Source organism: Vigna radiata, chromosome 9 (genome assembly GCF_000741045.1).
Source record: "Vigna radiata var. radiata cultivar VC1973A chromosome 9, Vradiata_ver6, whole genome shotgun sequence".
NCBI lineage: Eukaryota > Viridiplantae > Streptophyta > Magnoliopsida > Fabales > Fabaceae > Vigna > Vigna radiata.
In genome coordinates, this window is record NC_028359.1 from 2,828,918 (window position 1) to 2,900,289 (window position 71,372).

The 71,372-nt window shown below is 31.2% G+C and overlaps 8 protein-coding genes across 11 annotated transcripts; 6 read left to right on the plus strand and 2 right to left on the minus strand.

Annotated features, from left to right (window-relative positions):
• The first annotated feature begins 4,112 nt into the window (after positions 1-4,112).
• LOC106774149 lies at positions 4,113-12,946 on the plus strand. Its single transcript, XM_014661028.2, has 13 exons — positions 4,113-4,716; positions 7,376-7,528; positions 7,607-7,819; positions 7,895-7,984; positions 8,153-8,269; positions 8,495-8,764; positions 9,405-9,564; positions 10,315-10,392; positions 10,752-10,852; positions 10,978-11,148; positions 11,668-11,742; positions 12,239-12,352; positions 12,481-12,946. Exons 1-13 carry the CDS (start codon positions 4,336-4,338, stop codon positions 12,811-12,813), a joined length of 2,256 nt encoding a protein of 751 aa, XP_014516514.1. The 5' UTR covers positions 4,113-4,335; the 3' UTR covers positions 12,814-12,946.
• Positions 12,947-14,071: 1,125 nt separating this feature from the next.
• LOC106773822 (probable nucleoside diphosphate kinase 5) lies at positions 14,072-17,084 on the plus strand. The gene is made up of 5 exons (XM_014660578.2): positions 14,072-14,372; positions 15,246-15,470; positions 16,021-16,128; positions 16,277-16,386; positions 16,859-17,084. Exons 1-5 carry the CDS (start codon positions 14,308-14,310, stop codon positions 16,885-16,887), a joined length of 537 nt encoding a protein of 178 aa, XP_014516064.1. The 5' UTR covers positions 14,072-14,307; the 3' UTR covers positions 16,888-17,084.
• Positions 17,085-27,680: 10,596 nt separating this feature from the next.
• LOC106773099 lies at positions 27,681-30,108 on the plus strand. The gene is made up of 5 exons (XM_014659787.2): positions 27,681-28,041; positions 28,145-28,220; positions 28,673-29,190; positions 29,393-29,558; positions 29,652-30,108. The coding sequence occupies exons 1-5, from the start codon at positions 28,036-28,038 to the stop codon at positions 29,669-29,671; spliced, it is 786 nt and encodes a 261-aa protein (XP_014515273.1). The 5' UTR covers positions 27,681-28,035; the 3' UTR covers positions 29,672-30,108.
• Positions 30,109-34,442: 4,334 nt separating this feature from the next.
• LOC106774241 (sm-like protein LSM1B) lies at positions 34,443-37,145 on the plus strand. Of its 2 annotated transcripts, XM_014661168.2 has the most exons (5): positions 34,449-34,855; positions 35,599-35,667; positions 35,749-35,864; positions 35,952-36,014; positions 36,876-37,145. In XM_014661168.2, exons 1-5 carry the CDS (start codon positions 34,795-34,797, stop codon positions 36,951-36,953), a joined length of 387 nt encoding a protein of 128 aa, XP_014516654.1. In that variant the 5' UTR covers positions 34,449-34,794; the 3' UTR covers positions 36,954-37,145. The 2 variants fall into 2 exon arrangements, with proteins under 2 accessions (XP_022641759.1, XP_014516654.1); XM_022786038.1 differs by lacking the exon at positions 35,599-35,667 and having other exon boundaries at positions 34,443-34,855.
• Positions 37,146-39,434: 2,289 nt separating this feature from the next.
• On the plus strand, positions 39,435-42,167 carry LOC106774242 (sm-like protein LSM1B). 2 transcript variants are annotated; one of them, XM_022786039.1, is made up of 5 exons: positions 39,435-39,856; positions 40,634-40,762; positions 40,843-40,958; positions 41,041-41,103; positions 41,871-42,167. In XM_022786039.1, exons 1-5 carry the CDS (start codon positions 39,796-39,798, stop codon positions 41,946-41,948), a joined length of 447 nt encoding a protein of 148 aa, XP_022641760.1. In that variant the 5' UTR covers positions 39,435-39,795; the 3' UTR covers positions 41,949-42,167. The 2 variants fall into 2 exon arrangements, with proteins under 2 accessions (XP_022641760.1, XP_014516657.1); XM_014661171.2 differs by having other exon boundaries at positions 39,439-39,856; positions 40,694-40,762.
• Positions 42,168-44,964: 2,797 nt separating this feature from the next.
• LOC106774347 (transmembrane protein 87A) lies at positions 44,965-48,777 on the plus strand. Of its 2 annotated transcripts, XM_022786101.1 has the most exons (6): positions 44,965-45,333; positions 45,901-46,819; positions 47,606-47,701; positions 47,963-48,099; positions 48,239-48,427; positions 48,520-48,777. In XM_022786101.1, exons 1-5 carry the CDS (start codon positions 45,137-45,139, stop codon positions 48,411-48,413), a joined length of 1,524 nt encoding a protein of 507 aa, XP_022641822.1. In that variant the 5' UTR covers positions 44,965-45,136; the 3' UTR covers positions 48,414-48,427; positions 48,520-48,777. The 2 variants fall into 2 exon arrangements, with proteins under 2 accessions (XP_022641822.1, XP_014516796.1); XM_014661310.2 differs by having other exon boundaries at positions 44,966-45,333; positions 48,239-48,777.
• Positions 48,778-49,835: 1,058 nt separating this feature from the next.
• Positions 49,836-52,931, minus strand: LOC106774278 (exocyst complex component EXO70A1-like). Its single transcript, XM_014661216.2, has one exon. It carries the CDS (start codon positions 52,865-52,867, stop codon positions 50,918-50,920), a length of 1,950 nt encoding a protein of 649 aa, XP_014516702.2. The 5' UTR covers positions 52,868-52,931; the 3' UTR covers positions 49,836-50,917.
• Positions 52,932-57,496: 4,565 nt separating this feature from the next.
• LOC106773100 (pollen receptor-like kinase 3) lies at positions 57,497-59,696 on the minus strand. Its single transcript, XM_014659788.1, has 2 exons — positions 58,355-59,696; positions 57,497-58,233 (listed from the first exon to the last, which is right to left on the minus strand). Exons 1-2 carry the CDS (start codon positions 59,694-59,696, stop codon positions 57,497-57,499), a joined length of 2,079 nt encoding a protein of 692 aa, XP_014515274.1.
• Between the last annotated feature and the right edge of the window lie 11,676 nt (positions 59,697-71,372).

The following is a 71,372-nucleotide window of genomic DNA, read 5'->3' on the forward strand; positions in this document are numbered from 1 at the left end:
ATTACAGATTCTCATCTTTTATTTTTTAATTTTATTTTTATTATGTACGTATTTATCTTTAATATTATGTCAATTTAAAACATGATGCACGTGGTAGCCATTTCACTTTCGTGTTTGTTATTGCGATGCCTTTATTATGAACCTTTAACCTGCATAACACTGATTAAGAGATTAGAATATATAAATTAAAAAATTCAGATGACAATAGTTTTTAAGTATATTTTTATTCTATTTGAATTAATTGCAATGATTAATTTCTTAAGCAGTCTAAAAGTACACTGTTTTACTGATAGGTAATTTATATTTTAAGTGTTATATATATTACTGAATATTTTTGAAGATTGTGTAATAAAGATTATCATACTTGATTGTTTATATAAACTCATCAGAATTTTGTAAACTCGGTTCTCAGTTGTAATATCGAAGGGTTTATTTTATAATATTAAAAAATTATCTAATCAGTGATGAAGTTTTGGATCTTCAGGCTGTATTAGAAACCAATGGTAGTTTATCTGTTGTTTCGTTGAAAAATCTATATATTGAACACCTAATAAATGTGTTTTTAATGATTTTTTTTTCAATATAATAAAAATAATGTATAAGACTATTTTTTTTTTAATATATACATATAATACTTATTACAGAAGAAATGAGTTAAGTCCAAAATATAAATAAGGAATAATAGCAAACAAATTAAAGATAAAAGATATAAAAATAAGATATTTATCTAAGATATGTAATAATCTAATATATCTAACACTCTCCTCAAGTTTGTGTATACAAATCGTATATGTGTTATGGAGAAATGTGTTATGGACATCCATTTGGCGATCTTCTTACTTTTTAATTGTGCCACTACCAAGAAGGTACATACAGTCACCATTTTTGCCACAGGGACAAATGTTTAATCATAGTATATGTCCTTTCTTTGATGATGTTCGAAGATGACAAGTCTCACTTTCAAACGTTCTATGCTCTCATATGAGTGATGTCTTATTTTGTATACCTATTTACTTTCGAGAGCTTTCTTTCTAGGAGTTTTTGCAGAACTCATGTCTCATTCTCTTCCAAAGCTCATTGTGGCATGTCAACCATAATCCTTTACAACTTCCTTAAATTTTTTAGGTATTTTCCGTGCCGTCAAAGCTACAAAAAATTTTCAATGTCCAGAAAAAATCATTACAAAGTGAGTAATAGTGTAAGAAGTACCCGAGACATGTTGTTGAGCAAATGATTCTTTCGAGAACTTTACTTTTCAAATGATATGAGTGACAAAATCCTTATATTTTGTTGATGGAATTTTGTTTCTCACCCCGTTCTTGTCTTTTTCTCCATATTTTCTTCTTGCACCACCATAACATCATCTCATCAAGTCTAAGTGGAGACACTATCTTACCATCCACACCATTTATACTTTCTCCCTTATTGTCATCATCATAAGTCTCCCATCCAATATCTGAACATATTCAATATTAGAATTAATGAAAGGACTAAGGAGTATTGTCTGGTGAGTCAACAAAAAAAAAAACTCATGTCCATCAAATTTTTTACATTTTGAGAGACAATATTTATTTGATTCAAAATCATACAATTTGCATCCCTTTTGTCCATAAGGGTATCCCAAAAATATACACTATTGACTTCTACTAGCAAATTTATTTCCATAGCAACATTGATGATGCGCATAATATAAACAACAAAAAGCTTTCATGTTAGTGAACATATGTGGTTCACCAAATAATTTTTCATAAAATTTAAAATAATTAAACACTTTAGACATTGCGTGATTAATTAAATAACATGTTTCTAACACACATTCACCCTAAAATTGTATTGGTAAATTATCTTGAAATTTGAGTGTTTGTGCCAGATTCATGATATATTGATGTTTTCTTCCCACTCTCGTTTTGTTATGGAGTACCCACACAAGATGTCTCAAACACAATTGCATTCTTGAAAGAAAAATCACATAGATAGTTAAATTCAATGTCGTTGTCATTTCATATTTTCTTTATTTTCATATCAAATTGCTTATCAACAAAGGAAACAAAATTCATAAACATAGACATAACTTCAATCTTATTACGTAACAAATAAACCCAAATTGCACGAGAATATCATCAATAATTGACAGGTAATAATACTCCCCACAAAACCAAGGAGTGTGATAAAGTCCTTATAAATCACAATGAACTAATTCAAAAGAAGTACTTGCAATATGCTCACTTAATGAAAATCAATTCTTGTGTTGTTTTGCAAGGAGGCATATATCACAAATTTTAGTATTTATTACTTTTACTAAATTGATTGACATGAAAAATGAACTTTAACACATTTTCTAACAGGTAACCCAAACAATTATGCCATAGATCATTGATGAATCAATATCAATTATTAATGTCTATATCTTTGGAATATCCTGAAAAAAATAAAGTTCATTGGATCGTTCACTCGCTCCAATCAACACACTCATCTTTCGATTATGTATTGTACAAAATGCATTTTTTAATTGAACAATACAATTTGAGGCATCAATTAATTAAGAAATATAAATTAAATTGCAAGTTAATTGTGGTACAAAAAGAACATTATCAAACTACAAATCACCATCCAAAATCACATTATCCTCATTTATAGCAATGATATTTTTTCCATTCGACATTTCCACCGATATAGTTGGAATGTTCTTCACATTTTTTTAATAAGATAAATTTCTTATTACATAGTGTGAGACTCTTGTGTCAATACTACAAAAATATCATTTTTACTATGAAAATGATTATTAATTTTGAAAATATTTTCAAAATATTAAGAAATTGTTGTTACTAGTCAAATACTCCTATTGGTTCACCATGAGATTGTCTACCATCGTTTTTCACCATAATCTCTTATGATTCTAAAAACAATTTAAATTTTTTCTAGAATTTTCTTGAACTCTACTATGTTAAGAAGTAGAAGAAGTAAAACAAGAAAACTCATAATTCTTTTATTCATGTTACTCTCTCTCATATATATATATTATGAATGATACTTTCTTTGTCGCTTAATTAATATTTTTCTACTTAAACGTTCCATCTTTATCCTGGATAAATTATCCTACAAACTCGCATTCAAATATTTGCGTGCGGAGTTATGAATAGTTTGTGAAGGATTTATCTTTCAATTTTAACCAAATACGAGGCTGTAAAATTTGAAAGCCTTTCTTATTGAATATTTGTAAAGTAATACATATTAAATTTAAGTAATATAAATATAAAGTGCAATAACATTAGACAAACACTTAGATTATGATTTATTTAATTTTTTTATATTACTTAATTATTTAATAAGTTATATATATATTTTTATTTTTTAAATTTTGATGCGAAATTAAAATTTATTTATATTTCAAATTTTAATATAATTTCACCATCAAATTTAATATATATATAGTTTTTTTAATTAAACTAAATTAAACTTTCCTATATGTGAAACAAAGTTTGAAAGTAAAATTTAAATTGTTTACAAAATTTAACTCTTTAATTTAAATATTAATATAAATTGTCGTTTATCAATATTAATATTCGATTTTTTGGTATAAAATCATAAATGAAAAAGATAGGTTTAAGTTATTCTGTTTATTTATTTATTTTTAAAATTTAAAAATTAAACAAAGACGAATTTATGTGTAAATATAGGATTTGTACGAAAGTGTAAACAATTTAATTTATCTATTTATTTACACCATAATGAAAGGAATCGTGTGACGCAATTTAACTCCCACGAGTCCAGTGCCTTATCTTAATAGAAAAAAAACAAAGAAATACATTCATCTTATCGCAAAAGAAATAAAGTGCTTGTGACGAAGGTCACACATTGTTGTTACTATTAACCTCTATATTATTAAGATAAGAAAATATGAAATTATTAAAATTTAAAATATTATTAAATTATGAGAATGTTTTACAAAAATAATTATAAAATAAATGGTTACGGAAAATCCATTATGAATGTCGTAGATGACTAATTTTATTCTTTCCTTATACATGACTAAGTTACTGCTATTAAATTAATTATTATAGATAAATAAATAAATAAAAATATAGTATTGAGATAAATAAATAAAAAATCCATAAAAATAAATTTCGTCGGGTCCAGTGCCTTCCTCACTTGCTTTCTTCTTCTTCATTCTTTTTCTCTTTTTTCTGCTTCTTCCTCTGTTTCTCAAAACCTCACCTCTTTTTAATTGCATTTCACAAACCCTTACTTTCTTCCCTGCAAAACCTCCAATCGCTCCTTCTCTGGCTTACTCTAATTTCTTTCATAAATCACCGGAAAGTCTCCCCGGCGGTGGCGATGGCTGACTATTTCTCAAGCTCCGTCGAATTCGGACTCAACCTATCAAAGCGAGTTTACTACGGCAAAGGATCAGCTCCTTCGCTGGTTCGGTCGATGTCACGTTCGACCGAGGGATTCCTCCCGACAGCTCCGATGTGCTATGCGGTCATATCCGATCCGGAAAAGGTCGAGAATCCGGACATTCGAAGTTACCAGCCCTACGTGCACGGCCAGTGCGAGCCTCCGGCGCTGATACCGCTCGAGCTTCACGGCGTCGTCATGGAAGTAGAGTGCTCCTTGGACACGGCGTTTGTAACGGTTACCGGAAAGTGGCGCGTGCATTGCGTGACCGGAAGTAGTACGTGTGATTGCCAGGTTGCTATACCCATGGGTGAACAGGTACATATATATTATATACTCAACCATTAAATTCAATTCCCATCAATGCATATTTTTCCATTTTCTTTATTCTTTCAATTTTAAAATAATTTTCTTAATACAAAATAATCTGAATTTAAGCTCTGGATTGAATACCTCCAGTACAAAATCAGAAATCACAAAACCAATAAATTTTTCTTTTTTTTTTCTTTCGTTTGACATGACAGAAATAAAGTAAAAAAAAAAAAAAGTTGTAGCCGCGTCGCATGTTACAATACCGCGGTAAAAGTTATGTGTGTATATAAAGAGTAACGCTATAATGGGATGATGTGAAAAAAGAGAGTAAAAGATTAAAAAAAAAAGTGAGATTTTATAAATTAAAGGGAAGAAAAATAAAAAAAATAAAAATGGAAAGTTGCGAATTAAGTATAATTTATTTATATTGGATTATGTCCTAATGATTAAGTAAAAAAATCTCATATAATCTGTAGATCAAGTTCATTTTTCTATTTGACAAGCTGCATAACTGAATATAGTAGAGGAACCGTGACGAGCAGTTGAAGTGGTTGGTATGACTTTTGTTCCTAATTTGTTGTTTGTGAAGAGCATAACAAATGCATATTAAAGAGGTAATGGAGAGAAATTACAGTTACTAGTATAATTTTTTTTTTTTTTTAAACCACGAATCCATACGACATTTCTTTCAACCTTACACAATTCTCACAAATCCTTTCGTTTTCATCTTCACCAACCATAAAATCCTTAATGCAGACAGCGTAAAAGATGATTTTATATTGGCAAAGAAAATTAACGATTAAAGAGTGTGCATCCATTTTCTTTTTTATTTTAATTGTTTAATACAAAAATAAAAAATAATTTTGAAGTCAAGATAGCTTTTTATTTGCCTAATTTAAAGTGAAAAGTAATAAAAAAACTTTTGGATAGGATAATAAAAAATAACTTCTGCCTTCCAGATTTTATTATCTGAAAAGGAGAAAGTATAAATTATTTTTATATGGAGATGCAGAAAGAAATACATAGAGAAGAAGGAAGAAACTCCCTGGAAAACGATGATACGAAATAGTTGGTTTAAAATCTAGTGTCAAAGTTTGTGTTCAAATTGTTCTTTATAAAGTATCATTTTTTTTTATATATATAAAAAAAGGTGTTACCTACTTGTGAGTGAAATAAACGAGTAGGTTACAACTGAAAAAGTAAAAAACATTCGAGTGTTCATGGGCCTAACAAAAAAGGTAAGAACGAAGGGAATAATATGAGAAAGGCAAATACTTCCTGCACCACATCAAATTTCTCGTCCCACCCAGTTAAAAAGTTTCCAGAAAATGTTTTCCATGAAGAGAGGGGCGATTGATTTTCGGAAAAAAATAAATTCCGGAAGTGATGGGATGTAGGAAGAAAATGATAATTGTCTATGAGAAAGTGTGGTTTTGTCTTGTCTGTTTGGTTTGTATCAGTCTTTTTCTTATTTAATATGTTTTAATATTTTATAGTTAATCAGATATATTTTACTATATTTCCTGTTTTAAAATATGAAATTTTTGGAAAAAGAGTAAGTTCGTTTGCTATTTTCTGCACTAAAAATTGAAAATTAATTTAAGGCAAAATTTTCTTAGTATCATTTATAGAAATATCATATTGTTTTGATTTTTTAAAAGGCTGTTAAGGATTTCTTCTATTAATTTACGGTGTAAAGATGTCAAACTCTAAAAATACATCAAATAAAAGTAAGGATAATGATATTTAGATAACATTTTTTTGACAACATTTGAACATTGATTATGTGTCAATCTGTGATTGGTCAAAAATTACTCCACAATAATGTTTATAATTATTATTATTATTGATTGTGGAGTAATATTTGACCAAGATTGACACGTAATCAATGTTTAAATGTTGTCAAAAAAAATATTGTCTAAATATCATTATCCTATAAGTAAACATAATGAAATACCAAAAAAATTTGGTGTCTTTGTAGTAAAAAAAATAAAAGCAAAACAAGTTAAACTCAAATACTTGGATGATTAATGGTGTATTTGGTGAGTTAGAAAATTTAAGCCAATTTTATTTTTTTATTGAATATTGTTTGAATATATTTGACTCTTTTTATTCTTTCATATCTAGTTAAGAAATAAAACTCATCTTAAACTTCAGCGGAATGAAATACTAAAATATTGTTTTCCCTTAAGTAGTTCAAATTCAACTTAACCTTCTGGAGATAGTTATAAAGAGCAAACAAACACTCCAATTGATTGGATTAACCATGTGCGTCATATTGACTACAAAATGTTTTCTGCTAAAAATCAGTTTAGGAAAATGTCATTACCAATGAAAACATATTGACTACAAAATGCAACGTTTTAAAAAACAATGCTTGGCGATTCGGATAAACAATAGGATGCAATGCATGAGAGCAATTTGGTGGAGAAAAGTCAGTTGAGGATGGAGAAATTCCTTTTAGAATTTAAAAGGTTCTGCGTTTTGCGTACATTCGTTCCGACTATGGATAGATCAGTGATTTAACAAATATATTTAGTCCAGGGTGGACAACATGAAATGTTTTGATGTTTCCTAGATTTATGAAATTGAATACAAACATTTTGTGCAACTTAATATGCAGTTTGTATCATGAATTCTCAAGTTAATACGATGTGGCTAACAGGGTTCACTTCTAGGTCTGGAGGTCGATGGTTCTGGGAGAACTTATCATACTGAATTGATCTCCCTGAAAGATGAAAAGGATAAGGATAAAGTGGCCAAAGCTAAAGATGGATACTTCTTGAAAAGCCATATATACACCGTTAAGATTCCACAGGTTATTATATTAACTTCAATATTGATAGTTATTATTGTGCACAGCCTATTTATTTAGAAAATTATTCATGTCTTGCAGTTTAGGGGAGGCTCCGTGTTCTCAACTAAGATTAGATGGTCCCAGAAAATATTATTTCATGATGGCCAGTTATCTCTCTGTGTCCCTTTCAGCTTTCCGTCATACGTGAACCCAGCTGGAAAAAGAATTTCTAAAAAGGAGAAGATATTTTTGAAAGTGAATTCTGGTTCTGCAACGGAAGTATTATGCAAAAGCACCAGTCATCCCCTTAAGGTAAAATTTATCGCGCTATTACAAATTTCAGTTTGGCCACCTTTATTAGACTTGAACAACATTATCCTTGCCCAGGAACTACTGCGCCAAGCTGGCAAATTAAATTTATCATATGAAGCAGAAGTGCCAGCATGGTCAAGTACAGACTTCAGTTTCTCGTACTCCGTAAGACCTAGAATCATAGAATTTTATTAAAGTTATTTAAATCAATTCCATAAAAGCCGCAAAGAGTGGCTTTTGAACCATGGATATTCATAATCAGACATGAATATTATCTGTGCCTTAATAAAAAAAATTATTAACTTAATGGTCTGGTATGGTGTTTTTACACAGGTTTCTTCAAATGACATATCTGGAGCTGTTCTCCTGCAATCTCCTTTCCTGCGTGATTTTGACGAAAGAGAGATATTTTGTTTGTATCTTTTCCCGGGAAACGGGCAGAGCAGAAAGGTTAGTTGCAATATTAATTTGTTGTTAAAGTAGAAAGGTAATTTATTTTTCTAGCAGTAATTAGAAGCATATTGCATTTGGAAAAATATCAGGTACAAAACTAGTACGAAAGGAATATTGAAATATCATTGCTAGCATTCACAGGTGCATGCCTATTTCAAATTTCATATCACGTTGCCTTTACTTTCAAGCGCGTTTATAATGGAGCGTTCTGTCACTTGATAGGTTTTTAAAAGGGATGTGGTGTTTATAGTAGATATAAGCGCAAGCATGAAGGGAACTCCTCTCGATAACACAAAGAATGCCCTACTGGCATCACTATCCCAACTAAATGCACAAGATACATTTAACATTATAGCTTTCAATGGAGCGTTCTACTTATTTTCTTCATCAATGGAATCAGCTACCGAGGAAGCAATTTTAAATGCTACGAAGTGGGTTGACACTAATTTTATTGCTAATGGTGACACTAATATCATGCTTCCCTTAACCCAGGTAATTCTTCTTGTCATTTTCAATGAGATGTGCAGAACATTGTTCTATTTTTTCAAGGCTTGTTAATCAAGGCTTTTCAATTATCTTTGTTTTGTCAATTCAACCAGCACTCATGAAAGTATCATCATGTCTAGGAAGAGATGTAAAAGTAAAACATAAGGCCACCATATTATTACCTGTTTAGCTCTTCTATTTACACCTCAAATTTGTTGGAATGACTACCACAAGTACTAGAAGTCTCACATCGAACAAGATATATCGAGATATATATAAGTAGGAAGAAGTCATATGTAATATTTTTGGATTTTGAAATGTGTATAAATTTAGTTGTATAATTTGTACCTGACAAAAATCAACTCATTCTTATTTACTTTGCATTCTCCCATTTTTCTCGGAAATTTACCTGGTTTTTTTATGGCTAAAAGTTTACAACTTTATTTTAGTACTTGCACTTTGAGTCTGAGTTTTCTGGGATTAACAAATCAGTGCTTGTAATGTTAAACGTAAAGATATAAGGTTGATCTGTTGCTGTTATGGTATATTTGCCTTTTACTAACCATAATTCTAGGCGGTGTTTAATTACTTGTATCCCATGCAAAACGTTTCGATGTTGAATCCTAAATATGGAATCTGGTCTTAGGCAATGAAGCTACTTGAGAAATCAACTGATTCGGTCCCAGTTATTTTTCTCGTTACTGATGGAGCCGTTGAGGATGAGAGAGATATATGCAATTTTGTGAAAAGCTATGTCTCAAGTGGGCAATCAGTTCCAACACCGCGCATATGTACCTTTGGCATAGGCAAGATTTCTAGCTTCAGCTTCTATATATGCTCTTCAGAAAACAGTTTCTGGTGTATCATTAATTGGCAATGTTCATCAGACACTTCATTCTGTGATAAGTTTGTTACTTTAGCTGATGTTTTAAGTGGCCAAAAATGTTTCTTTTTTCTGCGTGAAGATGAAACTGTTTTGAAACTTAATTTTGTATCTGTTTGGATAGAAATTAAAAGAGACTTTTGAACTTGTCTGCTAGAAATATAGAATTTTTATTTCAGCCAAGAAACTCTCACAAATACTTTTTGTTTTGCATCTTAGGCACGTTTTAAACTGAAGAATCGAATGCTTTGACATGCTGCTTAATTTGTCAAGATGAGTGTGTTATAAAATTAATCAAGAAGTACCCTATAAAAAGGGTAATGCAAATTTGGGTTGATCGATATTGACAAGGTCTTGGTTTTGACCAACAGGTGGACTTTTATCCGTAGTTCATAGCCATTTTGACTGTTCTTGAAAGCGCTGACCTTGGAATGGGATTACCTCTCATCCACCAAAACTTTTTTTTCTTGGAGAGCTTTTCAATTACCAATTATTGGGCTTGTGACTATTATGATGTCTGTGTGCGAGAATATAGAATCTTCTATTATCAACATTTCCTATTGGCATGATATTCAAGCATAGATTTTATTTTTTTTTGTTATTAATCTCTTTATTTGTTGCTAGACTTTTCCTTTTTAGTAATATTTCTCTGTTTCGTTATTTGAAAGTTCAGGTTTATATTGCAATCACTACTTCCTGCAATTGCTTGCACAAATTGGGAGAGGGCACTATGACTGTGCTCATGATTTGGGTCAGTTTCTTTCCTTGCCCTGTCAACCTCATCGCTACTTAAAGTTTCCGCAAATTTGTGATATAAATTTGAAAAAAGAAATATTCTTATCATGGTTGAAGTCACCAAAGATGCTAATGAGTGTGTATAGACAGATGAACCACAAAAAACATTGGAGACGATTTGGGGCTAATTCACGTGCAAAACTTGCTCAAAAGAATAGGATCGTCCAAAGTTCAGAACGAGCATTTTGACTATATTTCTAGCTATCACGGGACATCTTAGCTAACGTTAAAACTAGATAGTTCGAGAGATTGAGCAAGGCTTAATCCATACATATACGAAGTTTATTCACTTCCCTTTTTTTTCATCTTTTCCAGATTCAATTGAATTTAGATTGCAAAGGCTTTTCAGTACAATTTCATCGGTTATAGTTGCTGATGTAACAATCGAAAGTTTAGAAGGTCTTGATTCACATGAGGTACATATCCAATTAAGTATTAACTTTAATTATCACTGGAAACGTGCTCTAATGATTTATAGTTTACTTAATTTACGTGTTACATCCATCTGATGTTGAAACTGTATTCTGATTATATATTGCAGTCATTCCCGTCTCGTATACAAGATATATCATCTGGAAGTCCGTTGATCCTATCAGGCAGATACAGTGGAACTTTCCCTGAATTAGTTAAAGTCTCTGGTACTTTGGCAGATATGACTAACTTCGTTGTAGACCTTAAAGTGAAAAGAGAGAAGGATATACAACTCAGTAACGTAATATCTCACTCCCAAGGCATAACTTACTCTTATTCTTCATATCTGATTGTGATTTTTCCCATCTTAGCAAATGGGAAGTGAATATTATCATGCAATGCAACTCATGCATAGCTTCTCCTACATTGTATCACCATATGTAATGCTGTCTTGCTATTACGTTGCCTTCACTCTTTAATGCCTTTGTTTCACTCGACACTTTATTTGGGTTGGGTAGGCAGTTAGTGCATTCAAAGCGGATTGGTTTTTAGTCACCCTTTCACTGATCTATGTCGCATCAAAATATGAATTTCAATTCTTAATGCCTTGAATCATCTATCAGTGGAAACTTATACTGGTCCTATATTATCGGTTTCTTCCTTGGACACATGTGATATGCATTTCATATCATTGAGAAACAAAGTTTTCCAGGTTACGCAGAACCATTTGGAATGTAGATTCTTTGAATAGGGTGATTGCTAAATGCATGCTCGACTTTGCGCTGAACGCCGTTTGATAAATCTTTTGTATTCCCTCCAGGTCCTTGCAAAGAGACATATAGACATGGTGACTGCACAGGCCTGGTTATTGAAAAGTGAAGAGCTGGAGGAGAAGGTTTGTCTATTATGTATGCTTGTGGGTATAGAATTTCTTTTTGAAGAAGAAACGGAAAAAGTGAAAATGGAAAATACAAGGAGACCAGTTTATATCAAGATATCAATTTCAAACAATGTCACACTGGTTTCATGCACTGACGTTTTATACTAAGAGTTGCAGGATAGGAGGGCTGAGAGTGCAGGACTGAAAAATGTTTTGGAAAAAACTTGTCTGCCATCTAACTGTGATATATTGTTAATGTTAAAACAAAAACTAGATTTTTCATTATTCCTTTTGGACCATAAATGAAAATAGTCTATATTTTAGTTCCTAGATTCGAAAAATGATTACAAATTGATCCATATTGATTGCTGAAGTTATAACAGTATTAGATTTTGCTATGTTGACAAACTTTTGTCCTTAATGATAACTTGGAACCAAATTCGAAAATATTGATATTTTTTTGTTTTGCTGTACCCCTCATCAATTAAAAATGGCAACTGTTGTCTGACAGGTTACAAAAATGAGCATTCAAAATAAAGTTCCCTCAGAGTATACCTGCATGAGCATGTCTCTTGTACAAAGCGAAGAAGGGAAGAAAGAACCAGAAGAATTTCTGTTACAAAAGGTAGATCTTTGCATTGGAATAAAGTAATATAAGGATAAATTTTACCTTCATCTTGTTCGCAAAATATCAGAATAGTTCCATTTACCCTTTGCGCCATCTATCTGAATGTCTAAGTCCCTGATAAACAGGCATACAGCAAACTTAGCTTCCAGAGGGCAGAGTTGAACAACCAGAAGTTATTCCTTGGCGGACTGAGTCTTGGATTTGGTGACTTGAAGGCAACTGCTGAGAATATGCCACCAGCTATAAAGGAAGCAAAACCACCTGAAGGACTACTGGGGAAGGCTGCTTCCAACTGTTGTGGTCGATTGGCCGATACCTGTTGTGGCATGTGTCTGCTGCAGACTTGCACTTTTGTGAATGACCAGTGCACCATTGTTTGCACTCAACTTTGTGCTGCCCTTGCCTGTTTTGAGTTAATCAAATGCTGTGTTGAGCTCTGCGAGTGTGATTGTTTGTAGTGAAATCATATATATATATGCTAAGTCAAGCATAGAGAAACTGTTTAATATTACAAATTGTTAACATTGTATATATGTATTATATGAGCTCTTCTGCTACGAATAAAATGTTTACAGCTTATGTTTTTTTATATTCTCTCAATTCCTCATCTTTGGTGTACGAGAAACTAACAACAATCGAATCAAAGGATGAGAAATTGTGTAAACTTCTTAGTTCTTTCCTAATCTACGAATGGAAAGAATCAGGTGTTTGATTACATTTATATTTTCAGTTAAGTTATTATATGCATTAAGTAATTATTATGAACCGTATGATGTTAGTTTTGATTATATAATTTGTTAAGTCAACTTCATCACCTTTAAATTTAATATTTAATTTGACATAAATACTTAATAATCAGAGTAAATTATTTCAAATTTAAAGAATTATACTGAATACTTATAAAGAAATAAAATTACACTACAATTTTTTACTAAAAATCATATAGTTTAATATTTTTTTCTTCAAAATTCACTGTAAAATTAATCGTATTTATAAAATACTAAAATGATTTGAGAATCAAAATTAACTTAAATGTAATTTTCAAAATATACTTAAGTATAAATAGTTTGATCACCTTATTATAATTTTTAATATTTAAAATGAATAACGATGGTAATGAAATTATAATTTTTAATATTAATGATTTTATATTTAATAATATTTAATAAAATTTAAACTGGTATATTATCAAAATATATATATATATATATATATATATATATATATATATATATATATATATATATATATATGCATATGGATTGTTGTTAGAATTAAATATTTACAATCGATTATAATTGTATATCTAACTCAATTATTTTCTGGATTTAATACATCAATGCAAGTAGCTTTCATATCGAGCATTAAAATGAAGCTATCCTATCCTAATTATTATTCTTTTTAATGATCTTAAATTGCTAAAAAGTTATTTATATTCAAAATAAGGATTTCTTCTGTTTTTTTAATGTGAGATTCCTAAAGTTTTTTGTTTCAATTCAATTTTTTTTTTTAATTCTAAAATAAATTAGATTAATTATGCTCTTAATTTTCATTTCATTTTTAATTAACTTACATCTGTATTTAGTTCAACTTTAAAACAAAAAAAGACAGACTAAATCCGTGGTAACTGTTTTATTAAAATTAAAGATATTATCTATTACGGTTAAAACAATTTTACAGGCAATAAAGATTTTTTCTTTCTCCCAAATGGTTTGTAATCAAACTGAATTAGTTTTCCATGTAAGTAAACCATGTTTCTTTGAGTGGTACCCAACACAAAATCTCTGTTGCCTCTGCAGCATAAATCTTAATCATTGATCACATTCTTCTCTGTTATGGATGATGGGATTCAAAACCATTAGAAGTATGGAAAACTCCATAACTATTCTCCCCTCTCCCAAAAGATTGTAACTTTCCTCATTGTTGCTGCTTCTTTCATCTTCATCCTGAAAATGAGAACCCCTTTTGTCGGATTCAGCAGTATACTTGTGCTTCTTGTTTTCGTCTCTGCTTCCTGGTGAGCTGCGACTTCAGTACTAGGCCCTAGGGTTTCAAATAATTTTAATTGGGTAACCATGGGGAAATGAGAAATACAGCATTGGATTTCCTTCGTCTACTTGTAATCAACATCACATTTTTATGTTGAATATCCTTTTCTTCTCATATCTATAATTTAAACTTTTTGGTCACTGAATTTAGGAAAGAAATAACTGTGCATGTTTTTTGTTTCCTTGCTTCGGGTAAATTAATAATTCTGAAATTCTTTTTCCCCCTTCTGCTTAGTTTATATTATATAATAGCTTTCAGAAATTTATATAGTAATGTTTATCACATTGTAGTTCATCTTGATGACGGAGAGTTATGCATGTTTTTGTATATATCAAATTGTTGATGTTTTATATGTGCATTGCGCGAAGAAAGGCTCATAAGGGCTGTCTAGGTGAAAGGCTAGCTGGTTTGGATTTTTGACTCACTGGTGTATAGTTATACAGTGTGTTTGGGTGAGTTTGTGCTTAATCTCTTAACAATGGAGGTATATATATGATGGTGATAGCCAGAGAAGGCTTTGGGAGATGAGGCATGTATAGGCTAAGTGCTTAATCTTTTAACATTGTACTGGTTTTGGGCTATTATACAGTGTGTTTTGGGGGATAAAGTGATTATAAGTACAAATAACTTCTATGTACGTGTTTATGTGTCCAGGTTGGGACACCCCAAGTGCCTCCTAGAATATACCATTTCTTGCCTATAAAAAAAAATGCATTGCACGAGCTAACTGTTTCTAAATTTAGAGGCTGTTTCTTTGTGTATGTAATTTCTGGTTGATGTACCTAAAAGTGGACAGGTGATGAAAAATAAACTCACTTTGTGATCTTTTTCAAAATTGCAGTTCTTCTACCCATGGAAGTATGGAAATGGAGAGAACTTTGGCGATTATAAAACCAGACGGATTAATTGGTAACTACACTGATGATATCAAGAGAACAATTGTAGAATATGGTTTCAGCATTTTTAAGGAAAAGATTGTTCAACTTGATCAAGCCACTGTAGAAAAGTTTTATGCTGAGCACTCTTCAAAATGTTTCTTTTCCAGATTAATAAAATACATGACAAGGTATGAGGTATCTCATTCCCATGAAAGTCTTGATGTATGACGATGGTATATTATGTTTCCTGAGCTGTTATGCCCACCTCACTATACCGATGTTTGTTGTGTTACCTAAATTGGAAGACCCACTTTTACTTAGTTTTATATGCTTGTTAATGTTAAAATTACTTTAATGTTAGGGTTCAATGATATTTATTTCAACAACTTTCCTTTATCTCTGTAAACTTTATTCATTAAACCATTTCTTGCACTAGGTGAAGATGGAAGCCAAATTCAGTTAAGTTTATTCATTATATATATAGATCATTTTTAACTTAAGCGCATAAGAAGAAATGAAGCATATACACTCGATGGTTTAACTTATATTGATCGTGTGCTTGTGTTTGAGGAAATTCTTGATACTACTGTGGCTGTCAATGGTTCATCCATCACTGACTATTTGTGTTCACCCCACACTGTAATAAAATTTTTGTCATTAACTTCCCTTTCTGCATGCTTTCTAGTCTTTTTTTTAACCTATAAACCTTTTCTTCTGCTTCTCTGAAACAATTATCAGTGGACCAGTGTTGGTTATGGTCTTGGAGAAGGATAATGCTATTGCTGATTGGCGTGCTTTAATGGGCCCTACTGATGCAAGCAAGGCTAAGATTACTCACCCTCACAGGTCATATAATGTTACTAATCTTATTACATCACAAATCTGAATTCTATAACTGGTTCAATTTTTGTCAAGTTGAGGAGTTTTATTGAGCTTGATGAACATGATATCTGTTAATTTGCTTTATAGTGAAAATAGTTACTATTTTGTGCAGTATCAGAGCAAAATGCGGATTGGATATAGAAAGGAATTGTGTTCATGGTTCAGACTCTCCTAACTCTGCTCAAAGAGAGATTCCATTTTTCTTTCAGGAGCTGTCCGCAGGTCAATAATTTTAATTCTATTTTTAAGCAAAAATAAATAAAGCATTTCTTTAGACACTAGATTTTCTCTATAATCAGATAAAATTTTGCAATATACAGCAGTGGACTACTTAATGCCACATAGGGAATATAGAATTCTTGCGAAGAAAGGAATTTCTTATCAATTAAACTGTTGGATGCATGAAGAAAAGCTTCCTTTTAGATTCCTAGTTCTTAAAGAACTTATGCTGAAATCATTAGTAATAGTAGTAGAACAATGTTAAGATAGTTGTCTTCTTTTCAACTTGACATAGTCATGTTATGGATCAACTTGCTAGTATAAACATCTTTCTTAAATCTTAAGTAACTTAGCAAGATGGTTTTGTTCCAAATTCCAATTATCATATTCATATCCTTTTTTTTTTGTTGCCTAAAATTTTTGATAATTGCCGCTAAAGCTCTTTACTTACTTTGCCTCTCCAAATCTTTTACAGATGTGGTTGGAGAGCATGATGAACTGTAGCTGGTACAAGCTTGAAGAATTAACACAACTTCATTGTATTTTTCTGTGTATAATGAAAGACTACACCATGGAAATCTAAGTTAATTGGAGGACAAAAAATTATGAAATGACTCGAAAATTATCCATTCAAGTTTTTATGCAATCACTTTGTATGGTAGTCAGATCCAGGTCTTCAATTGATCCTGCATATTTGCCTACTGTTCTTGTATGAAAAAAATCCTTAGACAAATTACAAGAATCAATTTCGGTGTAACTAATGTTTTAATATAAAATATGTAATTGAAATCAATTTACATATGCATATTTATCATGCTTAATAATTCAAAATAAATCTACCGTAAACAATTCCATCTTAAAAAAAAAAAAAACATGTTTAAATTAAAAGCTAGGTTTGGCTTATTTTTTTATGAATAATTTTGAAACCTTTCTTAAATACAGACCAAGGTATATTATTAAGTTCGTTAAAAAAGACAAGCTAATTTTGCTGTTAAATTCTCTTACAGGGCAAGTAATATAGTCCCATGCTCAGAAATTATCATTACATACCTTCTTGGATTTATCGCACTGATATTAATAAACTGTCTTGAATCTGTCTGCATAAAAAATATTCATAATTTTGAAAAGAAAAAAAAAATAAAGAGTCCGAAGAAACTTAAAATAATTTTTTATTTAAAATAAATCGAAATTTAATTTTATCTGAATGATGAAATTTGTGTACTTATTCCAAATTCAGTAAACACTCAAAAACTGTATTCTCGTTATCTTAATTCTTTCAAACATGTTTCATCTTACTGTTTGTTTGGAACCTCGTTTCAACCCTTGTTAACATAGATTTTGTGTGAACCTTATCTTATAAATTAATTTTGTAAAACTGAGTTAGATTTAAAATTCAATTTTCAACATGTTATCAAAGTTATAGTCCATTATATCCAAATTTGTTGTAGATTGAATTTATTATTCTATTATAACATCTATTAATATTTAGTTCTACACTTGATTCTATATAAATGGATGTAAAACTCGTCCCAAAATAACTACTAAGACCATGTGAATTTAAATTTTATTTCATTCTCACAATACAACCTGTAAAATAATATTATATATATATATATATATATATATATATATATATATATATATATATATATATGGGTTTGTTAACATGCGTACGCCTGTTTTTGAGTTGGTACATTTTAGCAATGCGTACCGGATTATCACTCCAACCTTTTCTCTATCATCTCTATTATAGCCCCAATTGAAAAAATCAGAAATGCTGGTTCTTAAACAATTTCTTACAAAAATGATTTTATAATGAGTTTTCATTTTACATTTTTTGTCTTATCTAATTTTATCTAATTTTCACAAGCATAATGACATCAAAGGAATTGGTAATTGGCTTGGACAAAAATCAGAAACACTCGTTGTTAAAAAATTTACAAAAAAAATGATTTTATAATGAGTTTTCATTTTATAATTTTTGTCTTATCTAATTTAATCTAATTTTCACAAGCATAATGACATAAGAAGGATTTGGTAATTGGCCTGGAGGTTTTTTAAGAGATGATGATTAACATCTACAAATGATGAAATTAGAAAGGTTAGTGAAGATGACGAAATTGAAAAGATCTTGAATGAAACTTTGCATGAAGACGAATATGCCAATGACTCAACTCTTTACAAAGGTAAATTGTTTAACGACGAGTATTTCTAATTTCTTCATTTCAGTTGGATTCTAAGTTTTAAAGTCAAGGATATTTAAATAATTTTCATTCTCAAAACTAAAAAAAAAAAACCTCCAAACCCTTACCCACCTCTCTCTAAATCTTTTCTCTTTCATCTCTCTCACTCCAACATTTTCTCTATCATCCTATGGTAGATCCAACTGAAAAAAAATAGAAATACTCGTCGTTAAACAATTTACCTTTGTAAAGAGTTGAGTCATTGGCATATTCGCCTTCAGGAAAAGGATCATTCAAGATCTCTTCAATTTCCTCATCTTCACTAACCTTTCTAATTTCATCATTTACAGAATGTTGAATCGTCATCTCTTAAAAAACCTACAGGCCAATTACCATTCTTTCTGATGTCATTATGCTTGTAAAAATTAGATAAAATTAGATAAGACAAAAATTATAAAATGAAAACTCATTATAAAATCATTTTTGTATGAAATTGTTTAATAACGAGTGTTTTTTTATTTTTTTCTAGTCGAATTACCAATTCCTTCATATGTCATTTATGCTTGAGAAAATTAGATAAGACAAAAATTATAAAATGAAAACTCATTATAAAATCATTTTATTTTGTAAGAAATTGCTTAACAACGAGTGTTTCTGATTTTTTTAAATTAGGGCTACTATAGTAGAGATGACAGAGAAAAATGTTAGAGTGAGAGAAATGAAAGAGAAAGGATTAAGAGGAATGAGAGAGGTGAGTAAGGGTTTGGTTTTTTTTTAGTTTTGAGAATGAAAATTATTGGATTAAGAGGAATGAGAGAGGTGAGTAAGGGTTTGGTTTTTTTTTTTTTTTTTTTTTTAGTTTTGAGAATGAAAATTGTTTAAATATCCTTGACTTTAAAACTTAGAATTTATAATATATGAGGATATTTTTGTCTATATAATCCGATACACATTGTTAAAATGTACCAACTAACAAAGAGGACATTAACAAACTCATATATATATATATATATATATATATATATATATATATTAACTTTATATTTAATTAACATTAAATCTCCAAAATTAAGTCTTGAAGTAATAATTTATAAGATATAAGATCTAAAATTATCAAATTTGTGAGTTTAGGTAAATTCAACTTGTAAGCTCATAAAAGTTTACTTCAAATGAAAAAAATTATATAAATAATATTTTAATTCAAATAAGTCTACAAAGTTATATAACTTTAAATAAATAAAATTTATAGATATATTGTTCATAAAAATAAATATTGTAAAATACAAATTCTTAAATTATTTTCATTAATTTTGATACATTTCATTAAATATATAATAAAAAAAGAATTGTAGCAGTGACAAGGAATTAGGTTTTATTGTTTAGAAAAACAATTTCTTTTACCTATTACAAACCAAACAGTACTCAGCTCACTGACTTTGTTAAAAAAAAAAATAACTTCACTCAACAGTGAGTGACGCAGTTGGAAGGAGACGAGACCAGTATGGGTGGTAGTGGCAGTAGACGCGACAACAATTGTAACGGTAGGCGCGACGGTGAATGCGAAACAAACATGACAACAACCACGAACGGAGCGTGAACGAAATGCGATCGAGCACACACGACAACGACCTGAAGGATACGAGACGATGGCGATGGCGATGGCCATTGAGAGAGACATAGGGACACGAGAGATAGTGACAATCAGGTCATGAAACCCTAAACTCCAATTTCTTAATTTTTTCTCCTTTCAAGCTCGCAGAATCGTTCCAAACTCGCGATTCTACACGATTCTACCGATTTCACAGTCGATTCTACCGAGTTTACGTAAAGAACGAGTTTACTTACGAATTAACTCGAAAACCATGTTTAAAAATATAAATACATATGAGTTTAAGAGTTAACTCGAGAATTTGATAAGCATAATAAGACCTGTATATTAATATTATATAATTTGAATGTCAATATAAGAAGTATTCCACGTATAGGTTTTAAGTTGAATAAAGTTGAGAATGTGGATTGGGAAAGGTGGTAATTGGATGGGAAGTATGGTTGTTTTCGAGAAGAAGGGATTGGAATTTGATTACTTTGATGTTCAGAATTCGCGGATTCGTGCTTGGACATTGCAACACAAGGAATAAACATTTGCTTACTGTTCCACAATTATGTACCTATGTATCTATCAAACTTTATTAGTTTAGTCAAACTATAATCATCACTACATGGCTGGTGGATACATGTCCACGACTCCAACACTAGGACTCATTGCCCTTATTTTATAGGGAGAGTTTCCAGAATTGGCAAGCCGTCTTGTAGGTTACTCTACTTGGAATCCATTCCCAATTCCCATACATCTAATACATTCAATACCTCACGTGCCCTTCCTTCTAGGGGACCCTACACTTTTCCTTCTTCTTCTTCTCTATTCATTCCACTCCAACTATAACGTTCCATCTTGGTTCAAGTGAACTTATGACTTTTCCATCCTTAAAGGTGATTCTTTTAAGTCTTATCTTGTCCCTTCCATGCATCTCGAGGCCTCCTTCATTTTCTACATTCTACCTTAGTTTTTTTTTTTTTTTTTATTTTATTTTATTTTTTTTTTATCAATGTACAATCTCATGACGTACTTCGTGACATACTTCTATACTTTTTAATAATCAAATCAAACCATTGTTTGCAGAATCATACATAATTCATCAACTTTATGTTCTTTTTTTCCCATCTATGTTCGATCAAATTCTAGACAAAACAATGTTCAATAATTGTCTATTAGAGAAAATATTTTCAAGAGACAAGTATAATGATATTCCTTGGACCAATCTAAACCAAAGTTTAGTAAATAATTCTCACAAGAGGTTGAGCTTAGTGCATGTGATTTGTTCGTGGTTAATCTAATTTTGGTTATTATGTTTCCAAAGGAGCTGTCGTTTCTCTCTTCAGTTAGTTTGAATCACAACCTTCGAGTTTACTTTATCTTTCTTTTTGTGTTCTTTTGTTTATTTTTTTCTTTTTCTTTTAATTTTTCTTTATCTAAAATTTTATGTTATATTTTACAAATGTTTGTGGCATTCAATTAAGGAAGAAATGTAATTGACATATGATGTTGTGTAACATTAGGTAATAAGTATGCTCAATGTTAGTATTATGAAATTTAATTTAGTTTCAAATCATTTAATATTGTGAGATGTTAGTTTTCTAATCATATAAAAACAAAAGTATAATGGACATTCAAAAATATATTATTTTTCTTTTGGGGAGTGAGTTGAAGAAACTCAATTTATTAAGGACTTAAAATTTATTTAAATTTCTTTTATACAATAATATTAATATCAATGAAATAAAATATTTAAATTGTTTAAATATTTTTTTATCTCTTTTAAGTCATTTATTTAATGTTCTTACAAAAAGTAAAATGTTTTTGTTAACCTGCGAGATTTTTAATCTTAGTAAATCGAATAATGAATCATAATAAAGTACGAACTTCAATTTCAACGTGGAATGGTTAAGAATTGAATGAAGTTCTATTTGTAAATAATGTTTGAGTGTTATAAAAGTGAGTATAAATTGAAGTGCGTCAACTTATTATGAAGTTTTTCTCATGGATTTTGGTAGTCTTATGATCATATTAAATTTTATGGTGCTGTTGCAATTGAATATCATATTTGGAGATATAATAAAATAGTAAAATTGTTAGGCCTTAATTTTAAGTTGTTACCTATTGTTCTATTATAAGATATCTAAGTAAATTGAAAAAATTGAGTTGCCAAGGAGGATTATCCTAAAACATCATATCCATTGAGGGATAATGCAAAGGTGCCACTTTTTGTCATTCTTTGTTTGCAGGATTCGATGCTTTGAAATATCTCTCTACTTTTTAGTAAATTATGTTATTTTGACAAGCATCTGAAACATATTGATTATATTCAATTTGGGAGTGTTATTATCTCAAACACAATTTAAGTTAATTTTTAATTATATACCATACATATTATTTGGTGTTTTGGAAATTGAAAAATATAATTAATATTATGAAGTGGGTTTTTAAGTCTAATTCATCTCCATAAAATGGGATAGCGTGATAGTAGAAATTAAAGTGGTACGATAACGGCTCGACAACGGTAGAATAGAAATGTCCAAGAAAGAAATATCACTAGGTTAGACTCCAAACGTCACTCTGATACCATATTATGAAGTGGGTTTTTAAGCCTAATTCATCCTCACAAAACCAACTTGTAAGGTTTACACCTTATTTATATATTATAAATTAGTTTTATCTCTAGTCAATGTGAGACTTCTAACATTATATTTATTTTCATCAATACAACGTATTCACCAACCTGGAAGAGTATATCTAGATCTTCATAAACCAAATGGCGTTGTACACTACAAGTGATACTATATGATGCAGATTCTTTTTCAACTCTTTAAAGGGGGAAGCCTTGGCTTGACTCTCTTTATTGTCAGCCAACTTCGTATATTGTTTTGCGACTATCCAATCGAGATTCGAAGCTCTTTTCGCAACAAACTGATCACATCACCTAAAATTTAGTTAACAATAGGCAGGCAAAAGAGGAACCCCTTTTGTTAAAGACAAAATCGTCTATGCGCCTAAACACTCTCATGTTTTGAAGTTTAATCCAATAACATTAAAACGGGATAATAATCAAAAAATAACTTAGGGTGAAAATACAAGACTTAAAGCCTAAATCTCAAACACACAAAACCTAGAACCAGATTCCCAACATAGAAAAACTTAGGAAAATACTTAGGTTCTTAGGAAATAGAAAAACAACTAGGTTAAAACACCCATATTCATGGCTAAATGATGTTGTGCCTAATACATCTAAGAGAGTTAAAAGTTAAATGCTTACGTCATACCTGAAAAATGAATTCAATATAGCTCTCGAATACAAAACAAGTTGAGACGGTGTCTTTGACAAAACATCTTAAAAGACATAAAAATCAAAACATTAAAGCATAAACAAGATAAACGCTATCTGTGTAAAAAGAGACAAAACCCAAAGAAGCGTTTACTTAACTAAATGATACGATGATCTTAACCAGTATCTCGTCTTACAATGAAGTATCTATACTATGCTTGGTATCTTTAGAGAAAATAGCTTAAATGCAAAATGCTACCTGATGGTAAAAAATAAAAAAACACTTTGTTGTTTTGAGCAAGCATTAAATGAAATTAAATGTTCAACGTTCAAAAACAACAAAAGTGATAAGAAAATATGTATTTGTTGCATGCACAAATTACTCTATTCTTGTAGATAAGTTATTCTACACGCATCCACAGAGCTACAAATCAAATATAAAAAAATGGACGTTAGAGACAAAGGAAATATTCATAAAATGTTCTTCATTTGAAGTCATACCTATAAAGGTCGTACAATAACTTCAAGCAAAGTTTTAAAAAAGCATGCCTGCTCTGACAAGTTGACTTATCCAACGACTGTTGTACGAAGAAGAAAGAGAAAGCACGAGTATCAAGACCACAAACTCAGTCTATCGGATAAATATCCATGAAGCCTTTATATAGAAGATCTCTTGAAAGGAAAATCAATAGGATAGCTTAAGAGGATAGTCAAGAGAGAAGCTCATAATGTAATGTTCATCCTGAGAAGCTAAAGAGAAAGAGCTCAAGAACAAGAATACATCTGAGCTAAAGAAAAGAAAGGAGAAGAGAAGATAAGAGAAAAAAGAAAATAAATACTCTCACACTTCATTGTCATATTACTTACTGTTGTAAAAGAAAATAGAGAAACATCTGCGAGTCTTTAGATTGCTTTGTATTGTAATCAAATCCTCTCTACGAGAGATATAGTCTGAACATCTTGTAAGCAATCGTTGATTGCAATTTTGAAGAGAATTAAAATACTTACAACAGAACTCTATTTGAGTTAAGGAATCTTGGCAAGGTTGCTAAGTACCAAGAGTGGTGCGAATACTCAAAGGAAATCTCGAAGGGGTTGTTGAGTACCATGAGTGGTGTTAATACTCATTTGTAATCGTATGAAGATTATAGTGGAACCCTCTACGACGGAGACTGGACGTAGCTTAGTTGGAGCGAACCAATATAAAATTTCTTGTGCAATTATCTCTCCTCTTGCGACGTTACGTATTCTGTGTCAATGGTGACAGTGTGGTTCGCAAAGCATCAGCACAGTTCACGAGGCAACAAACTGCCCATCACCAACAGTTATATTTTGAAGAGTGAGCAGAACGACAATAAACCCTTTTTGCTTGTAGTCTTCACTCAAGCTTATGGTTTTGGGAGCCTATGTACTACATGTACCGTCTGGTACATATTGATCGAAATAAAGACTGATTGGTCACGATCAGAGTCAGTTAATCATCTAATTAATCTAAACATGTCTATAATCAAGTTTAAATGGAATTGGGTTGTTATTAAACTGATCTTAATCAAAAGTCCGAATACTATAAATGCAGGCTAAAGATATGATTGTTGAAACTTTTTACTACACATTTATTATAATATTAATTGTTTAATTGGTCGAATTTGAGTTGACTTTAGTGTCGGAACACCTTTAAGAGACACTCTCGATTGTTTGGAGAACAATTTACCTTAACACAAAGAGGATAACATTTGAACAAACAACCGGGAAATTGTTTTAATTGCATGTCTGACCCTACATCCAAAACATTACTTTTATCATAACTAAGCTCAGATTTTTAAAGTAAAACCTCATGTTTTAAGTAAGTTCTTACTTCCATAGTTTAGCAAAAATAAATGAATGAAATTTACCAGTGTATGTAAATTCCAAACATTTAGCAGTAACTTAGAAAATTTAAAGTGCTGCAGGGTAGGATTAATGTGTTAAGTATTTAGTTTGAGAAGAAGGGACAAAGTAAAATAATTGTTGAATGATACGAGGAAAAGAAAAGTACAAGTAGTCAACCTGACCCCATTTGTACACGTGTTCATCCGACACAAGCTGATGGGAATAGCGTTCAGCCGTGATGCCAGGGTGGTGGTGCCATGCACAAATTATTACACACAATCACTTATCTATAATCTCAGTTACTTATTACATTACATATATAATATTTATAACCAACAACATTAATTACGCTTCAAGATTAATCAGAAATGTATAATCTAAAATCAAAGAAGAGTTAGTAACCATAACCTGATTGGCTAATTTCCAACCAACAGGACTAAACCATAACCTGAAAATGTTAAGATTAGTAATGTCTCAGTCAGCTACTGTTTTCAAGCACTTATTTATTTGTAGTAAAGATGTGATAAACTTTAAAAACACATGTATAATACATGGCAGTAAAATTGCTCTCAAAAACCATTCGTGTTATGTGTGCTGTTATGTGGACACTTTCTAGTGCTTGTCTTATCAGCAGTTTGAAATCCTTGCCCTCTGTCGTTAATAATATTTGGCAATTTTCCTGTTTAAGTTCAACCAAAAGTTTTCCTCCAGTAACTAAAGTTAAACCAGATATGTCCAAAGTATAATGCTGTTTCTTACCAAACAAAACCTGTAAGGTATTTTATATTGATAAAGGAGAATATATGCTATAAAAAAAAGGTTAAACCAGACTAGTTAGTGAATGTGTTGATTTGGTTAACAAGCAAAATGAACATATGCACATTAATAATGCTGTGAGTTTGGATGATTTTTGAGATTCTAAAACGTACTTTTCAATGAGTAAAACTGATTTTGGATATAAGACATGTAGAATTAATTGTTCTGGCAAACTGTATAAGCAATACTATGCCACACATAAGAGGAACTGAGTTTTAAGCAAGAGAGAAAAAACAGGAGCAACTAAAAAGAAGCAGTATTGTTGCTGAAGATGGACAAGGGGTGTTGTACATTATACTGTAAGTGTCAGAAGGAATATTATAGCACTTTTCACATGTCACAGGTCCATATCTTTGGAACCATCGATGTGGTACATTACTTGCAATCTTGTAATTCTAGTTATGCATTCAATGTGCATAACCTAAAAGCACTAGTTTAGGGGTGTAGGCTCTAGCACAAGCTAATTGGGGCAGGTGAAATCCAGGAATTGGTCTGGTAAGTGTGAGACATTCCCATGCAAGTGTTGGTGATCTTCCTCACTCTGAGTTGTTTTTCTTGGCTGCCCATGCCTCGTTTCCACTAAGATTAAATCAACTATCCATGTGTGCCACAAGTTCCTACACTCATTTCATCAACAAAACTACAATAGTCTTTTTCCTTTTGTTTTTATTCTAACAAGTCACAGAGCACAATAGTGAATTGCTAAGGAAAATACTTCCTTTTATACAATACACACTCTTCAAACAGTACTACTCTTTCAAGTTCCAAGACACATGCCCTTGCATTTCTAGGTTGCAAAATATCTATTATGGGAAATTTTCAGATTTGGCTTAGGCACAAATTTTACCATATATAACGCTTTGCTTGTGCATTTGTGATCTGCTACCAGATCTACACGACTATTTGCGCAATTATAGTTTCTTGGTACGAAAATGAAGTGGCATTCTAGTCTAGTGGAATTTAAAAACCAATATAATTGTAGTGCTGTTGTACTAAGCTACAAATTCCATATATCTATTTTGCTGATATTCATATACATGTTTCTTTAACTTTATTTTAACATATATGCAGTGTTTGAGCTTTGTTATGGTTCTTAATCCTCTGCATTAAATGAAGGGCACTTTATAATATGGTTAGAATCTAAAAGGTATGCTTATGTGTCCTCATGAATCTGTTGTTGAGATTGTGTAGAGATTAGCTCCACCTTTCACACTCTCCAAGCCTATAAAGTGCAATTGTGTGATCTAATGGCTAAAACCATGACACGCCATATCCTAGTCAGAGTAATAACCGGCAAAAATATAACCCTGTGTTGTTTATGAAGGAAGAGAACTCAAACAAATTCCGAAGTAGTAAGTAATAACACAAGAATGTACAAGAGAGAATGTCTTTTATGCTATAAATATAAAAGGGTATAAAACAATAAGGTAAATAGTAACAATAATAATAATTTAACAATGGAATGAACCAATGTGGGGAAGTATTTGGTGAGAAAGAGAGAAACGTATGGGGTAGGAAATTGTGGTGAGACAGGAAGTGAGTTTGGTCAAGTTCAGGGACTTGATGCAAAAGAAAAAATCTAGCTACATCCAATTAAGCCATGAAATGCATCAAAATCTCATCATAGCTACTTTTCTAATCCCAATGCTCAACCCTCATTGGTTTTCAAGACCTGCTCTCAAGGAACTTTAATAGTTACTGCTTAAAAAGTGACTCCATTACCATTAAAACACCTGGCACCTGCCTCTCTCTCTCATTGTCAGTATCATCCAACCATCATTACCACCTTTTCTCCTCACATTATATATATTTATTGCTACCTAGCTAGTACTTTCAGCTTACGCATTCTAAGTTCATTCATTCCCTTACCCTTCACTCTTACCCTTACCCTTAGTCCTCTCACAATGAAGGTAAGTGTCCTCTTTTTGTTGCCACTGTGTGAGATTGGTTATCTCAGATTAGTGTTAGGAAAATGTTGATGTTATATAATCTGAATGTTTTTTTCACTTGCAGTTCCTCAGCTGGATGCAAAATAAACTTGGTGGAAAACATGACAACAGAAAACCAAATACACACACAACTACTACATGTAAGTGTTTTTATTGTTCTGATAACTAGATTTTCCTAGCGTCAATGCATGATGTTTCTAGCACCAATAAGATGAAAGAACACACTTGCTTCTATCTGAAGGAAGGTGACTTGATTCGAAACATATAGAGGAAGACAGGGAGAAGACAAGTTTGTATGTTAAATGTATTTTCATATTTCTCTTTCTCTTTCTCTCTCTCTCTCTCTCAAGTTTCATTTCCAATCAAACAAAAGACCATATACAGAATAACTTTATTTATATCAAAGGTGCTCGTGCGTAGGGATACTAGGCACTTGAAAATGTTAAAATGGCATTAGTAGTTCTAACTAGGCATCCTAGTATAGTTGGAACTTGATCCGAGGAAAACTTAGCGAAGAGTACTTTCAGTAGAATAACATTAATCGTTTTCTTGGGAATCTTAAAATAATGGTTTCTTTTGGTTTTGTGCACAGATCATGCAAAACAAGAACCTCGAGAGGAATTCAGTGATTGGCCTCATGGTTTGCTAGCAATTGGAACATTTGGAAATAACAGTGAAATCAAAGAAAACTTAGATGACCAAAATGTGCAAGAGGATCCATCCTCGTCAGAGGAAATAGCAGATTTCACTCCTGAAGAAATTGGGAATCTACAGAAGGAATTAACCAAACTCCTGAGACGAAAACCAAAGGTTGAAAAGGAAATTTCTGAGCTTCCCCTGGACAGATTTCTTAACTGCCCTTCAAGCTTGGAGGTTGATAGGAGAATCAGTAATGCGCTATGCAGTGAATCAGATGATAAAGAAGAAGATATCGAGAAGACATTGAGTGTGATAATTGACAAATGCAAAGACATATGTGCAGATAACAGAAAGAAAACAATTGGGAAGAAATCTATTTCTTTCCTTCTGAAGAAGATATTTGTTTGCAGAAGTGGATTTGCTCCCACGCCTAGCCTTAGAGATACCCTTCAAGAGTCAAGAATGGAGAAGGTAACCCTTTGTTTTGTTCATAATCTTTCACTTCCCAATTAGGTGGAGAGATCATTACATGGTCTCATTTCATAAACAAGTTTTTCAACGAAAGAGTTAACAAAACCTTGTTATGTAATAACACACAGAAATTGATTGGAATTATAAACAAACGGTGTTCTGAGATCTTAGATTAATCTCTAACCTGTGATGAAATATACAGCTTTTGAGGACAATGCTTCACAAGAAAATTTACACCCAAAATTGTTCTCGGACATCATTCATGGCAAAGTGCATAGAGGAGAAGAAGATGACAAGGAAGAAGAGTGATGATGAATCAGATGAGAGAAGTGGTGATGGCAGTAAATGGGTGAAGACTGATTCAGAATGTAAGTTACATTTTGTGATATAAATCTGATGAATAATGTGTCTGACTTTTAAGTTTGTATGATTAATATATAATGTCCTTTTGTTTGATGCAGATATTGTGCTGGAGATATAATAAATGTGCTTGGATTTTTAGAAGGTGTGTTGGTAGCTGTTGAGGTAAAGATGAGTTAATGTATAATATATATAAGAAGTAGATTTGATAAGAGATGATTGACAGAAGTACTTTTGTTTTTTGAGGTCAGATTGAATGAAAAAGAGAGAGGGATATATGTATGTGTATATGATGATGGAGGGTATGGAGTGGAGATGAGATTTTTTGAAATGAAGATAGTGTGTTATTTTTTCATGGTTTTGTGTCTGCAAAGGCAGAAGAAGTCATGTTGTGGAAAATGATAGAATGGGTTTGTGATATGTAAGGCAAAGTTAGACAATTTGTGTGATGTGCACACTTCTCATCCCTTTTTTTACTCCACTTTGTCACCTCCTTCTTCCCTTCCCTTCTTTTGTAACATCTCCCAATTAAGTTTATCAATAATACTTTCATTATTACACATACCATTTCATTCTCCTTTTCTTGCTCTTTTCTTCTTTCTCTTCATTAATCTTGTAATCAAACACTTCACAGAAATAACCACAACACATACGTAACATAAAAGCTTTTATATAAACAACACGTTATTTAAATTCCAATATTGAGAATTTAATTAATGTGAATCTAAATTTTATAGAAATGAGAAAGTTAGATACTTTCCAATATCCATAAACTCATTTATTTTCTTAAGATTTTGACTTTATATCGATTTTTCATAGAATTGTCAAAATGAGTTACAATCTCCGGGTCAACTCGGCCCATCATGGGTTCGGGTCGAGTTGAGTTTGAAAAAAATATATTTTTTTATGCGGGTCAATTTTCAACTCGACTCATCCGAATTGAACCTGTTGTGAGTCGGGTTGACTCACCAACCCACCTAATTTTGTTTTATTAATTTATCATCTTATGAAACCCTAAAAAATAACTGCTCATTATACGTGGATTATATTGTACTTTTTCTTTTATTATTTTGAATTGTCTTGAATTTAGCATCATTTTGGGAGTGAAATTTATTTATATTTGAATTACAAAAAGTTTGTATTTTTTCTTATTTAAGAAAAAAATTATAATTAAGTGAGCTAGTAAATCAACTCGTTTAATCCACCAACCCGTGGTAGGTCGAGTCGAATTTAAATTTTTCTGACTTGCTAATAAATGAATCGAGTTGGGGTGACTCGCTAACTGACCAACGTGTAGTGGACCGAGTTGGGTCAGACCGGGAGGCCCGTTCTAATAATACTAATTTTTCATACGAAGTTGAATCATCTTATTCTATTATTTTATTAATTCATCTTCGTGACGCCTTAATATATATATATATATATATATATATATATATATATATATATATATATATATATATATATATATATATATGTGAGGTTTTTTTTTAAAATTTTTAAAACTTTGAAAAGTGTATGAGTGCAATTTTTAATAATGAAGGTATAATTGAATATTGGAGTTTTAATAATGAATAGATGATGAAACGGATGATAATGCTTTAATGTGATATTTTTCACAAATATAAAAAACCATAATTGAGGTTAATTTGAAAGAGAAAAAGAAATTGAGGTTAATTACAAAGGCAAAACAATTGTGAAAAGATAAAAATGAAAAGGTAAATATTAGGCTTAATACTTATTTTGGTTCCGGTTTTGTTCAAAATCATCTTACTTTTTTTAAAAAGTAAGAATTCGTCCTACTTTGTGAAAAAATTGTCCATGTTAGTCTTTTTTGGCTAAAGGCGTCAAAAATTTAACATTGGAGCTGCCTTCCTGGACTAAAGTTAATGATGTGTCAATGTTAAGTGATTGCATGACATTAATAGGTTTATTGGCCTGTAAATTTAAATTAGGAAAAAATAAATTGAATCTAACCCAGTTATTCATCCGCTCCGCGTTGAGTATCCCTCTCCCTTCCCAACCCAGTTAACAGAGCATTGCAGCTTTAACCGCAACTGCACCACCCAATCTCATCACAACATGCAAAAGCTCCCATGCCACACCATTCTTCCAGTGCCAGCACATCTTCGTTATCATTTGGGTAAGCTTAAAAGCATCAGGGAAAACTCCATGCTCACACAACTTGGTAACCAACCTCACAATTTCATTATCAGCAAAGCTTCTTCCATGGCGCTCCTGCTTCCCCAACACCCCAAAAACAACTTCACCCGTAAAATCATCGAGAGGAAAATCAGAATCTCGTTCAAGCATTTCGTCAATCACATGGAGGGCATCATTAATGCAACCCGATTTAAACAACCCGAATTCGTTCTTCGCAAACCGATTCAAAAGCTGAGACTTTCCAACCCCAGAGTCACCAACCATCACAATCTTGAACATGTAGCTTATGCCCTCATCAGAATCACCCTACCACTGAGCCATTATGCTTCAAGAAATAACCCTTTTGAAAACTAAACTCAACAATGCAAACCCTAGATTTTTTCTGCATAAAAACGAGACCTTTTTTTTCTTTATATGTGCACACGTATAGGAAAACAACCTGTGTAAGGACACAATATTTACTTTGTTCCATGACTAAAGCTGAATTGTAAATTCCTTTTCTCACTAATTAAACAAACATCAGAACAGTGGCATCTAACAGTGAAAAATAAATTCTCTAAAGATTCTTTGCAGCACTAATTTGTCTCTTTTGTGCCCCTAAAGTGAAAATGTTGCGGCGGTAAAAATGAAGTCTTGAATGGTTAGAGACCGCGTGGAAGTTTAATGGGCAGGTTTAAAAGTAAGTAAAGTTTTTAGCTTTTGATCGAAGCAAAGAGAAGCATTATATTAAAATAATAAGGGTTTGGTCACCTTCAGCAGTAAACAAATGTCGCAGGTGGTACAATTGGAAGAGGTTAATGTGAAAGGGACGTTGAAGAATATTCAACGGATTTTCTAGTTTTAAAATTGGAAGCTTTTGATATAAGGAAGGTTGTTTCTGTTCTTTGTTTTTTATTTTGTTTCACCGCTCTTTATCCCCATTAAAGACTTTGCCTACTACTTTTTGTGGTCCTGACAGAATTGGCAAGAAGAAAATGGCAGCAACACTTTCTGAGTTGGTATTGGGGTCCAACCACCACCATGGAAGGAACACGGAGATCCTTTGCTCCATCTATTCGAACAAGATGAACACCCTTGAGAAGAAGTCATCCCTTTCTCCTAACAAACCCTAACCCCTCTTTTTAACTTCTGTAAAAAAAAAAAATCCCATCTAATCTATTTTTCTCTTACAATTTTAACCTCACTGTCATGAAAATTTCATGACACTGCCACGAAATCAATTAAAACTGACACGTCATTAACCTTAGTCCAAGGGACAGCTCTCACGTTAACTTTTGACAGTGTTAGCCAAAAGGACCAATTTGGACAGTTTTTTCACAAAGTGGGACGAATTCTATCTTTTTAAAAAAGGTAGGACGATTTTGAACAAAACCCCTCTTTCGAGGGACAAAATAGGTATTAAACTTAAATATTATTATATTTATTTGTTTAAATAGAAAATACAACCTAATTAAACTTATCGAAAACAATATTTTTAAAGGTTGTTTGAAGTTAAGTATACTAATTTTTAGAAATAAAAAAGTGTAAATATTTTTATATTTTTTCGTCATAATATGAAATTTTATCTCGTTCTTAACAACCTAATGAAATTCAACAAAATAAATATTATTTTGAGGTCATTCTTAACTTACAATACAAATATTACTTTTAGTAGTTTATTCAATCTAATTATGTTAGTATTCTTTTTTAAGGTTTTTTTCAAGCTTTTACATATACAATGTATTTTTAACATTAGGTCATTCTCGACTAACATATTTAAAAGTATTTTTTACTCAACTAGATTTAAAAATAATGTCATAAATGATAAAATCAAATATTAACATGTTAAGTCTAATGATTTCAAGATACATAAGTGGATAAAAATATTTATAGATAAAAAAAAAGTGATGAACATTACTAAAAAAAGTTTAGTAATGAAAGATTTTGTTTCAATACGTTAAATAATTTTATATCATTTAAGAATTTAAGAATTGAGATAAAAAATAGTTTAAAGATATTTTCTTTTTCAAATTTTTAACACGTCCTTTGAAAATAAAATTATGAAGCTATAAACCTGGATAATATTTTAAATGTCCTGATTAATCCTAATAATAATAGTATAACAACATTCTTAAAATTAGAACAAATTCACTTATCTACATTCATTTATATTTTCTTTTTTCACCTGAGATTTTTACTTGGTATTCAATTATTCGTTTTATAAACTCTAGTCGCAGTCCTTTTCAATTTGAACAGCTAGGTTCCATAATTTTTACTTTTAGCAAACGCAAATATAATAAAAAAAATTCGCCTTTTCAATTAATAAAAAAATTAATATATATTTCAAAATAAAAAATGACCACTATTTAAGAAATAAAAAAACAAAAATAAAACTTTAAAAAGACAAAAACAGATTTTACTATAAAGTAAAATACCATAAATACATTTTAGTTATTTTTTATATTATCATAGAAGTTGTCATGTAATAAGTTTATATATTTTTTAAATATTTATATGGAGCATATAAAAACTCTCACACTCAAGAGGAATACCGTGATGCTACTAAACTTCAAAAAGAACATCTAGCTTTAATAGGTATTTTTTTCTCTCTCGATACTGTATGGATTTATTTAATGTAATTATTTAATTTATATTATTTTAAAACTAAAAGTATATTTAACTTTTTTTTATATATATAAAAATATCTTTTGTTATAAATTATAATCATTTCAGAAATAATGGATTAGTTAAAATAGAGTATTGTATCATTGATTGAACCGCGCGTACAACGAAACCCGATGACACAGAAGCACCACCTTCTTCTGGATCTATCCCAAATCCCACTCTCCAAACCCTAGAAAATTGAACTCTTCCCCTTTCCTTTCTCTCACGATTCCTGTCAAAGATTGTTCCTTTCACTCTTGCCCGGCGATTTGATTTCTGGGTTTCCGCAATTTCGATCTTAAACCTGAGGCTGTGGAATTCGGAATTCAGATTGAAGTTAGTGGGGTTGAAGTAGGATAGTTGCGTTGGCGCTGGCAATGCCATTGGTGTGGTCAGTGAGGAAACTTTCGGTGATTTTTGTGATACCGAAAATACAGTATGTCTTGGGCAGGCCCTGAGGATATTTACCTTTCCACTTCACTTGCCAGCTATCTTGACAGTGAGCACTCTCTCTTTCTCTTACCCTCATATTGGTATGCACTTCAATTTTTATTTTTATTTTTGTATGAAGGATTGGACACTTGATTTCATTGTGCACTGTGTAATTGGTAATTTTCAATGGCAAAATGTTGTGGACTTGGTCGGAAACGAGTAAGTTGTAGAGTTTTTTTTTTTTTTTTTTTTAATGTCCAACGTGTGTTTTTTATTTTTGGTGGTAGCTGGTGATGTAATTTTCAATAACCTCTAGTATAACTAAATTAATATGGGCTTGATATTCAACAGCCTCTTTTGTAAATAAATATAGTGAGCGGGGAACATGGAAATATATAGCCATGATTTTATGTGATATAATATAATTGTATGAGATAGTATATGGAACATTTACATGTTTGGGTTGCAGATTACTCTGGACCTAAAACTTTCCTCTATTATTTCTATATCTCTAAATGCTCGTAAAGTGTAATTTTTTTCTGTAAAACTGAAGGCATAAGAATATGCTGTTTTGGTGAACTATAGATTCCAATGATATTGTTTTTGAATTGTGATTTGTGATTGAATAGTTTTGATGTTACTTTTGTGTTTAGCGTACCAGTATCTCTGAGAAAGTTTTCAATATTAGTGAAAACCTGCTGGGTGTGGTAGATTAATTTGAGTGTGCTAAATTAATGTGAGTGTTCTTTGGAGGTGAAGCTGATGTATTTCTCATAGACTTTTGTGGCCTTGCACTAATTTCTGTTGTAGAGAAACTTCTTGTATTGCTGAGAGATGGTAGAAAGCTCATGGGAACACTTCGCTCTTTTGATCAATTTGGTACCAGCATGTCCTTAAATTGTGTAAAGTTTTGACATGAAATAAGTTTACTTGCTATAATGTCTCCTCAATAATATGCAGCCAATGCAGTTCTTGAGGGTGCCTGTGAGAGGGTTATTGTTGGCGATCTGTATTGTGACATCCCTTTGGGTCTCTATGTGATCCGCGGGGAAAATGTTGTTCTAATTGGTGAGCTGGTATGATTACTAACTATTTCTCCTTGCATCTGTTAGTATTTTCCATTAAACATTATTATTTGCAATCACATACATTTCAACTTTTAGGATTTGGAGAGGGAGGAACTTCCTGAACACATGACTCGTGTTTCTACAGCAGAAATCAAGAGGGTAGATATTCCATAATCGTTTCTTTTTTTCAATAGATATTCCATACTCGTGAATCTTATTATTCTCAATTCAAAAAATAGCCTTTCTGATTCATGATATGTATCCCGTTTCAACTAGTAAGGGATAATTGGTTGGGTCTATAATAAAAATTATTGAATTCTGCCTACCAAATTCTAGCTCATTGTGTTTTGGTAAAATGATCCTTGAAGTAATTTTCTTTCTGTTGATGATTGTGGCATAATAGCTTGATTCAGATAAGCCTTTCCGTACCCTTCTCTTCCAGGCCATGTATTCCTTGTCCTGGGTCTAATTTTGAAACTGATCTCAATGATACGATGGTGTTTACGTTAGCTATTGCATCTATTGTAATGTTTATTTGTTCTGATTTTTAGTCAACAACTTCATAGTTTGCATTTTATCTGATAAATAGTAGTTCTTTTATGCGAAGAAAAGGAAATCTCAGTATTGTAATTATGCAGAAAATTGCTCAAATGTTTGATTCTCAATTTACATACCCAACATAACCAAACACCCTTACAATATAGAAATCTCTAAGTAACAAATGATTTCTGATCAAAATCCCTGATTTGAAAAATTAAAATCCAAGAACTATCACTACATAAAAACATAGCACACTCCTTGTTATATATATATATATACCTATATATATATATATATATATATATATATATATATATATATATATATATATATATATGGGTCATTTGGTTTTCTGTTATGATTTGGAAATATTTGCTGATGTAGTCTTGTAATTTGCATTTACTTAAGCAATAATTCAATTATGCAGACTCGTGAATTTTTTTTTTTTTTTCTTGATGAAACATTGATTGTGCATTGTAGGCACAGAAAGCAGAAAGGGAGGCCTCAGATCTGAAAGGGACTATGAGGAAAAGAATGGAATTCCTTGACTTTGACTAGTCAACCCTGATTCATCCTTCACCTTCCCCGTCCGCAAATATTATAGCGGCTGTTCTTCATATATTTTGCTTTCTTTTTCTCTGCTATTGTTGCCTTTCATGGGAGGGTTCAATACTCTTGAATTTTGTTCTGTAATATTAGCCTCAGGAATCATTACTATCATTCATTTGCTTTCAAAAAATTCTCAATTAATATCGGCTCCTCTAATGGATGCATATTAAAATTAAAATATTAAAATTAAAATATTAAAATATAAATACATTTGCAATCACTAAGTAAAACATTAAAAATACACTCAGTTCCTTTTCTGTGTAAAAAATTGTGTTAAATCAACTCTAAAAAAATAAATACCATTTTGAATTAAATGACAAATATGAGTTTGATGCAAACTGATATAGTCCCGAGCAGTTCTAGTTGGATGTTGAGTATAACATTCCAAATTTTAGATGTCACGAAAATGTAATAAATAACTTTTTTCAAAAATAAAATCATTACTATGTCGATTAATGTAATACATATTATAAAATAATATAAGGTATTATATGAATTGAGTTTCATAATTATCATCATATAAGGCTTATGAGCAAAACTATGATGCTTCCATTAGTATTATGTTCAATTTTAGTCAGAACTCTATAGGTAAGATATCTATCCTTTTCTGCCTGTTTCAAAGAGGAAAGTGCAACATTCGAATTCTAACCCTTTTTATCGTTTTTCATGGATGAAGAGATCCATCTCTTTCATCGTCTCTTAAAAATGAAGAGTTTGTTGTAAACCTGATATAGCGATGAGCGACACTAATAAGTCATTGAATGCAAGTTTGATTGTGTAAGTTTGGAAATATTTTGGCTTCAGATCTCTAAGTGTCCCTTTTCACCACTAAGCGTCCAATTTTGCAAATGCTTTGACACTGAGTGATAGTAGGACACTATTGAACGCCATCTTGTATTATAAGTATGAAACAGTTTAATTCTAGGTCGTTGAGCGACAGAAGAGTGTTGTTGAACACCCGACTTTTTGAGAGAAGAATGGCATTAAGCGCCATCTTTCACGAGAAGTCTGATGCTCAAGTGGCACCTCTAAGCAATGCTTGATTTGTCCTTCACTTTTTGGATATTTGACAATGATTTAAATGAACTTTAAGTATGTTTGTAAGAATTGTGACTACGTGTGTGAAAATGATGATTTTGTTATTGAAATGTTTGAAAATGTTGTTGAGAGATTTTTTTCTAAATGGTAGTGGTGTTTAGTGTATGTTTTGACTAATGAGAGTTTAGAAAGGAGGTATCATGATATTTTATCGACTATTAAACTCATATAAAGAGAAACGGTAGGGGAAGAGAATGGTAAGAGGTCATAACCACTCAACTATTTAGTCCTAGGCATAAATGGGACTAACTTGTGAATAGTAGGGTGATAACCCCAGTGATTAAGACATGTAGAAAATATAAATATTAGTACAAGTACACGCCTAGAATGAAACTTTATATCAATGACATGTATCCAGTTTAGATAATTGAGTATAGTATCATATATTTATATGCGTGTTTCTATGAATTATTATTTCATCAATGTTTATATGTGATGTGATTTATTGTCTTCGGTACTTTTTTTTTTTTTGTTGCACACTAGTTTTTATCATGCTTTCTCTTATTTTTATGTTTTGTTGTTTTTTTTGGTGATGATTACCTCTTTGTGTGAGAGATAATGAGTTAAATGTTATACGCATTCGGTGGAAGATAATGATAGTTATATAGTTTCTACTAGATGTTTTGTATAGAAGTTTTCTTTCTTTTTTAAAAATTCTAATATATATGGTTTTTAATCATATGTTGTATATTATCAAACTTTTTTTAATGATTTATTTGTAGTTTTGCATTATCATCAGAATGAAGGTCACGGTGGAAATAAAACCTACACCACGAGTATGTGTTTAATATTTTTATTATAGTTATAAAAGTAAATTAAAATAATTTCACTATTTTACATCATGTTTTTAGATATTTTCTCAGTAGTTATTTTAGTTTAAAAGAATAGTTAAATTTTAAGAAAAAATATTTAGAAAAAATTATCACTTAAAAATAAAATATTTACTTTGATTAAAAAATAGTTAAAAGATAAATTTGAAAATAAAATATGTATATCAAAAGAAAATCTCTTTACATATTAATATAAGTTTATTGTAAAATAATTAAATTACTTCGATAAAAATACTAAACATAAAAAATGATTTATAGATTCTTATAGAAAATAAATTAAAAAAAAAGAATTCTAACATGTACAAGGAAGGCAGTAAATGAAAGAAAGTCGTTCCAAAGAAAATAATATTCAGTTTTATAAGAATTTTCCGCGTAGATTACTTTTATAATATAAAGGCAAATAAAAATGTATTGTAAATAAATATTTAAACTCTTTTAGAAATAAAAGTAAATTCTATTGTAAATAAATGCATACAAAACTCTGCACTAAACCATTTTAGAAATCTTTTTTCTTCCCATAATTTCAATAAGAATGAATTTTAACGAAAACGCAGTATTGTTTTGATTCAACAAACCTTCTGAATCTATCCCAAAATCACAGTCTCGAAACCCTAGAAGATCAAGCTCCCCTTTTTCTTTCTCTCGTTTCCCTTTCAAAAAAGGCTCCCTTTCCACTCCTAGTCGGCGATTGGATCTCTGGGCTTTCTTTCTTTCAGCGATTTCGATCTTAAACCCGAGGCTTTGAACTTGTGAATTCAGATTGAAGCGATTGGGGGTGAAAAGATTTGAGTTGGCGCTGGCAATGCCATTATTGTGGTTAGTGAGGAGCTATTCGGTGATTTTTGAGATACCGAAAACGCAAAATGTCTTGGGCAGGCCCTGAGGATATTTACCTTTCCACTTCACTTGCTAGCTATCTTGACAGTGAGCACTATTCTTTTTTTTTTCCTCTCATGTTGATACACGCTTCAAATTTAATAATTTATGTGAAAGATTGCATTCTTGACATAGTTATGCCCAGCCTTTCTTTTTGGTTCTTGCTTTCATCGTGTAATGTGTAAAGGGTAAATTTTTAATGGCAAAAAGTTGTGGACTTGGTTCGAAACGAGTTGTTTATGGAGGGGGAGTTCTTTTTTAGTATTCAACTTTGTCTTGTATTTTTGTGGAAAGTGAGGGTTCAATTTTCATTGAGAGTTTTAGGTTGGACTTGACTATTGTTTTGGACATTACGAGGCTGCAGGGGAAAGGGAAGGGTCATGATTTTGACTGATAGATTCCTATTGTGCATGTTTGTTACGAGCTATGTATACCAAAGCAAGAAAAAAAAAATCATTCTTCCAAAATGTTATTAGGGAAGAAGGAATTTCAGGTACTACAAATTAAATTAGTTCTATGTTTGTGTGGACAATATTGCTATAGTCGCCCATGTAAAAGTGAGCGCATGAGAATATGCTATTTTACGATCACCTATTGATGTTAGGACAATATTGCTTTTGAATTGTAATTTGTGTGATTGAATAGTTTTGACGTCACATTGCTTTTGCTTTTGAATTGTAACTTGTGTGATTGAATAGTTTTCATGTCACATTGCTTTTGGTATATTTAGTATATTAGGCTTTCTGAAAGGGATTTTGGCTAGATATTGTTCAAAAGCAATGTAACCCATTGAATGTGGTAAATTAATCTTGGTTTTTCTTGTAGGTGAGGCTGATTTTGTATTGTGTACTAATTTGTATGGTCTGACAATAATTGTTGTTGTAGAGAAACTTCTTGTATTACTGAGAGATGGCAGAAAGCTCATGGGGATACTTCGCTCTTTTGATCAATTTGGTACCAACTTGACCTTAAATTACGTATAGTTTTGACAGGCAATAGTTTGACTTTGTAAAATTTCACATCAATAATTGCAGCTAATGCAGTTCTTGAGGGTGCCTGTGAGAGGGTTATTGTTGGTGATCTGTATTGTGACATCCCTTTGGGTCTCTATGTAATCCGTGGAGAAAATGTTGTTCTAATCGGTGAGCTGGTAAGGTTACTGATTGCTTCCCTTTGCATCTAAAAGTATTTTCTAATTTTCCGTCTTATTTAACATGTCTTTCAACATTTAGGACTTGGAGAGGGAGGAACTTCCTGAACACATGACTCGTGTTTCTACAGCAGAAATCAAGAGGGTAAATATTCTTAAATTTTTTCTATAATTACTTTATTTTCTTTGTGTGATTTTCTGTCTCCTTATCTCCCCTTAGTTGTCTAAAGATAACAGTATGCTGTGACTCTGTCAATGTTTCATTGCTTTCCTACTTTTCTTTACAAAGCTTTATTGCATGAGGATTATACTAAAGTGTGTAGGAATGAACATATTTTATATTTTGTTTCTAACATCTTCTAATGATTTGATAAGTAACTGTGTGCTGGGGAAATAATGGCAAACTATTTTGATGATGAGCAAGAAGTGGACATACTAAGTACTCATTTGAATGGGCCTATATTAAATACTTATGAACCCTACCTACCTAATTCTATCCCATTGAGTTAATAACGAATTCCTCAACACTGTCATTTATTTTTTTTTCTGTATGTTGAGATATACTCTTCCATGCTCCAATCAACCATATCCTGGGTTTGATTTTGAAGCCAGTGTTAATGATAAAATCATATTTAGCTATTGTATGTATTCTCTGTGAACAAAAGTAATCTCATTACTATAATTATACAGAAAGATGTTCTAAAAGTTTGATGATCTGTTTATAAACCCGACATAGTACCCCAATGGGATTAAAATCCCAAAACTATATATTTGGGTTTATTGGCCTTTTGTTATGATTTGGAAATAGTTGCTGGTTTAGTCCTATTATTTGCATTTATTTAAGCAATAACTCAATTATGCAGACTGTGAAATTTTGTTCTTTTTTAATGGAACTTCGATTGTGCATTGTAGGCACAGAAAGCAGAAAGGGAGGCCTCAGATCTGAAAGGGACAATGAGGAAAAGAATGGAATTCCTTGACTTTGACTAGTCAACCCTGATTCATCCTTCACCTTCCCCATCCGCAAATATTATAGCGGCTGTTCTTCATATATTTTGCTTTCTTTTTCTCTGCTATTGTTGTCTTTCATGGGAGGGTTCAATACTCTTGAATTTTTTTCTGTAATATTAGCCTCAGGAATCATTACTATCATTCATTTGCTTTCAAAAAATTCTCAATTAATATAAGCATGATTTCAATTCCTTACCATTTTCTAGATTTGGGTTGAAAGGCTTCAAATTATGCAGAATTAGTATTTTACTAGATCAAATGCATTGCAACCTTAAATTCAACGTGACCATGGTTCACTGTGTAAAGGCTGTGATTACCTCATTAGTTGCTTATAAATGGGGAAATGATTTTAAGACTCCTATTTTAGGCTATAGAATAGGATAATTATTTTATGAACTAAAGTTTATAATCGATAAGTATTGTATATGCATTTTAACATTTTGTTTAATATCAGAGATAAAATTATACCTTTTAATGTCCAAAAAGATAATAATAATGAAAAGTAAAATCCATTTATTTATTTTTCTTTCATCCAAGTTGGTGAAAATCAAAATGAAAAATTAAAATATTATTTTAAGATTTTGTAACGTTTTTTTTTATCAATTTCTGTTTGAGTTATTTAGAAAATTACATTTAAAAATCTAAAGAAAGTCTTAGTATTAGAACATACATTCTTGTCTTCTAAGTATAGTATTACAAGGTTTCTGACATTGATGAACTTTATCTGTACTTAGAATATAAACTATAGTAACGAAAATTTAGATTTTGTTACAAAATTATAAATTATAATATTACCTTTAGCTAAAAGGTATATTGTTTTAACTTTTTATTTCTATTTAATGTATAATGTCCAACTCATAATTATACTTTTTATAATAATAAATTTTTTACCTCTTAAATTTTGTATCTTTTATGCTGTGTTCTTTTATAGGGATTTCATATATATGATTTCGGAGAGATGATTTGAATGGATTTGAGTGAGTTTGAGGATAATTTTGTTGTTGTTTTTTTTAGTGGATTTGTAGGTAATTAGGAGTGAATTTGGAAGTAAAGTTTGTGAAAATTAGTGTAGGATTTGATTGATGTGATAGATTAAAAAAATTTATTTAATTGGTAGAAATTGAAGATTACCAAAATACCCCTAGCTATTAAAGTAATATAAAATGATAATTGTTAATGTTATATTTAAATGTAAAAATGTTTATAAAAAGAAAAAAATAAATATTAATTTTTTAAAATTTAAAAATTTGTAATTTAATAAATTGAAATAATTTTTTTAATAAGTTTAACTATATAGTAAATTGAAATAATTATTTTATAAGAGAGAAAAATAATAATAATTAATTTTGAAAAAACAAAAATATTTTAAGTAAAATTAATAATTATGTGATATTTAATTATTACTATTAATAGAATATTTAATTAAGTAACAGTAAAATCATGTAAATATTTTATTTCTTTAATTAATTATTCAAATATGAAATATTAATTAATAGTAGCGTAGTTAAAATATAAAATAAAACTTATTATTTTTTATTGATTTGTGAAGAGCTTAATGTCAGCAAGCAAGCTGCACCTCTTCCACCATCATGAAGCTTCGAAGCTTGGAAATGCTCCAACACTGAAATCGAATTGAGAAATGAAGAAGCTTGGAATCGAATACAATGGCTGCAACTGAATACAACATTGCACAAACTTTTGTCTTCTTCTCCATGGGAGACATCTCCCTCCTTTCTCTCCTCCCTTTCTCCACTGCACTTTCTGTCTGGATCTCTATGCTGGCATTCTCCTCAACCCAAAACCACCATTGCATCCATGGGGATCTACACGTTTGACAGCGACGAAGAAAAACGTATCCTAGATTCGGATACACGAAACCTGTATCCGGATACCCTTCCTTCGAAAAATCATGGAAAACGTGGATCCAGATACGCGAGACCTGTATCTGGATACGCTTGCTTCACAAATTCATGGAAAACCTCTTTTTACGGGATCCGAATACATCTGCTTGTCTTCTTCATCCGCTTGAGTCATCATCATCAAACGCCTTCGTCCTTTGTTGCAAAAGCATGGCGAGGCACATGCCAAACTCCTCAATGTAAAATTGTTATGGAATTATAGAAATAGTAGAGGGGCATACAAGACTTCTTCATCCGCTTGAGTCGTCATCATCAAACGCCTTCGTCCTTTGTTGCAAAAGCATAGCGAGGCACATGCCAAACTCTTCACTGTAAAATTGTTATGGAATTATAGAAATAGTAGAGGGACATACAAGACTTTTCGTTATAAATCATCGTAAATCTTTGCAAAATTACGAGATGCTAAAAAGTGAACAATCTCGTAAATATTTCCTTTTCTTCGCTTTTCTTTCTTCGCAAATCAGCATATGCGAATGCAATAAATCAACGCAAATCCATCCTCGCTGATTCTCACATACAGTAAATCATCGCAAACGAATACAGGCTTAGATATCATGAACAAAATTGTTGATTTAGCCTTTGAGATGTATTATTGTTGGTAAAGATAGTCCAATGAAAATAATTTCGAGTTTTTCAGCAATGTATTTTGAATTCATATGACTGATAAAATGAAATTAAAGTCAAAACAACCACCTAAAAACCAGTACCAATAGACCATTTTTTTTCTTTTCATTTTTTTAACTGTTCTTACAAAGACACCGACACCTCTGTTATTATCTTCCATCACTGCATAAAAAAAAAGAAATTTGCGGAGAGAATCCAGTGACTGAGTAATATATATAAATTATTCATTCAATTAAATTAAAACACATGACAGAAGTTAAATAGTGTCAGTATGGTACCTCAGACTAATTTTAAAACAAAATTTTAATTAGTAAATATCACTGATTTCATATTTCTGTCAAAATTTATTGCATAAAACACTTTATTCTATTACATTAATGGTAATTGTAAAAAGAAATAAAAAACAATTAAACTGCATTTCACTGATCTACATCTTAATCACTCTGTTAAAGTAATAATTAACTCATTCGCCATGACTAAGCTTTTTGTTTCAACTGAAGCACACACAGACAGACTCCTTTTCTCTTAGTATAGATTTGGAACCTCAATCTCCACAAAGCCAACATTTTTTTTCTTGTTCTCTCTCTTCCCTCCATAGATCCAGATTCTCTTTCTCTGTTTGAAATGTGTGGGGTCTCTGTTCTGGCGTTTCTGCTTCTGCTGTCTCTCAGTGCCGAAGCTTCTGTTCACGACTACAGAGGGGAGAAATTCGCGGCCAAAGGCAACGCCTTTGTAGTCCATGGAGGTAGCGAAGGAATTTACGCTTCTGCCCCCAATCTTACGGACGCTTACCCACCGGCAAATCCTGATTCCTTCATACGGTCATTTCACTTTTCCCTTCAATCTCTTGTCCTGTGAAGAAACTTCTCTTTAAGTTTTATCTTTGTTGTTTGTTAAGTTTTATTGTGTAACCCGCCAGATTCAAAATTGTTTCGTGTTCTTTGTGTGAAAAATGTAATTGGCAATATTAGGGGGCTTGTTGAATTGCTGCATTTAGCTTTTGGTGTGGTGGTTGTGAGGTTCCTGGTAAAAAGTGATTTTTTTTTTTTGTTATTGTAGTATATGCTTTTAATTCACTTCAATATGTAAGTAAAATGTGTGATTTTACTTGTCAGATTTGAAAAGTGAACTTGTTAGGATAGTCATCATAGGATTTCAACTAGTTGGATTAAAAGTTGGAAAACTATTTCTCTTGTGGATGAGTCCCAAAGGACTACACTAATATCTGTTTTGTTTATTGATGTTGTTAGTTACGCTGATGTTTAAATTGAGCAGGCCTTATGCTCAATTAAAGCCACAAAAGATATAAATAAAGTTTTTAGCTTATATAAAAGTTATACTCATGTTTTTGTTGATTCGGTTTTAAATGTTGTAATGTAAAAAACCAGATTGGAAAGGATTACATTTCGGAGAAACAAGGAGTTTTCTAACTTCAGTTCATGGCCGATTCAAGCTGTTCTTTTTGAAGTTGAAGACAGAGAGACAATTGGTGGTTCAGCTTATGGGGGCCAAAGGGCTGTCTGCTGCACCGGTGATCTAGCAAAACTCGGTGTGTGTGCTGAAGGGCAAGTGATTTACCGCCCTTCTGTAGAGAATCCCGATTGGCCTCAAGTTTTTGGTGTCTCTTTTGAAATTGATGCTGAAGTGGCAGTGCTGCCATTAAAATCTATACAAATCACAAAAACTGGGATGTATAACTTGTATTTCATCCATTGTGATACTAGGCTTAAAGAATTGGTTGTGGAAGGGAAAACTGTATGGAAAAATCCCTCTGGTTATCTGCCCGGTAGAATGGCGCCTATGAAAATTTTCTACCAATTTATGTCTTTTGCATATGTATTGCTTGGGATCTTTTGGTTCTCTCAATATGCTAGATTTTGGAGGGAAGTATTTCCCCTGCAGAACTGCATTACCCTGGTGATAACCCTAGGCATGTTTGAGATGGCTCTGTGGTACTTTGACTATGCTGAATTCAGTGAGACTGGAATCAGGCCAACTGGGACAACAATCTGGGCAGTAACCTTTGGAACTGTCAAGCGGACAGTGGCACGTTTGGTCATTTTAATGGTTTCAATGGGCTATGGTGTTGTAAGACCTTCACTAGGAGGGCTTACATCAAAGGTGGTTATGCTTGGAGGAACCTTCTTTGTGGCATCTGAAGTGCTTGAGTTGGTAGAAAATGTTGGTGCAGTAAGTGATCTTTCTGGAAAGGCAAAACTGTTCTTAGTTCTTCCAGCTGCAGTGTTGGATGTGTTCTTCATTCTTTGGATTTTCACTTCACTCTCTGCAACTTTAAATAAGCTTCAGGTATTCATCTTCTAAGATTGTCTCAATACTCGTTATTCCCTGAATATCATGTGAGCTTTTCTAGTAAATGAGGCATAAACTACAGGGCTGCAAAATTTTCACTTTCTTTGGTAAACTTCCCACTTTCCTTATTTCTTATTTAAAGCACTGTGTGGGTAGCAATTGGCAGGAGTACTGTTATGTGTATGATGTTTTCTCAATTTTGTAGAAATATGACAGTATTATTGATAGAATTAGCTAGCAGGAGAAGACTCTGGGAGTGAATTTCCATAAAAAAATACTGTAACATTTGTAACTAATAAATCAGAATATAAGGGCAGATGGGCTATATAAAGTTATGTGGTTGAAGTAATCAAGTAACATGGGGGAGGACATTACACAATTCTTCCTCGGGTTTGGAGGACATTACACAATTCTTCCTCGGGTTTGGAGGACATTACACAATTCTCCCTCGGGTTTGCCAGTAGTTTGTATTCTTCATCTTTGATATTTCGTGGCTATGTTACATCTGTAGAAAAATAAGAATTAATAGTCGAATTATAGTTTATTTCTTTAATTGTAGATTAATGAAATATTCCTTTCAAGATTGAAGTTTCAGACCCTGATGATCTTATTCCATGAATCCCATTCTGTTTTAAAGCTTTTGGTGCACAAATTAAGATGATTATCTTAGACTTTTGCTATGCTGCTGCACCATGTAATGTGACGACTGATTCATTCACTTTGTCGTGTCTTTTAGCATAACTATCTAAAATCTACTCTTAATGGGCTTATGTAATGCAACAGGCCAGAAGGATGATGGTAAAATTAGATATTTACAGGAAGTTCACTAATGCTTTGGCAGCAGCTGTGATTGTATCCGTTGGCTGGATTTGTTATGAGGTAATTCACAGGCACAAACATATTTTACTTGCTTAGCATGTTAACTACACCTAGTTACTGTATTGTTGTCTCAAGGTCGTCTATGCAATCAATGAATTCTGATGCTGTAAACAAATTAAAATGAGCTGTAATTTTTTTTTTTACCAAAACTAGAGCAGGAAATGTGTTAGAAAATTGATGTTATTTGCATGCTTATTGATCTAATACACAGTCAATTTTAGATATATCAAGTCTTGATTGTTTTTTAACTTTCTCTTTCAGCTTTATTTCAAATCAAATGATGTATACAATGAGCAGTGGCGGAATGCATGGATCATCCCAGCCTTCTGGCAAGTTCTGTCTTACTCTCTCCTCTGTATTATCTGCATTCTTTGGGCACCATCTCAAAGTGCAACACGGTAAAAAATTCACCTCTCTCTAAGTTCCTCCATTATCAATATTCTTTAATGCCTGACTTAGAGCCAAATGAGTTTTTTCTTGTATGCTTTCTGTCCATGTACATAATTTGTAACTCACTATTGTTCCTGCTGTTGACAGATATGCTTACCGTGATGATGGGAGCGAGGAGTTTGATAGGGATGAGACTACTTTAACGCTGATAAAACCATCACCCATTTCTTCAAAAGATGTTCGAAGTGTGCCAGATGCTATACCGGTGCAAAGCAGTAACGGGAATTCAAATGATGATTTAGAAGAAGACAAGAGAGAATGATTATGTGCTTCCTTGTAGTACCCTTGAAAATTAGCTCAATGACTCTTTTCTTTAATTCTTTTATCTCCCTCATTAGCCTTTACTCTTTTACTTCATACTTTGTCAGGACATACTTCCTTACCAGATTGGATTACATGACAGAGTCCTGTGTGTTCCTGTGATGCCAATGCACAAGAACATAATTTAGTCAATTTTTCCTAATACAGAGGAACCGTTTTCATATTATGCCATATGTTATGTATATTATTATCCATGTGCGTGCATGCATGCATACGTGTGGGGACACTTGATGGAAATTTTAGTTTTTAAGTTTCCAGCTGTATAGCATTATATTAGTATTTTACTATTTGGTATTGATGAATGATATTTTGAATCCATGAGATTTTTTTATGTATGTATATTCTTTCACTAAAGTTTAAGGATAGAGTTGAGTTGGTACTGGTCAATAAAAACGATTTATCAATGAAAAGCTATCAACACGAATTGAATAAGCAAAACTTTTTGTTATCTTTTACGATGAATCCAGACTTGTATTTGAATATTAATAGTAATTTTACTTTTAGGACTTAAAGAATTCAATTATTGACCTATAATGTAGAAGAGAAGTGTAGAATAGTTTCTCTCAAAGTCCATGTTTAGATGTGCATTTTCTACATAACATTGCCTTTTAAAAATTAATTTAACACTAGCTAATCTATATGCAACGTAACAGTAAATTTTACTTCATAAACTGATTTTATAAGATAAAATTATAATATATATATATATATATATATGTGTGTGTGTGTTTTTTTTACACACTCGATTATATCATCTCAAATTATTACTGCAGTTTAAAGTTCTTTAAACTAATAACAGAAATAAACATTTTTTTAAACAATTTTATCATAAAAAGATCGTCCTCTTAATTAGTTTGAGAATATAATAGGAAAAAAACACTTCAAAAAATAAGTGAACTTTTTTTTCTAAAAAGACATTGTATGAAAAAAATACATAAAGGCATTTATTGCCTCATCATTTTCATAAATAGGAAATAGAGAAACCCATCTACATTAAAACTACCAAACTGTATAATACATCCACTTGCTTTCGTTTTCAGGCATCACCATCGTATTTACGCAAATATAGAATAAAAAACAGTGATAGATCCAGCTTTGTTGGCAGGGCCTGAAATTTTTGCTGTTCGTGATGTTGAATTGAACATGAGAAGATTACGAAGGTAGGTTAATGGGTAACAGCTGAAATTAGATGGCAACAAAACCTTAGGTGAACCAATCACAGGCATTTTAGCCTTGTGGTCACGGAACAGCATGAATTTCTGGCTTGTCTCCAATAACTCTTAGATCTACAATAAATTATCGTTCACATCATATCCTTTATTCTTTACTCATTGAAGAATGCCAACTGGTATACTAAAGCTTGTACAACAAAATGTAACATTTAATGTTTACATTAAATACACATCATCTTTTCAAGTTTTCAACAAAAATCCTGTTTATTGGTGTTCTTATTCCTTACTCTAAACGGAAAGTGATGCAGAGGATCGTATAATGAAAGGGGTGTGTGAATACTGCCGTCTACCGGCAGCCTCTCATGCCCTGGATTAACATTCAAATAGAGAAACTTGGCCTTCTTTCTGAATGAACCTAACACAACCTTTTAATAAAACTGTTCACACTTGTAAACAGTAGATGATTAGTAATTAACTGGTCCATGAAAGATAGAAGGAAAATTCAGTAACGATTATCCAATTACAAATAATAAAGCGTCCAAGAATCCAGCCAACAGAAAATATGCACACATTAAGAGCTATAAAGCTGTGTACACATTACTTGGTAACCAAGTGTGCCATGCTTCTTTACTGAAGCAAGGTCTTTCAGCATACTCAACATATCAGCAATTCCCGTATTATGGTGTGTTATGTATCTAATAATCTTCTGTTTTCCATATGAATCTCTTAGATATAAGAAAAAACAGAAGATACATACAGGTGCCCAAAGACGAAATGTATCTTGGACTAAGATTTAAGACAGAGCATATAGTGCAAAATTATCACATTGTATAGAAGTCATTTGAAGCTACAAAAGAAACCGCCCTCTTTCGACCTTAAAAAAGATAAATAAATAAAAAAGAAAAAAAAAAAAAACACACGTACAACAAATTCCAATATAAACAAATGAAACAAAATCTAGAATGTGGTGAGAAATCAAATAACGTGCTTACAGGCAGCAGCATTCAGGGTGAGGTAGCTACTTGGCTTTTCACAAGCCACACCAGGCTTCAACACAAGAATAGGGAATCTTAATCTTTCTTTCCCGATAATCGTGGATCATGGTAGTAAATCTTGTTGGAGCACCCACCCGAGAGCTTGAGCAACCTCAGATTGGCCAGCACTCAATTACCTGAACGCTCCAGGGAAAAAATTAAAAGAATATGTCCTAGCTTCTAAGTTGCAAAACTCCATTTCACTTCTTAACTTCACTGCACTCCACTAGTCCATTCCATCATTCAGATCTCCTCCTCAAGTGCTGGGAAACAGTAACCCCTTCAAAAAAGTCCAAAACAGCATCCTCTAGGTCCTCAACAGAGTACTTGATGTAATTCTCCGGATGCCTCCCACTCTCTATGTGGCCCCTGAACCTCCCAAGAAACGACCTATACGCCGGAATCAGCTTCTCCGATATTGATATCCTCAGTTCCTCCCTTAGTTGCGAATCCGGTATCAACCAAACCGCCTGAGTCCTGTGAACCTCCTCAAACATGGCATTAAAAGCCTTAAACCTCTCCCTGAGAGCACTCTTGGACACCCCAGAAGAAAACCCCCCACTCACATGTAACCCCTCATCCCTCAAACAATACAGCACCCTCACCCACGTTGCCCTCTGGTAGCTCGTAGCTGCCTGCCGGAACTTTCCAGTGAGCTTCTTCAAATAATCATCCCCGATCATCTCCCTCAACTCTGGACTCCCCCTCACCTTCTGCACAATGTAGTGCACATTGTTCATCACAAACAAATGAGCCAAAGAAGCGTCCTTGTAGTGCTTACTCTTCCCATCCAAGTTGAATTGTAATATCACAATAATCCAAATCAAGTGCACATCCAAAGGGGTCTTCTCCTCAAACTCACTCAAATCCAAATCGGGTATCCCAGGATCACCCGAATACCTGGACCCCGTGGAGGGCTTAGACACTATAAGCTCATTCAAAGTAACCTTGTAATCAGAGATCAAACTTATGTAATTCATCACATACCGAGTCAAAGGATGAATCGTCCCACCAGGAACAGGAACCCTAGAGGGTTCCTTAAGCACAGCGTTCTCAAACTCAGACAAAATCCCCCTAGCAGCCTCCCCCAACCTCGACAAAATCTCCGCTGCCTGAACCCTAATAGTCTCGGAGGACTTGGAATCAAACACAACATCAATATCCGGCATCAACTCCGTCAACGCATCGTGCAAATCAAGAATCTTGAACAACTTCTCCGGCGACCTCCGGCTAATACTAATGGCCTCGGCGAAGTTGAAGAGCTGAATCGCAGGGCCCTTCACAGTCTCCATGAAGCAAGCGTCATCGATAGAGGTTCCAACTCCATCGAAGATTTGCTCGCAGAGCTTCTTTTCACTGGCAAAGAGCGTCCTGACGCAGACTTTCGCGGCTCGTATCCAGCGCCTGATTTTGTTCTCGAGCTGGTCCCACTGGAGGCGCTGCACGTCGCCGATGCTGAGTTTCTCGATACCGAGCTTGCGGAAGCTGGCGTCGACGGAGGATTTCCTGACGCTGCCGTACACCTGGATGCACTCGCGCAAGTAGCCGGAGGAGACCATGCGTTCGGCGATGCAACGGAGGTCGTAGACGGCGTCGGAGGGGATGAGATCGATCTCGCGGATGCTGCTGGTGGAGCGGTAGCTTCCCGTGACGGAGGAAGCAGCGCCGTCACTGTTGAAACGGAGGAGAGAAGTTTGGCTAACTTCATCGCTTTCGTCGTTGTCAGGATGTTTGGGAGAAGACGAAGAAGAAGGAGGGTCAAGGGTTTGCGAGGCTTCGTCTTCAGTGGTGGGGTCGAAGGGGTTGGTGTGGGAGATGAGGATGTTGCGGAACTCGTCTTCTAAGCGGGCCATGGCGATCTGGATGGCCGAGTTGACTTTCTCCGAAACGGAAACGGAGGAGAGGGACCTCTGGATTTCGTCCACCGCCTGCAGGTAGAGATCCGCCTCGTCCCGGTCGCCGGAGAATATCATCTTGTCCCGGGCATCCTCGGACGCCGTGGAGTCCCACCGCAGAATGATCTTCTCCGCCGTCTCAAGCGGGAGGCTCTCCATGATGAACGGAATGAAGCGGCGGAGTGCGACAGAGAGAGAAAGAGAGAGAGAGAGAGAAAAAAAAGAAGATAGCTTTTGTCCGAATAATGGAGAAAGAGAGAGGTAAAAGAAAATGAAAAGATTAGTATTTCTCATATCATTGCATTACTGATTTGACTTTTTATATGCCGCCGTCGTTCCTTCCTTCTGGCCAATTTTGGTGTTCTCCTTTTGACCTTTTTCCATCTTCTTTCTCTTATACACACTCACTCTAATATCATCTTTTTTTTCACTCTTATTATTCCTTTTCCTTTTCTTTAACTCTAAATTTCCATTATCATTCTTTTTTAATATTTATACTAACTGTCCTTTTCTATGTAAGCAACTCTTAATTTAAGATCAAATTAGTTAGCATTAATTAATATTAAATTTAAAGTACCATACAACTCTTTGTCTAAACAGTACTACCGGGGATCATATATGGAAAAATTATTTCTTTTTTAAATGAAAGTACAAAATAATTAATATAAGCAAATCCATATTAATAATAAATATAACTAATATCCTTAAAGAATATTCATAAATAGATATACATGATTTATATAAATATCTTAACTTTTTTACCGATTGAACATTGGAGTAATACGAATTTCCTTTTTTCAATAGTAAAGAAAACCTTTCTAAATAAAAAATAAAAATAAAAACAATTTGCAAGCCAATGGGCAGTAAGAGGAATTAAATTGAGTGCTGTTCCCACGAATCTCCGTTACGGCGTTACCTTCTTATCCTTTTTTTTTCATTTTCTATAATTTAAACACCAGAAAAATTAATTAATTAATTAATAACAACACAGCCTGCATATACAATAATAAATATGTTTGCATGATTATCAAGAACGACAAAACTTCTATCTCCATCACATACACATACATGTCACCATACATGACATACATATAAAATAAAGTTTTATTACGAGGTTATTTTTGTCATATACGAGAAAAAGTTGTATTTTGAAGGATGTGCCTTCTCGTCATGACCATATATATACATGTCATATACATACACGGTAAAATCTTACATAAATTAGCAAATTCTTTTTTAATTTTTTAAAATTTAGTCCTTTAATCTTAGAAAACTTTGGTTTTAGTCCTTTTTACCAAATTTTTTTAACTTTATTTGTTGTTTCAAACAAGTTTCATTATAGCATTAACTTTATTTGCTATTTCAAGCACGTTTCATTATAGCATTTGGATTGTTTACACTGTTTGACACATTTTTGTTTCAATGTTAACTGAGAAACATGTTTCAAACAGCAAATAAAGTTAAAGAAATTTGATAAAAAAGACTAAAACCAGAATTTTCTAAGGTTGAAAGATTAAATTGTACCTTAATTTGAAAGAGGGACTAAAACTAAAATCGTTTCGAAGTATAAGGACTAAAAACATATTTAACCCTAATTTTTTTATAAAATGATAATTTTAATGGTGAATTGAATAAATTGTATAATGTGTAATAGAGAAATGCAGATTGGAAGGTAGCTAAGCACGTCTTGGGCATAGGGTTGTCCCTAGTTCCCATGTTAGAAAATAATTTTTGATTATATTAAAATTTAAGGACATGTGCATTTTCATGTAAAAGGAATATTCAGAAATTTAAATAATGACTAGCATTGCCATGAGAGGGAGCAAAGAGATTTTCTTACAATTTTACAACAAAAAATTATTACTATTATTGTTGCTTAAAATAATTATTTGAGGAATCTTTCTAATCCTCCAATAAATTCTTTTTTACTAACAAAAAGACAAAAAGGTTGAGAATTTAGAGTTGCACGAGTGCTTGTGCAACCAAATCATTTCAAGATATTGCAATCAAATTTTACTAATTTGGACGAAACTTCTAGAACCACAACATAACATCTCACCTTGCCCCCATAATCTTATACACTCAAAATACAAATTATGTCATTAATAATATTAATAATTACTATTATTAATTTAAAAATTAGAATATTTAAAAATTAAGTTAAATATATTTTTAATCTCACTGTAAACTTTTGAATTACTTTAATCTTTTATTGAATGGTATAAATTTAGTTTTATAAACAAAATTTATTTGATATTTTAAATGTATTTCATGATAGTAGTGAAATTGTTTATATTGTTTAATTTATTTTTTCTTCAATATTAATTTAAAAATATATTTAAAACGTTTATTTTAGTTAAAATACCAAATAAATACATTTCTAAAATTAAGAGACTAAATTAAGTCAAAAATTAAAAGAAAAAAAAACTAATTTTAATTTTTACTAAAAAATTAGACAAAATCCTTAAAAATTAAGATGAATAGAAAGTTTTACACTAATTAAAAATAGAAATAAAATAGAATATAAAATTGAAGATCCATTCTTTTACATTTAAAATAAGGAAAATGATATTTTAACATCATTTTGACACTGCACACGTGTCAAAATGTGGTTGGACAATTTCAAATTAAAAAAATAAACTTTGATTTTTCTCTTCCAAATATACCCTTGTCTCAACTTTTTTAATTTGAAATCGTCCAATCACATTTTGACACGTATACAGTATCAAAATGGTGTCAAAAAATGATGTTAAAATATCATTTTCCTTAAAATAATGTTCTAGTTTTTTTTTTATATGATTTTGCTCTCAATGTTGTCTAATTTATCTAATATTTCTCTTCTATTGCATAATTTTATACCTTAATGTAAAAAACAGGAATTGAAATTTGAGATGATTTTGGGGAGTGTGCAAATTTTAGAAAGTAAGAGAGAAAAAAAAAGAATTGAAGTATGGAGATTTGAAAAATAATGAGATGAAGAAATTGTAATTATGGTTATGAAACCTAAAAATTCTATGACAGATTTGAAGTACAGATAATAAGGAATATCCAAATCTGCAGAATGGAGGAGTGAGCGAGTGTGGGTTATTGTTGTATGCCAGGATATGCATGCTCACACTCATTATTAACTCATTAATTAATTAATAATTAATTGGCAGTTATGTAATTTAATTATGCATTTCAATGAACTTCCAGCTGTAGTATGCTGTGAACATTACCATATGGTTGACTTAAGCAACATTATTATTATTAAATATCAAGGTTTCTCATCTTCTCTCTTTTCTTTCATTTCACCAAACCAAAACAAATCTCTAATCTTTCTTCTAATTTTCAAAAAATTGTTTCTTTTGTTTTTCATCTGTAATTTGTGCATTTTAAGATTAGGTAAATCTTTAGGATTTCAGTTTTCTTTATTTTCCATGTTAAATGGATTTTCAAATTTGTTTTCTTCTAATGTTATACATTAAATTATTTTAAATAAATGATCTTAGAATGAGAGATTTTATCATTGTTATGGAGATTTAATATACACGTATCGATTATAAGATATTGCTCGTTTTAAATTTTATGTATTTATTTATTTTTTATTTCAAAAGATATCTTTTCAATAAAGATATTTATGTATATATAAACTCATGTTTTAATCTATGTAAACTTTTGTTTGTACCCAGTAGTCAAATCTGATAATCAGCTATTAATAGTTAAAAATTGATTTTAGATTGTTGAAATGTAGTTCTTGTCATATCGCCAAAATACATTATCGACATTTCTTTTAATACATTTCGAATAACATCTTCTGTAATAAATGTAAAATTTTTAAAAATCTATTGCAATATAAAGGTGCATGAAGCAATTATGGAGTGATAGCAAGTAATGTGAATTCACATTGACACTTTTTCTTGACCCATTTTAAATAGGGTAGCTTTTTTTTGGACCCAAAAGTTTACTTAATTGGATATTTCTTCCTGCATCCCATAATTGCTTACTGCACCCTATTCCCATATTAAAATGACTAAATTACACTTGATTGAAAAAAATAATAAAAACCCTAACACAACCCCTCTTCTTCTCATGACCGAAGAACTTTCTTTCTTCTGATACGATATTACAGAAAGGATACTTCCTTTAGAGAAAGAGAAATACAAAAAAGTCTGTGTTTGAAAATAAACCGGCCCAATGCTTTTAATAAATATTTTAAAACTTATATATATATATATATATATATATATATATATATATATATATATATATATATATATATATATATATATATATTTTCAAAATTATCAAATTTAATGTTAATTCTAATGAAACAATTTTATAACAAGCCAATTATTGAGAAGTAGCATTAAATTTATTAAATTCGATAATTTTATTATTTTTTATCTCTGTTAATATCTTGGGAATACATCAAACACATAAAATTGGTATTAGTAGTCTTAATAATGACTTGTTTATTATTGTAGTGTAATTCTATTTCGAAATTATAAAAATGGTTTAGATTTTAATTTTTTTTAGAATGGATAAGTTATACCAAACTGAATAGGAAAAATGATATTTTAACACCATTTTAACACTGCACACGTGTCAAAATGTGGTTGGACGATTTCAAATTAAAAAAAAAACTTTGATTTTTTTCTTCCAAATATGTTCTTGTCTCAGCTTTTTTTAATTTGAAATCGTCCAATCACGTTTTGCCATATCAGTGTCAAAATATCCAACTGAATAAATTGAATTCATACCAACAAAAAAGCTTAGTCCTATAACTGAAATATGAGTAAGTTTAAGTATGATAAAAATTTACACATGTCCCTGATCTATAACTTAAAAATTCTTCTAAGGTATGTACCAAATAACACACTTCCAGAATTGCACACATGACACATTCCTTTTACGATGAAGACAACATTCTAAATGTGTTACCTAGGAGTTGCCAAGTTCAATATTATCGACACTTCCGAAGCTATCTGTTCCATGTCTCCTGTGTGAGTTGTCAAAATGTCCTTGGCTCTCAAATTGTTGTGCATCTTCATAGTCATCTACCAAAGATGGCAACACTTCTATAGTTCTTGATTCTTTGCCAAGCCCACTCTCGGATCTTACCTCATCTATCCTTCTAAAGGCTTCCTCCATGCTTAACCGTTGCAGAGGGTTGCTTCTGGTGCAAGCAGCACCGATATGCAGGAGTTGCTCCATCTCACCTACCCATTTTCTACACTTTGCAATTTCAGGATCAACCACTTCACCCACCCTTCCCTCTGAGATTGCTGTTTCAACCCATTGCACCACATCAGTTCCTCCTTTCCCCGTGCTAAGATATTGTGAAGGAAATTTCCCAGTCAGTATCTCAAGTATCACAACCCCGAGACAGTATACATCACAGCTATGTGATATTTCTCCGTTTTCTGCTGCCTCTGGTGCCTTGTAAGCAAATAGTGTCTGTGCAGCACTTGAAGGGTTAACCATGCCGCTGAACCCGTAATCTACAAGCAGTGCTTCATTCTCTGATCCCAGAAGAACGTTGCTGGACTTCAGATTCCCATGTGGGAGATCAGAGGAACCAAGTTCTTTGTGAAGATAATTCATCCCTTCCGCAATTCCACCTATAACCTTCATACGTGCAGGCCAATCCAGCTCGTTATGCGATGATCCTCTATCACCTGCAAATAAACGCTTACTATCTGCACAAATTCTATGATACTTTTCAAAACTTAAGAGATTTGATAGGACAAAACCATTTGAAAATGTTGAGTTGAACTACTTTGGAAGAAGAAGACTTACCATGAAGTGAAAACAGTAGACTGCCTTTGGGAACATACTCAGAGATCACTAGTTTCTCATCCTTTCTGAAATGATAAGCTAAAGGGGTCAATATATTCCAGTGTTTAAGCGAAGTGAGCTTCCTCATCTCTGCATCAAAACCATCTTTTTCCAAAACATTCATCTCTCTGGTCCTTTTCACCACCACTGCCACTCCATTAGCCATGACGGCTTTGTAAGAAGATCCAAAGCTTCCGTTTCCCAGAACTTCTGCTGCTGCCCTCATCAAATCTGGCAATCCAAACACACCCTTCTCATCATTCACTATCACAAGTTCTCCAACGCCTTTACTTTGACCACCTGCAGATCCTCTTCTGGACGATGATTTTTTAACTGCTGGCAATGTATTTGCATCCACATCCCTTTTAACCGTTGTAGCCACTTGAACTTCCACTGAACCACCACCATTAGCATCATTTCCAAGGATATCAAAGCGCTCCTCCTCCTTCTTTTTCCTTGTTCTCACAATGAAAAATACAACTATTGAAACAAGCACTACACTCGCTACTATAATGGCAGCAACCTCCCATGGGGTATTACCATGTGGCACAGGCGAATCACCACCAGCATCCGATGCATCAATGGGAGCAGGACTTTGGACCTCCGCTGGCTTTTCACATGATTTGCCAACCTTCTCACCACAAAGACCAGAATTCCCAGAAAACCTGTTCTCACTGAATCTCGACAAACTAGCTGGAACTTCACCTTCCAATTTGTTGTTGGAAACGTTTATGTCCACCAATGTTGGGTTTTTGAAATCCGGAATGGTTCCACTAAACTGGTTATTTTCAAGGTGCAACTCCATAAGACTAGAAATCTCAGTCAATGATTGTGGAATATTCCCGGTGAATTGGTTATCAGAAAGCCACACTTTCTTCAAAGACCTCATTCTCTGGAAGTATTCCTGAGGAATATCCCCAGAAAACTTGTTTCCTTGCAAATACAAGGCTTTCAAAAAGCCTATTCGGTTGAACTCTGGCATGGAACCTGTGAAAGAGTTGTTGTTAAGGCTAATAGTTCGAAGACCCTTGAGTTCAAGCAATGGATCAACGTGTATTTCCCCGACTAACCCTATTCCTCCAAGGCGAAGCCCCGTGACAAGGCCATTATTGCAAACAACACCTTCCCATTGATCATCACTACAAGGTGCAGAACCAGGCACCCAACCATCTAAAAGTTGAGCGTTGGTGAAAGTGCTTTTGAGACTTACCAAAGCTTCAGCTTCTGTCATGGAATATATCACAGGCAAAGTGACGATGATCATGAGAGTTGGCTGGAGAATTGTTGCCGGAGCTATGGCCATTACTCTGCTCAAAATTTGGCTCAAGGCGTATTCAAAACCAAGGAATGTGATTGTGATTTTTTTCGGGTCATTGCTTCTGCTATTTTTTCTTCTGACCCCTGCATGCATGCATGGTGAGGGGGTCTCCTTTGGAAGACTGCAAAGAGAACCTCACAATGAGAGGGCCCTCTTTGGAAAATTTCAGATTTTGTTGAACAAGTCAATACCTCATTAAAACCATTATAATCATATCCTTCTCTGATAATTATAGTACGTTACTGTTTCAAAGTATTCATCTTTCTATTGGTTTAAATCACCATATTTCGCTATTTTATCGGAACTCCCAAAAATAGAAATACCAAACTCTTCCATGTTTTATATTTTGCCTGAATCAGAACACTGATCATTCATATATCTTCTGCAATGATCAAAATCCTTGCATGACCCAGATGAAAATGTCCACATCATGTAGGAAGAAAAATCTATATTTGGATCGTGGCAGAAGAAATAATGAATAAAGAAATATTAATTATGCTGAGAATTAAATGTTCATTAAGTTCTGATAAATAGGAAAAGCTGTTTCAACTTCATTATTTTATCATGTCCGCTATTTTGATAATGCCAATCTCTGGGCTTGCTCTTTCTGTTCTGCTTAAAATGCAGTCTGTAATTGAAATTTCTGGTATTTGTTTTTTTAGTGCTTTAACATTAGCTTTTTATCTCAATTTCTTTCCCCTATTTTAACAATCTATAATTCGTTTTATTCTAATTTACAGCACAGAATAGTTGAGTAGTGATAATTTATAAATGAAAGAGAGAGTTGGTTGAAATAAAAATTTGTATGATTGTTGAATTACATTGACAATTAAGTGGCATAGGATTCAATGATTATCAAAGTTTTTTATTAAGTCAGGTGTTAATATCTAAGAGAACATACTTAATATAAGTTTGGTAATTTATATTCGTTATAAATAATATAATAAATGTGATATGATATATTGAGTATAAAACAAGTTATGTTGAAGTACATCATAATCACAATAAATATGATTAATGTTTAGTCGTAGACTAATTTAATCTTAACTAATCCTTTTATGTAATTGATTGTGTTTATGATTATATTATTATATAAAATGAAATGGAGTTTATGATGAAAGTACAAAAGAGTTATATGATCTCTCTTGTCAGTTTTTGTTAAATTTTAAAAATATGTATTGAGATATGTTTTGTATTAAATGTAATTATATATGTTAAATCTTTTATTGGTAAACTCTTCTCTCATATAATTTTTATACAGTAGTTTCTAATAATTTTAGATTTTGTATCTTCTTACTAGATTACTAGTATATATTATATTAAGATAATGATATTTAGATATTTATTTAAATATTTAAATATTGATTAAATATGATGTGATTGATCAAAAATTACACAATAAAAATATTCTACCAGATTTTTATTTAGGAATAGGTTTATGATATGAAAAGTAAATCTCATTAAATGAACACGTTTCTAGTTGACCGTTGAGCGTCTGGATTTAGCAGCCAGATGGCTCTCACTGATTGGTGCAAATTAAAGTCAATTTTGTTGTAATTTGTGGCTTTTTCTTAAGACTATTCAAAGTTGGTGGAAATTCAAGACATTGCTGTCCACATTATTGTTCCATCTTCTTCTTTCCTTTATTTTTCCTTCTAAATCTTCCTCAATACCAAAAGAGTCAAACAAAAAAAAAAGTTTCCCAAAAATTTTAAAAAGAATAAAGCACGTGCTATTAATACTCTTACTTGTTAATAAATATTGTTTACTTAAAGTATCTAATGTAAATATATTATTAAATTCACTAAAATATTGGGCAATGTAGAATTCAGTTTTTATAATTTTTTAAAATTTAAATGATTTTTTGATTTTTTTTTGTGTGTTGTATTTTTAAAATACATTAATGTATTTTTATGTTTTAAAAAATATAAAAAAAAATCAATATATAAAAAAGTTTGTCTAAATTAATTTAAAATGTAAAAAAAGAAAAGAAAACATAACACACTCATAATCTATAACCTAATTCAAAATATAAGAAAATCATGATAGTTTATCCATAAGTACAAGAGTAGGTATTTGAATATCCATGTTAAACTCATTATCCAACCTGTATGAAATTATGTTAGTTTAATTTAGGTCGAATTTTTCATAATAATTAATGAAATGAAATCTAATTTAACCAAGTTGAATAAATTTAACCATCAAAAAATTATATAAATTAAAAGTGCTTTTTAATGAAAATTAGTTGGTATGTATGACTTTTAGTTGTTACGTAATAGATAAAGTGTTTTCACATGTGTAAACCATTTATATAACGCAAAATTTGTGTTTACTCATAGTTATGTGTACAAATTTATATTTATTAGATATACTATGCTCACAACATCAAAAATATAATAAAATATCAATACAAATAAATTTATTCTTTTCAAACATAAAATTTAAATAAATTACATTATCAAGTATCAATTTTTATTTTTTCTATTTTATCATTTTAAAATTAATATATATAATTAGAATTTAATTTATTGTTAATTATTGATAAATAATTATTAATAGTTTTATTTTGATCAGTTAGTTTATGTTAAATGTCAAAATACAAATCATCAATATCCACAAATTGAATACTATAATAGTTATAGAGGTTAACCTAATAAATAATCATGTCAATTATTTACATATATTCATTAAAAGTATTCTTTTAACAATGATTATGAATTTTAGTGGAAACATTATTTTTTGTTTTTGCTATCATCTCTATATTTATATTTGTTCTAATATATATATATATATATATATATATATATATATATATATATATATATATATATAAAATCAAAATAATATATTTTTACTGTAGAACATTGAATAGCGTAAGTAGTCGGTGGTTATTGAAGTGATAGATACTTCTTTCAACATTGAAACTTATCTTCCTAAAAGTCAAAGTCTTTGAGTTTTTTTGAGATTGACTAACATAGTTGTTTATGGTTGAACTCTTCAAAGATATCACAAGATGAATCTGATGTTTCATATATTACACACATATATAGAGAGAGAGATTATTACATTTTCTAATTAATTTATTTTCATGTCTCTTAATTACTTAACTTTTTTATCTATTTATTTTATGTTTTAATATAAATTGACTATTTAAATATTCGAAATAAATTTTTCGTGATTTCTTCAATTAGGTTGAGTCTCTTCCTGAAGTCAAAAACATATATATGAATAGGCTTTTTAGTATAATTTCATAAAAACAGAATTAACTCATTTAAAAATGTGTATAAAAAGTTATGAACAAAATATGAATTAACAATATTCTATTTTATACGAGAATTTGAGCTTTAATGCAAATTGGTATTTTTTTAGCCTCCTTGGGTCCCATACACATAATGCTTAACAATTATAATCTTTTTATCTAATGGATAATGTGTATACACTTTATATTCACTTTCCTACTATTTAATATTAATTAATCTTTTTTATAAAAAATAAAAAATTTTGACAATAAAACATGATATTATCAAATCAATATCAAAGAAATGTATTATTTCTTTTTTAAATATAAAATATTTTAAAAAAATATATAAAAGCCTACTTTTAGTAAATTCTAAAATTTGTATGCAAAATAGTGTCATATATGAATTACATAAAAAAAATCCAAATATAAAATTATCATAGTAATATTGTATACAAATTTATAAAAGTCAGTCGCTTCAATGACATCAGTAGCAAATATGGACATTAAAGATTACACATTTCACATACATAATAACACTTAAACTACAACAAACAAGCATTTATCATTAATACATAAATATTATTTACATGATTGTGTTTAATATATAAATAAGTTATAAACAATGTAAATTCTAGATTGTAATAGAGTCATACAAATAAGTTCTAAACATGACTAATAATCATTTCTATTTTGTGGTTGAACATCATTTTGTGGCTATTTTTCTTGTTCGTTATTTTACAGTTAAAAAAAAAATTGTTGTGAAATTACGGTTGTCGAAGGCGGAAGATACTGAACGATGACACTAATAAAGCTATAAAACTGAGAAGTCATTTGTTGAAGCTATTAATCATGGCTTGCTAATTGCGTTTGGAGATTAATAAAGTCTTTTATATTTGGTTGTTGACTAGAAGATGTTTGTGTCTATTTTATGTAACTATTGACACAACCATCTTAAGAGTTGACAATTTCAATGTCGTATACGTGTCCCTTTTACCTTTCACTTGCAGCTTCTAACCAACATTGGTTCCCTAATCTTTTCTCCTCTACAAGGTCCAGGGGACTAGATGTTGAGGCACCAACAGATGTAGTCTTAAATCTTATTTGAGAAAATCTTATTTAAAAATCTTCCTATTAAATGAATAAATGATTATCGTTAAATATATAGACCTAAGGTTTAAAACGTAATACAAAATATAGTAGAAAATGTGATAGAGTTAATAGAAACTAACATTTGTCCACCTAAAACTTTCATCCACAAATTCTCCTGTTGAGCGACAAATGTATGTCTACTGAAAAATTTCGTCAACATGCACTAAGTGACCAAGCTCCTGTGACTACAAATAAAATATGAGTTGTTAACAAATTTTTGTAAATTTTTGTAAATTTTATGACTGTAAGTTAAAGGAAAATGTACATGTCACCCTAGTATGTAAGCTGCCACCCTTTTTAGATGTCCATTTCTTCGTTATTTCTTTTTTTTAATCATCATAATTTCTAACAAAAGTGGGGAACAAAATTATGAGGGTTTGAAGAACAACATGTCTCACCTTTCCTCTAAGTCAAGATTCATCACACTTAATTTAATCAAAAACATTATCTGTTATAATTTTTATTGAATGTGGATGTATTATTACTATACACCATATTTTTTTGGGTTATTAAAACTTGTCCTCAGGATGGTACAAGTATGCCCCTATCACTTCTACAAAAGTGCCTTACTTTGGGAGTTTTTTTCTTTTATCCCTGAACACTTAACCAAGCAGGGATGAACACTTGCATACCCCAAGTCCAATAAAACTACACACAACAAACCATGACTCCTGCATCTCATAAAAGGTATATTGTTTTCTTTTTCTTTTGCATCATTAAGATATGGTTAAGGTGTATAGCATGTGCACCTTTCTTTTGGCTTCATTGTTAATTTATGGATACTTTCAAATATAAGGGTGAGGTATATTACAACAAGGGAATGCCTCATTTCAAATATAGAATTATGAGTTTATCTCACGGGACTAAAATGATTTGAGTTAGAAAGCAAGTTGTAGAAACTACATTCGATGAAAGTAATTTTATTCTAATTGGGTAGAACAAACATTAACAGTCAAACTCAACCATTTAATGAAACTTCATGTTTATAAAAACTTAACATCATTGATTTAGTTACAATAATGTCATACCAAGCCTTATAATCATATTCACTATAACGGTGAACATTAAGATCAAACTCAGTTTTTCACAACTTTATATAATTCATACTAAATACATATAAATTTTCAAAATACTGAAATCTTTAGGAGTTCACAATTAACAATAACAAGTTATAGTACTCATCCATTAAGCAATCATCCAACCAAATTAGAAACAAAAATGTCATGGTTGACAACCAATAAATGGAGAAAAATGAATAAATAATTTGTGTTTTTAGGAGTATGTATGACCAAAACTACATAATTAACACATATCACAAAGAAATTAAACAGAGAGCACAAACCGATGGAACAAAGAAAATAAGAAGGACAAAAACCCCCAGGGTAAACAGATAAAAGCACAGACTAATGAGGATACGTGAGTGGAGACCTAAGAAATTAGACCTGAGACATGACAAGCACAAGATAAACACATGGAACAAAGAAAACAAGAAAGGGGAAAACTCACTAGTAAACATATTTTACTTCAGTTTTCGATGGATCTTTTGCTTGAGTGTGCAACACTTTAAGCCTTCCCGATGAGATATCACAGGCTTCTCAACCACTTTAGGACCTGTATCGAAGTGACAATGAAATTTAAACAACAAAATAAAGAGATATCATAGCAGAGTACAAGAATAAACATCAAATTAAGATTCTCAAAAATGGAAACAAGTTTAGCCACTACAGTCAAGCAAGAAAAGACTGTCTTTGGCTAGTTAACTTAAAGTCATTCATAATTTTTTCATCTTTTCTTACAAACGATTTTATTCTAACCTAGCTTAGGACCCTACCACATTTTTTGACCTCCTCACCAAAAAAACTCATCTCCATCAACATCTCATCCTCTCCTCAACACCCATTTTGAATAACAACCAATAAAAACAAACCCCAATATAAGCAATTGAAACTTACCAAGTGTAGAAGGCAATTACAGTTCGAGCTTATCTCTTCTAGTTCGAATAAACCAATATAGGGTTTCTAGATTTTGATTTCCAACCTCCAAAGAGTAAAGATAGGTCAACGTAAAAACAACCACAGAAAATGAAAAAATAAAACAACCACAAAGCTTCGATTACTCACCTCATTTAGTCCTCAATGACAAATAAAATGTGATTGTAGACAAATCGTGATGCCAACGTCGACGAACAATCACTGATGGCGACACGAACAAAATGTCAGTGTAAGAGTGGAAGTGAGTTATGTAAGCAAAAGGGAGAAATGTAATTTCGATCATGGGAGAGCTTCTGTAAGTGAATTATGTGAGCAAGAGATAAAAATGAGTATTTTTGAAAGAAAAAGGAAAACATTTCAAGAGAATGTTATTAGAGAAAAATTAATTTTATTTATTAGTTTTTAATTCGTATATATACATATATATTATCAGTAGTTAAAGTTTTATCTATTTAAATGCGAATATTACATACGAATCTTTCTTTAAAAAACTTCACGCTCAAATGTGTCAATATTATATAAAATAAATCTTAAGTAAAAATTTTTCTTATTACATATGCATTTTTTTTTGTATATAACTTAATTTTGAATATATACAACCTGTTCGTTATATACGAATCTAAATTCATATGTGATAGTTTACCTATAACTCATTATTTTCTTGAAGTGACTATGATTTAAGTTTTGTCTACGATAACAAGTAATAGTTTTAATATTTGTTTTCCTTACAAAATAATATAATTGAACATTTTAAGCTTTCATAAACCTAAGAAAAGAAGTCTAATAGGTTTACATGTATAATGTGGGAATAGTGTGTTGTTTGTTGAATTTTGATGTAATTGGAGAGTTGCCTAGGTGGACTTTGCATTATATGCATATATGAATGGATAAATTCATCATAACTTTTATTTACGATTCAAACGAAAGTAGAATTTTACTTAAAAGCTAATAAGTCCAACTATTATCATAATATCGGTCTCCTTCCATTATCACTGTTATAAATATATCATTTTACAAATTGTCTCTTTACTATAAATTAAATAAAATAAGATAAACATATTAAAAATGTTTAATTATATAAAAGTGTAACATCGCTATGTACAGTACTTTTCCCAGAATTTAAGAAGGTAGAGATAGAGAACACGGATACCCCGTGTTTTTTTTTAATAGCCCCACTAATAATAATGTTATCCTATCTGTTTTTATGCTTTTTATGCATTATCTTTTTTTTTTCTTCATTTTCATGTACCGTTATTTATATAAGAAAGTAATATGCTTTTGGTATTTTTTTTTATAATATTATATATTCGTGTCTATATTTATTTTTTAATTTCACTTTTCAAATAATGTGTTTATAAAACATATTTATTTTATCGATTTTACATTGTGCTTTTTTTAAAATTTAACTTTCAATTTAAATATATTTTTAAAATTTTATTATTTTTAAGTATAAAGTTATCTTCAAAATATATAAAAACTATTTATAATAAAATTACAAAAATATATTTATATTTAAATTTAAGATTATAATAATAATAAGTTTATTATCATAAAAAAGTAAGTATACCCTTTTCACTTGTTTATTATTGAAAACATAGTGACAGGTAAATATTATCAAAATCAAAACAAATTGAAAAAAATATAACAGATAAGCCTCTTAAAATTACATTAAAAAATAAAAATAAATATATAATTTTCTCAATTTAAACAGAAATAACTTTATAAGGCTAATGTAAGGATGCAGATTCACCAAATTAAATATATTACATGTAACAAATTTACAAAATTTTGCAAAAAAATTTAATCTTAAAAATAATTTTATTAGTTTATAATGAAAGAAATACACGTTTAGTACATTTTTATTAGAGTCTATTCTACAGCTCATGCAACTGAGACTATGGACGCGCAAAACGGGACCCGCAGAAACGCGGAAATACATATTTGAAAATAATTAATATCTGTTTTATTTTTCACCAATGTACTCCTTATTTCCATTTGTTTTATTTTTATGCTTTAGCTTTTAAAAATAAATCGTATTTTGCATTTTCCGCAAATTTAATTGATTCTTCTTAAATATAGATTAAATATATCCCTCTCCCTTTATTACTGAAAATTAATTAGTATCAAATGTAACATTTTAGATAGTTTAGATACGAATCATTACATATTCAATGAAGAGTTAATAAAAGAAACTAAATAAATATATTTATATAGTTATTGAAAACATAATTATAAGTCAAGTTTTTATATACATAACATTAATTTAAAAATACGTATGCATATATAAAAGGTTTTTTTTTTTTCAAAACAACCAAAAGGAATTAAGTACCATGATCATAGTTATATGATTACTATTCTCGTAACTTAAAACTCGTTCCATTATATCATTATTTAAAACAACATACAAAGAAAACATAGAAGGATAAAGTTAATACTATAAAAAATTAAATCATGCAATTAAAAATTATCATAAAACACAATTCACTTCCAAACCTAAACATATAGATAAAGTCTGGACTTGACAATCCGAAAATATATATTATTGTTGAGCTATGGCAGGTTATGCATTTTTAGTGGTCTCAATTGTTTTGTAAATCCATTGCAAATGGATTTTACCTTACCACACACAAAGTTAGTTCGTTAATGTATTAGGCCAAGGTAAACTCCTATACTAGGACTTTATGCTACTCTCACCATATGTTTTACTCCTTTGTATATGGTCATTAAAGTGTGAGGATAACTCAAAAGTTAAGCTCCTACAATAATACATGCACTATAAAAGCTGAAACAACTCTAAATGCAACCAATCCTTATCTCAACTTAGATAACTATAATTGTGCCTACAGACTACGATCAGGGTAAACTCTTATGACTACTGATCAACAATAAACTAAAAGGAAATATTATCCTATAATTTACAAGCGTCTTAAAACCACAAAACAAGTGGAAAATGAATAGAAACTTACTTATCCTATAAAAAAAAATTGATTATATGAAGTTGAAGATCTCATTGTTGTGATCACCTAAATAATTCTTATCTATCAAAAAAATAACTCAGGAATTATAAAGTTTAGAAATAAGAGAAATAAAATCTAGAGAAAAATTCCAAAGAGGTTTAAATTTATCCATTTTAATTTCATTAATTTTATTTATAAGTACGAAGATATATTAATTTGATTAATTTTATTTAAATTCTAAACGCATACTTTAATAGCAGTAACTTTTTCGCATATTTATTAAAAATGTATATTGACATATTCTTAGTTTTGAGAGAAATTTTTTATTCTTTATTTTCTATTTTTAAAAATTAAAATTTTTAATAAATATTTTAAAATTAATTACATATTAATGTTAATTCAAGGAAATAAAACTTTTGTAAATATGGGTTTAATCCTAGGGTGGGTTTATTTTTTTAAAGATGGATTTCGGAAAATAAATTTAAGGAGGTTTAGGAGAAAAAAAATAAAAGTAAAGTTGCTTTGATTAAGACAAAACTGATAAAAATGAAAGATTTTAGGATGAAAAATATGAAATAATATGATGAATTTAATAAATAAAAAATATTTTCATTGATACAAATAAAAAATATTATTATTTATATTGTTATTTTATTATTTTATTAGAAATTAACTTATTTAAAAAAAAAATTCTTACACTTTTTTTTTCAAATCTCGACGATATTTTGAATAGAAAGTTTCGAAGAGAAAGTTAACTAAAACATTTTTTTTATCTGCATAGCTATTTTATTTTATTTCGTGTACTTTATCCCTAAACAGTAAATAAATATTTACTATAAATACGTCATACATTTATTATTTATACAATACAGATAAGTTCACACTAAGAAGAAAATATTAATTATACAATATAAACTGAAAGGATTAATTATTTTGGGACAAATTACAAATAATAAAATGTAGATAATTTAGGATAGAGACAGTAACAATATTAGCGAATTGTACGTTTACTGTTATTAATATTTAATTGAGATAACTATAATATAAAATATTAGTATTAATTAAATGAATTATTTAGTCGACATTGACTTGTGTATAAGTGATAGTCTTTTTATATCTAAATAAAAGTGTTTCATGATTCAAATTTTGATGATGTCATCTTGAGTGTGAGACATTTTTTATTTATCGGAAAAAAGAATTATTTAATTCAAACCTTTAACTTACTATTAATACGTAGAAAATACAATGATTAGAATATTTGTCTATAAAAAGTAAATACGTAGAACATACGTGAATAACGTAGAAACACAGAGCGTAGATGGTTTGTATTGTACATACATTGAAAATGGCGTAAGAAGAAAGGAATATTTGAAGCATTGCTTATCACGTGCTTGTTTGCGAAGGATTCACGACACGAGTCTCGAGGAAACGTGATTCAGCCGCTCACGTGGACCCCACACACGCGCTTCTGGTTGTCGGCACGCAATACCACTCTCCTCACGTTGTTACCTAACCCACTTAGTCAAACTTTACTTTTACATGCTATGGAGTGTCTTGGGAGAAGAGATTAATTAATTTTAATTTAAACATGTTTTTAATTTTTGAACTTCAACTTGAATTTCGTTTCAATTTTAAATTTTAATATTTTTAGTTTTCAAAATTTTGAAAATTTGTTCGATATATTATTTTTGTATTTATTTTTTATCTTTAGTTAGTTTTTTATTATTTCTTATTTATATTTTGGGTTTAGCCCATATTTCTTCTATTATAAATATAGAATCTCATGTCTCTATTTAATACAAGAGATTAATTTTATATCTAATTTTCATCGTATTTAACATGGTATCTCTGAGATAAAAAAATTTGGTGCCTCAACCACTACATCATCAGCCACTACGGTGTCGTTGTCTACCATCGTCGTCTATCGCTATCACTATCAGAGATTAAATTTTTACCGACAATCACACAATTTTGATCGTCTTGGCCAGGTGACTATCATGCCATTAACAACGCCTTCATCGGATTTCCTTTTCAGGTTATGGATTTGCTCCCTTTTTCGTCGTGCATTGTGGCATGTTTGGTAGTTATTTAGAGCATCGAGGTTGCTTTTTTTGCTTTTTTTGTTCTTCTTTTTCTTTTTCAGGTGTCTTAATTGGAGAATTTTTATTTTTATAGTTTCTCTCTCCTGTTTATCCATGACTTCTTCCTTCATTCTTTCCCACACTTCATACCCTCATTTCTTCTTTCTTAAGGTAAGGTAAAGGGTCAGGTATGGTGGGGTAGGAGCATTCTGCCGGCATTTTGGCTTGACCGAGAAGTCTTA

Excerpts from the sequence above, each read along its gene's own strand:
- LOC106774149 (XM_014661028.2), top strand. The coding sequence starts at position 4,336 with ATGGCTGACTATTTCTCAAGCTCCGTCGAATTCGGACTCAACCTATCA. Across the intron at positions 7,529-7,606 it reads ACACCGTTAAGATTCCACAG|TTTAGGGGAGGCTCCGTGTT; the intron begins GTTATTATATTA and ends CATGTCTTGCAG. Across the intron at positions 11,149-11,667 it reads AGGATATACAACTCAGTAAC|GTCCTTGCAAAGAGACATAT; the intron begins GTAATATCTCAC and ends TATTCCCTCCAG.
- LOC106773822 (XM_014660578.2), top strand. The coding sequence starts at position 14,308 with ATGAGAACCCCTTTTGTCGGATTCAGCAGTATACTTGTGCTTCTTGTT. Across the intron at positions 16,129-16,276 it reads AAGATTACTCACCCTCACAG|TATCAGAGCAAAATGCGGAT; the intron begins GTCATATAATGT and ends TATTTTGTGCAG. Across the intron at positions 16,387-16,858 it reads CTTTCAGGAGCTGTCCGCAG|ATGTGGTTGGAGAGCATGAT; the intron begins GTCAATAATTTT and ends AATCTTTTACAG.
- LOC106773099 (XM_014659787.2), top strand. Across the intron at positions 28,221-28,672 it reads TACACACACAACTACTACAT|ATCATGCAAAACAAGAACCT; the intron begins GTAAGTGTTTTT and ends TTTTGTGCACAG. Across the intron at positions 29,559-29,651 it reads GGTGAAGACTGATTCAGAAT|ATATTGTGCTGGAGATATAA; the intron begins GTAAGTTACATT and ends TGTTTGATGCAG.
- LOC106774241 (XM_014661168.2), top strand. The coding sequence starts at position 34,795 with ATGTCTTGGGCAGGCCCTGAGGATATTTACCTTTCCACTTCACTTGCC. Across the intron at positions 35,668-35,748 it reads TCGCTCTTTTGATCAATTTG|CCAATGCAGTTCTTGAGGGT; the intron begins GTACCAGCATGT and ends AATAATATGCAG. Across the intron at positions 35,865-35,951 it reads TTGTTCTAATTGGTGAGCTG|GATTTGGAGAGGGAGGAACT; the intron begins GTATGATTACTA and ends TTCAACTTTTAG.
- LOC106774242 (XM_022786039.1), top strand. The coding sequence starts at position 39,796 with ATGTCTTGGGCAGGCCCTGAGGATATTTACCTTTCCACTTCACTTGCT. Across the intron at positions 40,763-40,842 it reads TCGCTCTTTTGATCAATTTG|CTAATGCAGTTCTTGAGGGT; the intron begins GTACCAACTTGA and ends CAATAATTGCAG. Across the intron at positions 41,104-41,870 it reads CTACAGCAGAAATCAAGAGG|GCACAGAAAGCAGAAAGGGA; the intron begins GTAAATATTCTT and ends TGTGCATTGTAG.
- LOC106774347 (XM_022786101.1), top strand. The coding sequence starts at position 45,137 with ATGTGTGGGGTCTCTGTTCTGGCGTTTCTGCTTCTGCTGTCTCTCAGT. Across the intron at positions 46,820-47,605 it reads CAACTTTAAATAAGCTTCAG|GCCAGAAGGATGATGGTAAA; the intron begins GTATTCATCTTC and ends GTAATGCAACAG. Across the intron at positions 48,100-48,238 it reads CCATCTCAAAGTGCAACACG|ATATGCTTACCGTGATGATG; the intron begins GTAAAAAATTCA and ends TGCTGTTGACAG.
- LOC106774278 (XM_014661216.2), bottom strand. The coding sequence starts at position 52,867 with ATGAGAAATACTAATCTTTTCATTTTCTTTTACCTCTCTCTTTCTCCA.
- LOC106773100 (XM_014659788.1), bottom strand. The coding sequence starts at position 59,696 with ATGGCCATAGCTCCGGCAACAATTCTCCAGCCAACTCTCATGATCATC. Across the intron at positions 58,234-58,354 it reads TCTACTGTTTTCACTTCATG|GTGATAGAGGATCATCGCAT; the intron begins GTAAGTCTTCTT and ends GTTTATTTGCAG.